Source organism: Lactuca serriola, chromosome 8, assembly GCF_051521515.1.
Source record: "Lactuca serriola cultivar US96UC23 chromosome 8, Lser_US96UC23_V15, whole genome shotgun sequence".
NCBI lineage: Eukaryota > Viridiplantae > Streptophyta > Magnoliopsida > Asterales > Asteraceae > Lactuca > Lactuca serriola.
The window spans coordinates 24,500,636-24,572,724 of record NC_136415.1 but is presented as its reverse complement, the minus strand read 5'-3'; the positions used below and the strand labels follow the sequence as shown (position 1 = coordinate 24,572,724).

At 38.2% G+C, this 72,089-nt stretch overlaps 4 protein-coding genes across 7 annotated transcripts; 1 reads left to right on the top strand and 3 right to left on the bottom strand.

Moving 5' to 3' along the window:
* Positions 1-22,257: 22,257 nt before the first annotated feature.
* LOC145066725 (uncharacterized) lies at positions 22,258-22,674 on the bottom strand. Its single transcript, XM_079014004.1, has 2 exons — positions 22,402-22,674; positions 22,258-22,338 (listed from the first exon to the last, which is right to left on the bottom strand). Exons 1-2 carry the CDS (start codon positions 22,672-22,674, stop codon positions 22,258-22,260), a joined length of 354 nt encoding a protein of 117 aa, XP_078870130.1.
* Positions 22,675-23,399: 725 nt separating this feature from the next.
* Positions 23,400-23,765, bottom strand: LOC145066724 (putative mitochondrial protein AtMg01250). The gene has a single exon (XM_079014003.1). The coding sequence runs from the start codon at positions 23,763-23,765 to the stop codon at positions 23,400-23,402; it is 366 nt and encodes a 121-aa protein (XP_078870129.1).
* Positions 23,766-28,806: 5,041 nt separating this feature from the next.
* On the top strand, positions 28,807-31,766 carry LOC145069937 (AP2-like ethylene-responsive transcription factor TOE3). Of its 4 annotated transcripts, none has more exons than XM_079016874.1 (8): positions 28,808-29,714; positions 30,025-30,081; positions 30,176-30,266; positions 30,363-30,508; positions 30,681-30,725; positions 30,825-30,931; positions 31,038-31,180; positions 31,267-31,766. In XM_079016874.1, exons 1-8 carry the CDS (start codon positions 29,131-29,133, stop codon positions 31,501-31,503), a joined length of 1,410 nt encoding a protein of 469 aa, XP_078873000.1. In that variant the 5' UTR covers positions 28,808-29,130; the 3' UTR covers positions 31,504-31,766. The 4 variants fall into 4 exon arrangements, with proteins under 4 accessions (XP_078873002.1, XP_078873000.1, XP_078873003.1 ...); XM_079016875.1 differs by having other exon boundaries at positions 28,809-29,714; positions 30,176-30,263; XM_079016876.1 differs by lacking the exon at positions 30,681-30,725 and having other exon boundaries at positions 28,807-29,714.
* Positions 31,767-31,852: 86 nt separating this feature from the next.
* Positions 31,853-35,859, bottom strand: LOC145069936 (uncharacterized). The gene is made up of 10 exons (XM_079016873.1): positions 35,704-35,859; positions 35,242-35,341; positions 35,007-35,134; positions 34,769-34,919; positions 34,587-34,696; positions 34,417-34,500; positions 34,291-34,339; positions 33,495-34,206; positions 33,299-33,409; positions 31,853-32,616 (listed from the first exon to the last, which is right to left on the bottom strand). The coding sequence occupies exons 2-10, from the start codon at positions 35,332-35,334 to the stop codon at positions 32,024-32,026; spliced, it is 2,031 nt and encodes a 676-aa protein (XP_078872999.1). The 5' UTR covers positions 35,335-35,341; positions 35,704-35,859; the 3' UTR covers positions 31,853-32,023.
* Positions 35,860-72,089: the final 36,230 nt, after the last annotated feature.

The window sequence follows — 72,089 nt, the reverse complement described above, 5'->3', positions numbered from 1 at the left end:
GGGTAGATGTAATAGATGAAATATGAGTTGGATGATGAGTTGAGAGGTGAAATAGACCGTGAAGTGAGGGTGAAAGGTGGACGATGTGAGAAGCTTTTTTCCCAAATGATGGCCCCGTCATTCAGCAGAGTATGGATGACAACCACGAACTATTCTAGACAGTCGAGTGGAACACTAACAGGATCGCAACATGTAGGTGTTATGAACGATGTGTTCACCGGTGTACTCTAAAACCCATTGATATGTATTGTGAGTGGACTCTCGAAAACGATACTGTCAATAAAACCCTGGCAGATGCGCCTAAAGGACTCTACCGGAAGTTGCGCCTAATAGAGAACCTCATAACCCCGACATATGCGCCTAAAAGGACTATTCCGGTAGATGCGCCCCATAGAGAATGTCACAATTTTGGCAATTGCACCTAAGTGAGAGAGCTAGCAGTTGTGCTTGACAGATGTGTCATTTATAACGATGGAATTTGTACCTATTCCTTAGGATACTCCTTAGGAATGAATGAACAAGAAATAACTGATTCTTAGGGTAGATCCTTAAGAATAAAGAAGATAATGGGGATGGGTAATTGGGTTAACTGTTTGATGATTAAACATAATAATTATATTATTTTGGGTTGAAAACCCTATGTACTCACCAGGTTTCCCAACCTGACCCACTCAGTTTATTTATATCACAGGTGTCGATATCAAGTGACATTACACTGAGAGATTAAAGAGATGTAGATCACTAGTGTAAATAAATGTAAGTTCCGTTTATGCTTATGTTCCTGTATTGACAATGACATCCCAAACGTTTTAAAATGAATAAAATACGTTTCTTCGAAAATGTTTTGATAACGTATTTATCGTATTTTTCTGGGAACAAATTCCGCAACATTTTTATGAAAAGAAGTACTCTGATTTTTATAAAGCATAAACAAAATCGGTCTTTGTTGGCCGTGAAAATGGGAACATATCAATATGGATTTCATCGCCAATTACCTCGGAAACTTAAGGGATTCGACAAGATACGGTTTATTGTGGACCGTCTGACCAAGTGCGCCCACTTTCTAGCCATTCGAAAGAGTTCTTCGGCCGAGAAATTGGCCGATTTGTACATGCGTGAGATTGTTGCTCGGCACGGTATTCCAGTCTCCATTGTATCAGATCGAGATGTTCGGTTCAGATCTTGTTTTGGGCAAAAGTTCCACAATAAATTAGGTATGAGGTTGCATCTTATCACTGCTTATCATCCGCAGACTGACGGTCAAAGTGAGCAGACCATTCAGACACTTGAGGACATGTTGAGAGCCTGTGTGTAACAACTGGAAAAAATTGGTCAACGTTTGGCGGTCAAACCACCGCGAACCGCTATGTTTTAAGGATCCATTTGTGTGTAATTTTATGTTTATAATGTACATTAAAGGTATTATATTCATAATTAGTTTCAAAACATCTTAAACTGCTCAAATCATCTATCATTGAAGATCAAATCGAAAATCCCCAAAAATTAAATTTATTTGTGATGTTAAAAATAAATTTTTGTAATAAGTTTATTTGAGAGTTATGTATAAAAAATTTTAATATATTATGTTCTCCTGATTCCATGGATATGAAGAACGTCCAAAACGGAGATCGTATAAGAAAGTTACGTCTCTTTAAAGTTATAAATATCAGTATTAATCTGATTTTCCTGAAATGAACTGTGCACTGTTTCGTTTGGGATAGCTACGAATCCCGTAAACTGTTTTTGAACTCAGGCTACGATCTATTATTTTGTTACATTTTATCACATTTTTAATCTCGACCAAATATCAGATTTGTAAAAATCTGTCGAATCTGAAGCATTTAATCACAAAACTTTATACGCTATTTCCAGGAGTTTGGTATATCGGAATTTAATTATGTCTACATTTTTGTTTCACCACGACGGGACAACAAGCAGGGATGTTCGGAAAAATTTCCGAGACAAGAGAATTAAGTTTTAAATCATAAAATACATAACATATGGTTATTTCCGAAAATGCCCTCAAAAAGTCAACCAAGACCTTCAAGTGGCAACAATGGCTTCAAATTGAAGCTACTTTTTGTCCAACCTCTCTACATATGGTACTCTCTCTCTCTCTCCCTCCCTCCCTCTCTCTATTTGTCTCTTGTTTCTTAATCGCCCACCAAAGAGGAAGAAACTGGTGACCTTCACCGGCGATGGCAACCCTTCTCATTTTCCCTTTCTTCTCACCGATCTCAGCCAAGCACCCCCTTTGATCGTTACTATTGTTGCTCGACTCCACAACCTACATCGAGAAGGAAAGCAGTCAAGTGAAGCACCGGAGCTACCCCCTTCCTCCTCCTGTTGAGCAACACCACCACAAACACCCTCTTCGGCTGTTTCCATTCTTCATGAACTCTACAACCCCAATGATGGCTAAATCGATGTGAAGGTCACCGTAAATCGACCTCCCCGCCTCCCTTCCATCGGGTTAAGGATCCTTGAACCTCCCTCGATGTGACATCCCCATTTTCACGGCCAGAAAAGTCCGATTTTTTTGTTTATGCTTTATAAAAATCAGAGTAATTCTTTTAATAAAAATGTTGCGGAATTTGTTCCCAGTAAAACATGATAAATACGTTATCAAAGCATTTCCGAGGAAATGTATTTTTATTCATTTTAAAACATTTGGGATGTCAACGTCAATACAGAAACATAAGCATAAACAGAACTTACATTCATTTACACTATTGATATATATCTCTTTAATCTCTCAGTGTAATGTGACTTCATATCAACACCTGTGATATAAATAAACTGAGTGGTTCAGGTTGGAAAACCTGGTGAGTACATAGGGATTTCAATCACACAATGTTATATCATATATATAATTTAGAACTCACAAAATATACAATTTCACCATATATACATAAGCAACTCTTACCCCGCCTCGTTAATCCTTACAACGAGACCATCCATACTCTCGGACCTTAAATTTTACCTCTTACTTAACCCAAAATCTCGGATCTAATTCCGGCTCTCGGATTAATAATTGTGCCCATTCCATACTCTCGGATTAGGGACAAATATCTATGTGTAAATCCATTCTCCCGGATTAACGACGAATGACTATGTCCTATCCATACTCCCAGACTGAGGATGACTGACTATATCTTAATCCATACTCCCGGACTAAGGACAATTGACTATCTCTAATTCATGCTCCCTGATCAATGACATATACTAAAGTTCTATTCACTGAGTATAACTCACTTGTACTCGTAAGAAAATACTACCCAATATTCTTCATAATTAATTTAGGTTTACTCTTTATCCTAAATCATCATATATAACCAGGTATGTTCTTTAACATGTATTTCAGGCAACATCAATTAACTCACACATAAACATATAATTAATACTTCAATCAATACTTGTATTAAAATCATGTTCATGAAAGAGACTATACACTCACTTGATAAGGTGGTGATTCCGAACTCAGACAGTGCTTCGCTTCTAAAAAAATAATTTCCTTTGACGAAACTTAGTATTATTATGACTAGAGTTTAGTCTATTATTCGCCGAGACTAATTAATAGACTAGCTATTATTACTATTATATAAGTGTTAAACAATACTTATATAACTCATAATAATAGCCCAATTACTTATTATAAGTTCTTAATAACGTTACTATAATTAAATAAACGATATATTAAAAATAGCGTAGGCGTAGCTCACTTACAACGGGTTTTATAGAAAACCGGGCTTTGCTTGGAGCAGTGTTCCCGAGCCGAAAAGCTCTTCTTCTCGGAGCCGTCAAGCACTCCGGGGCTTCCGCCTCGTGCTAGGGAGGTTCCCTAGGCTTTTCGGGGGGTTTCGGGGCTAGAGAGAGGTTCTAGAGAGAGAGTAAAAAGAAGAAAGAATGGGAAAGGTGTGAAGAAAATGAGGGTGGGAGAGGTTCTATTTATAAGGTGAAAATGGCTGAACTTGGTGCCACATGTCACCATCTAGTGGCAAGACTTGGGGAGAAAGCAATGGCCAAGATTGTGCCACATCACCCATTTTCGCACAGCACACATCCGACTTCTAAAATCTGTAACTTTCACATACGACATCCGTTTTTGACTTTATTTATATCCACGCGTAGGTAAAAATAAGATCTACAACTTTCATTTTGACTCCGTCGGCTAATTCTCGACTGATCTTAAATTTAACAGTACGAGGAGATTATATTGTTAAATGTCCGCGTAAAATTCATAACTTCTACATACGGACTCTGTTTTCATCCGTCTTTTTACCGTTGAGTTCCTAATAATGAGATCTTCAATTCTCATTTAGTTCGCGTAGGTCAAAAACCGCTCGAACTAAAATTCAAGTTCCGGGTTGTGCACTGCTATGCCAAATCTTAGAAAATTCATAACTTCCTCATACGAAATCAGATTTGGGCGTTCTTTTTTTGTATGTTCTCGGTTTAACATATACTATAAATTTTATTTGGATCGATAAGGATAAAAAGTCCTTTATCAAAAAATTCACTATTTACATCTCCCGGTGCCGTGCCGGTTTTGTCGTAAAACTTCGACGGGCCATAACTTCTTCGTTATAACTCGGATTTCGGCGTTCTTTATATGTACGGAACCCTTGAGACATATTATAAAACTTGGTTAAGAGTATAAACTCTAAATAATCTTTTGTCGAAAAGTCGTTTTCGACCCCTATTATCTCTAAATTGACTAGCCCACATCTACGGGCGTTACACTCGATCCCTCTATCGTTCCCCGGTCGGATGAAGACCTGAGACCCTTTTTCCCTCGGTTGTAGTTGTTGGCGAAGAAGCAAAAGGAACCAATAGGAGCTCGCTGGAGAAGTCGGCTCCCCCTCCTCACGACCATGTAACCTCCACCGATCCACCATTGTTGGCGGCCTATTTCCGATCATGTTCCGTTTTTCTGATCTGCTTTCGATCCATTCCTTTTTCCCGTGAATTATGACCATTGGCGGCATGAGAGAAACTACAAAGGCTCGTCAGAGATTGGCTCCTTCTCCCCCGTTGTTTCGTTTGACCATTCCTTTCCCTTGATCAACCGAAGAAGACGCACCCAATTGTTACATTGGGTGATTTTCGCAAAAACAGTCCCTTCAGTTGTAATCTTAAATAAAAATCAGCACTTTAACAGAAATCCTTGCAAACAAAGTCCCATTCGACTTGGTCATTACAAAAACGGTCCCTATATTGTTTGAAAAGATCAAAATTGTCCCCTTTTGATTTAAATTTATCACAAATAAGTCCCTGGTGTTAGATAAATTACAAATCAATCCTTTTTAAATATAAAGTATTTAAAAACAAGTTCCTTTATTTTAAACTATTACAAAACAAACCCGAAAGTGTTTTAAACTCCAAGAATGGTTACTTTGCGATTATTCATGAAAAGCTTCACCAAAACTGAGCCTAGATCTAGATCACGCATCGAATGTGAGTTTCTATGGCCCATCTTTTACGATTTTAATATTTGAGGGAGAATATATGTGTGTCTCTTAAAGTTTGATGATTTTCAAGTTTTGTATACAAAATAACATCATACTTTATTATTGGTAAAAAGTTTATGAAATAGCAATTTAAAAATGTGATAAATCACCAATAAATCTATTAAGTTAAAGTAGATTATTAAAAGACGAAATAATTATACATTACATGAAATATGAATGTAATTATTAAGAAAAAGCACAAGATTATAAGTAAATTTCTATAATAACACAGTTGATATTAGAAGTCACAAAAATGAAAATGACCAAAAATATTACGTGCGTATAAAATAAAAGTACATTGTCATATTTGGTAGAAAAGTCAAACTTACGAATCGTATAATTAATAGTTAAAATTATCAAAATTTAACTTTTAATATATGTATATATATATATATATATATATATATATATATATAGAGAGAGAGAGAGAGAGAGAGAGAGTTAGGTTCATATATATTCAACAAGTATTGTGTGAATGTATGAACCAATGAGATTTTAAGAAACTTTTAAATAATTAATAATAAATATAAGGTTAAATATGTAATCAGCATGGTAAGCAATTAATTAATTTCCAAATGAAATCTCTTTAAATTAGGTATTTCAAATTTAACAGCCTATATTTAGGCAATGTAATCCTTCTTTATTTTTACTGGTGCCCAAATCCACAACCACCATCGTCTTCATTGGCTGCCAACTACCAACACCATCATCTCCATATGTTGTCCATCTTCGATCACCATCTTCCGTCATCATCGCTTAGATATAAAAGGATGAGTTAAGGAAAGATGAGTACGTCATTGTTCTTCACACCCACAAATAAGAAAAACCTCAATCGCTTCCCCTACAACGGTAAAAAAAAAAAAATTAGTTTAACTGTTTTTTCACTATTTCATCTTTATATTCATCTCTGGGTTTAAGTTTAAATGATAAATAAAAATATGAAAATATCATATCATTTTTATCTCGTATCCCCTATAATATGTACTTCTATTTCCTTAATGTCTTATCTACTGAATTCATTATTCGAACATATGGAGGAGTGTTAGGCGTGTCAAACCCAACAAATAAAGGGTACTAATGACTCCTTTAACACTACTACTTTGTACTAGAAATGTAATACAAGGTAAGTAGGGTTGATCCATAGAGACACGGAACAAATGTTTATACCTTTTTGCGGAAGGTACAATAATGGTCACATAAATTGGGGGTTGGTATGCAATGATTTAAACAAAAGAATAAAGCAATAAGTAAATGATCAATTAAATGAAACAAATTCAGGATTTGTGAGAACTCCAACTCTATGCAAGACAATTTAACAATGTGATTCCAAGGATGAAATGATATCTACTCAATTCCACCTAAGTTGGTACTTGAAAATGTTAACATGTTCTAACACTTCCCATTCACCAAGTTGTCAAATTCAAAACAATCTCTTTGAAAATAACCTAACCTTCTAATTTATGTCTAAACAAGCTCTTAGATAGAAATCAAAAGGTTGCAATAAGATTTATGTGAATGTTCCCAACAACACCCAATACTCCTCACAAGCTTGGGAGTGTAAGAGTATGTGAATAATATTTACACTAAATTCATTCAATGGAAATCAATTTAGTGTTTGTTACTTAGTTCAATTCACAAAACAATTACGGATTTTGCAATTTGATAACTTGAATGACCTAACCCTAATTCAAATGGCCAATAAGAATCACAATTAGAATCAAACATTAAATTGAAACAAAATCAAATTCACTAGGTAGGAATTAGAAGCAAACATCAAATCACATGATTGAAATCACAACTAAAAAGTAAAGACATGAAGTTGGAGAAACTAGGGTTCTAGCCACTCATGGCTAGAACAAGATCACAAATCTAGAAAATGAAATTAAAGTTCTTACAAAATGAAATCAAATGTTCCCAAGTGTTAATCAACTTCAAAATCCTCAAGAAATTCGCCTTCTCTGCTCCAAAAGTCGACCCCTTGGTAAAAAGTTGGTTCCCCCCTTTAAGAATGGTGAAAAACTGCTTTAAAACCCACGTTTACGTTTACACGGCCCGTGTAAATTAACACTGGTATTTACACGGCCCGCGTAAACGCAAAAATATACTGCGCAGAAATCTATGTTTACACGGCCCACGTAAACGCAAGGCTTCCATTTACACGGTCGTGTAAACGTTTGTAAAGCCAAAATCTTCGTTTCTTTGATATATTGCTCCTCGGTGCTCCGCAAGTCCCGAAATTTTGTCCGTAACTCTTATTTACCTCCTCCAACAATATCCTACCTCCAAAATTCCCTGAAATATCACAAAAGTATTTGAATGAAGTTGCCTCATGAAAAATCCCGAAAAACATGCAAAATACATGAGTTTAAGCCTAAATGCAATGTACTTTTATGAAATAAAGCTACAAAATGGGTACATGAAATGCACCTAACAAGGAGATTAGTTGTGGAGATTTTCTTTATTAAACCAAATTTACTAGAGAGGATCGAACTACTATGTAATCTAATTTCTTAAGTTTCTTAACTTTTTGCTATGTAATTTATTAACCTTATGTATCTAATTTCTTAACCATTAGTTCTATATAAAAAGTAACATAATCAAGGGTCTAGCTAAATGAGCAAACTAAACTCAAGCAACTGTTCTAAATTTTTTATACATGACTTATTCTTTAAGAATTAATCGAATGTTATCTGTTTCTTTGTTAAAACTATAAAAGAATTAGATTTGAAATTATATATTCTACAAGAATGTGTATGTTGATTTTATTTATATATTCACCAATAATGATTTGTTTGTTTTATCCCTACATGTCACATGATAAATGCTTAAGGATTGTATCTATATTTGTTTCACATTATATAATTGAAATTTGTTATAATTGAAATTTTGTGGTGATTAATATGAATACCAAGTAAAATATTTTTATAGAATTATGGTTGTATAAATGGATTCCTTACTTCAGTTGTGAATTCTACTAACGATATTTCTTGTAATTGTAGGTGTATTACAAGTAGCAACACAGCAACAACTAGACATGTACAAACTCAACTTGCTTAAGAGGATGGATGATCCTACATGTATTTATAGATTTATGTAAATAGTTGTTTACGGAATTCTTTAAGAATATTGGGTTATGTAAACAGTTGATTATGGTATTCTTTAAGAATTGCATTTTTAACTTATATACAAGTTGATTATGGTATTCTTTAAGAATTGTAATTTTAACTTATATACAGTGTGTTGTGTTTGAATAATAACAGTTGTATGATAATGCATTCTTTAAGAATTCAGTAAAATAAGTCTACATTTGAATATTCGTTAAAAATAGTATGTTGTAATTGGAATAATAATTGAACAATAATGGTTCATTCTTTAAAAATTCAATGAGTATTGCTAAATTTTAGTATTCTTTAAGAATTGATCATGTCAGCATTATGAATAGACGTAAATCTAAAAATCGTTTGAAAATTTTAAACGTAAATTTTATAATTCCATATATAGCTATTTTTCCTAAAAAACGGATCATCTTGCTTATAATCCAAAAATTCCATATATACTATCAACCATTTTTACAACTTTGCCCTCATAATTAACTAAATGTAGTTATATAGTAAATGCTACTCCATGTTAATAATATGTACCCCTAAAATCACATCCATTTATTTTTTTTAATCAAGTGGCTACAATTTGGTTACACATTCACACAATACTTGTGATTCACATTTGATCCTAACCCTATCTATCTATATATATATATATATATATATATATATATATATATATATATATATATATATATATATATATATATATATATATATATATATGAGTTATGTAAAAATGAATGTAAAATTTATTAATATATTTTATATTAATTAGAAAAATATAACTCATTTTTACTAAGTTATGGGTTTCTAATGCAATAAACAACATTATCGACTTCTAAACGACTCGGCTTAACTTGTAGACTCTCGTATCTCTAATTCTATATCTTTTATCTCAGGATTTTTCTGCATATCAGACAACCAAAACAAAAAGTGTAGAAAGGAAAAATCATAACAATCACTAAGTCATGTTACAGGACCAAATCAAACCAAAAATAAAAATAAACACGCTAAAAATAAGAAAAAGACTAAAAATAACAAAACAAACATAAAAGGATAAATCTCAATCATCATATTATGTGTGTGTTCCGCTCGCTCCAGCTCCATCTCCTTGTGGCATCCATAAATCCTCCCAAGTCGGGATGTAAGGGTACTAAGGTGGCATTGTGGAAGGTCGTTTCACATTCAAATGTGAAAATAAAACAACAATCGCTTGGTTGTGGTAGTTAACCCCCCCCCCCCCCACGAAGATTATCTAAATAAATACCCACTCGACTCTGAAATGGGTTGGTTGGCACCCCTCCCTCAAATTGTTGAGGCGGTAGTTGCGGTTGGCCTCACGCAGGCTCTAACATTGTGCCTCCCTTTTTTCCTAGGTTGTTCTTCTCATTCCTCTACGGGATGCTCAACGTCCTCTAGAGGTATAATAAAACCTCCTCCTGTATTCACCATAACCCGCATTACACTCAAAACTTGGACGGTCAATTCATTGTCCGGAAAGCGTGTGAGGTTCCTAATAAAATTAGGAGTCAAGATACCATAGGACCGGTCAAGTAGGGTGACTAAGTGTCCACCCATAATAGGACTACCGGGTCTAGAATTAGTCGCCTTCCTTCCCATGAACCGTGCAAGCATATAAGAGATGTCACAAAAAACGTCGGGTGTAATTATGCTCCACAAATGAAACAAATTCTTAGTAGACACCTTATCCCCGTGATTCTTATGATTGATTGAGAAAGTGACGAGGCGATCCAGAAATTGGTAAACGGGAGACCGGATTTGTCCTTCGCATGCATCACGAGAATTATACCCGTGATTAGAAATGGTTCTCCAAACTGGACATCAATAACCTCGAGGTGAAATTCCGAACACAACTGTAACGACCCAAAATTCAAGCCCAAAAATTTCATTTTTGAATTAATATGTTTAATAACATTTTACCAAATCATTGTCGATAAGAACAACACCTTAAAAAAAATCATAATGTTGTGTCTCAAACCATGACATCAAGGTAATGGAAATCAGAGTACAATCCTAGAAACTCAATGCGGAAACCATGTGTGTGTGTGATGCGCTGCTACACCGCCGGCTCCTTCTCCTTCGACGAAGAGGTACCTGAAACCAAAACTAAAACTGTAAGCACAAAGCTTAGTGAGTTCCCCCATCATACCATATACCAAACAATATCGTCGGTATCTTTCAACCGGTAACCTTTGTCGGTATCTTTCAACCGGTAACCGTCATCGGTATCTTTCAACCGGTAACTGGGGACTATTTCACCCCTACCACTAGCATGCAACAACTAATATAATCATATAGTTAAATCTCATGACCAAAACACATAACCAGACCAAGATAATTATCACAAAGACAATCATCTTCTAAATACCCCTTTTTGGTGGGCCGGCATTGTGGCCTTAGACCCACCCCTACTGGAAGGTAACTCACCTCATACGAGTAGCTGCTGATAATCTAAGCGGGAAACCTCTGTCTGTTTCTGCTCCGGAAATCCTCCAGCTATAATCCCCACAAAACACTCAGTCAGAATCCGATATCTACTCTTAGGGTAAAACGACTATTTTACCCCCAACCAAGTCCAAGTCAAAGTCAACTTCCAGTTGACCCGACTCGTCGAGCTGGACCGTCAACTCATCGAGTCCTTACCCCTTTACATGTCCTTATCCATGACTCGACTCGTCGAGTTTGGCAACGACTCGACGAGTTCCCCGTCTTTACGAACATCAATGAACTTTCATCTGACTCGCCGAGTCGTATGAAAAACTCATCGAGTTCACCTTTGTCTGATGAACAAGTCCTGACCTTGACTCGTTGAGTTGTATGAACAGCTCGTCGAGTTCATCTTCAAACATAAGAAGATTGCCTTGGACTCGCCAAGTCTGTTCTAGCACTCGTCGAGTCCCATGAACTTCAGGTCCAAAACTAAGTCCAATGCATTGGGTCACTCTTTCTGTCCTGCTACAACCCTTCTAACACCCAACTGAGTTCTTTTGACCCTCAACAGATATGGGACTCAAATCCTTGGACTCGTCGAGTCCCAAGAACGGACTCGCCGAGATGGTCACGTCCACACCCTAAATCCTCGACTTCTAATGTACATCTCATGACCAAAGGATAGATCTAGTCTCCTACAATCGTTCTAGCACGTAAAGTTACAAACTTTACGTGCATGCATGGGACTTTGAGTCCAAAAGACCCTAAAACAAGCTCTTGGGTTGCATGGAGTCTTCCTTGGGTGGAAAAGCACCCACTTTCTGCCTTGAGACCCTTCAAAGGACCTAGATCCAAAGCCTTATCCCCAACCATGCTTGCATTCATGGTTGGCTACCAAAAATGGCTTATAAAAGCCCTAAATCTCCACAAAATGGGATCTAGCAATTGAACAAGCAAGTTAGCAACTTTATACCTTCTGAGGACTGAAAATGTAGCACAAACTCGAACCCTTCTGGTCTCCTCTTGTTTCCTCAAGCTCTTCTCCTCCCTTCTTAAGACCACCAACACCAAAATCCACCAAAATGACTTAGATTGCTTCAACAACGGCTAGGGTTTTCTATAGAGGGTTTCTGGGTGCATAAGGGACAATGGAGGTTGTATAAGGTTGCTTAGATAGGGTGCAAACCCTCAGATTAGGGTTTTTGTCCAGCCAGGGCCTACTCGTCGAGTCCGGGACCTGACTCGTCGAGTCCATCACTTAAGTCCCGCATTCCATCCTGCTTCTACTCGGCGAGTTGGTCCTTCAACTCACCGAGTCCAAAGCCAAAAATGCAAAACACTTTGATATAAAAATAAAAGGAATACGTACCAAGAACTAGGTGCTACAACAACCTTGTAAAAATAGCACAAAATATGGTGATTTTGTCTCCTCTTCGATGTAAAGTCTCATGCGCCATGCAAACTCCCTAAGGCTACACTCGCAGTACACAACCCCAAACGAAAATCAAGCGCCCGATTGTAATTGGGATCGGTGGTATCAAAGGTGTGTTGGATTCACGGGTCATGAACTACTGCAAGAAAAACAAAAATAAAAACGTAAAACTGAACAAAAACTAATTAAAAATGCTTACTGACTGCTCACCACGACGTGGTAAAGGGCACCACGTCGTGTTGTCGCAAAAAATCAAAACAAAAACATGAAACAACTGAGTTCATGTCGTGGGTAGTGAGTTTGGTACTAAAAAAACTAATGCAAAAAATTTAACTTTTTGCAAGTTTTACCCCACAAAATGGATCGATTAACTTAAAGCAAATAAATTCCTAAATGAATTAGCCGTTCCCCGGCAACAGCGCCAAAAACTTGATGTTTGCAAATAGCTACACCTAATTCTACCTACTATATAACTAGTTATTCGACTAAGGCAGTGTAGCTTTTCACAAATAGTATAGCACAAATAGTTGGGTATCGATCTCAGAGAATGGAATTAAGTAATTAACCTACTTACTATTAAACTAACCTAAAATTCTAAGCAAAAGTAAAATGGTTTTTGATCTAATTTTGCAAGTTTAGACAAACTTAAATTCTTAAAAACTATTCAATCAATTAAAATCACTTATGTTTAGTTCGAATCCAGTTTTCCTCAATGATTAGCTATTATCTATGGATAATTCAATTTGGTTACGAATTAATATATTTTTAGCAATTTAAGTCCAAATTTACTAATGTTGAATCAATTCATGTAAAGTTATGCAAGGTCACACATAATTTAACACAGAATCAATTATTAATTATGAATGGAGCTTTGTAAGATTGATTTAACAAACATAATTGTAGTCACCAAATATGCTCTCCAGCACATCTAAATTTTAATACTTTAATTACTTAACTAAGATTGATTCGATCATAGCTCTAATAATCTAATGGTCACTACATTACTAGGTAATCAAATTCATGCATGTTAATGTTCACTAACTACACAAAATATGAATTAAAGCAATCTAAATATCAAATTTTAGTATGCTAGGTATAAACAATAAAGCACAAGCTTAATACCAACTAGAAAATCCATGATAAAATAACTAAATCATGAGTTCCAACTTCATCTAGCTAAACAGAAGCAGCTAGATTTTGCTACTCATAGCAACAATCAAAAACACAATCTTCATTAATAAGAACATAGTAATTGTACCAAATTAAGAACAAAGTTATGATCTTTAACTTCTCCTCCTTCCTTGGACGTTATGCTTGATTTCTCTGCCTAATTCTCCTCTGGAATTCGTATTCCGAACCCTTTAATGTCTCGCCAACTTCCTCAATATGTAAACATCAAGGATATATATAGTTTCGTGGTTTTTTGAACTCCACGTCGTGTACTAGAGATTCACGTCGTGAATTTGAATGTATACTTATCGGGTAAGGATTCTGACTTCCCATGTACTCATCTTCCAGAATTGTCCATGCCATGTCATGTAAGTGAAGTTGAAACATCCCAAAAATACGATCCAAAAATTTCGTTTGATGATTAATAAAAACCATAAATACCACTTGTCATTTCACAAAAACCATATGTAATATATCCCAATCATCATAATAAACTATTGTGTCAAAATCATGTGCCAAATATCAGAGTCTAAACATCCCAAGCTAAAAGTTGTGGTGTGTGTCATGCAGTCATCCCGAGCTCTTCCCCTTGCTAGCGGAAGTACCTGAACCCAAATCTGAAAACCGTAAGCACGAAGCTTAGTGAGTCTCCCCAAACTACCACATACCATACACATAATCACATAGTAACATACATTGGGCCTTACCCGCTACATCGGGCCCCGCCCGGCATCGGACCGAAGTCCGGTATACATATAACATAGCAATAGACAGATAACACATAAACATATAACATAAACACATAAATGTTCCTCAGGCTTGCCCCGGCATCGGACTGGAGTCCGGAACACATAACATATAATCTAGACCTTCCTGGGGCTTTCCCCGGCATCAGACCGAAGTCCGAAAACATATAGCTAAATCGGGCTAACCCCGGCAATGCTAACATACATAAACGGGTCGGCCTTGGTGCCTTAGACCCGTTCCTACTGGAAGAGGACTCACCTCGCAAAACTAAAAATTGAATCTCTTGGTAAGGAATCTCTAACGGCTGCTTCTGCGACTCCCCGGCTATCATTATCACAATTAATACTTAGTTAAAATCCAATAATTCTTCTTAGGGTAAAATGACCATTTTCCCCTGATCTAGTTTGGTTCGTGACCTAAGCCCAAGTCCATATCATGAAGCGTAATTCTTTATGGCTTGGCCCAAGCCCATTAACGGCCTACTTATGGCCCAATTTTCTAAATTAGGCCCGAATCCTAGAATAGACCCTTCATCAAGTCCAACAAGTGACTTAGTCCACTATCAGCCCCAAAAGGATAATCCAATAGGACCATAGTAGCATAGTCCAAGGAAATGGCCCAACCTTCCTTATCCTTCTATCCTCATGTCGTGAGCTTCCTGGTCTCACGTCGTGAGAGTCAACTCAGCTTGGTTCGACACAGCGAGTCAACCCGGTTTACTCATCTCGGGTTCTCAGACTGGGGACATCGTCGTGCTCACGTCGTGAGAACTATTCTGTGAGCATTAAGCTCTTAATCCTTTAAGACGAGCGTTGGGACTTTCCAGAATACCTTATCTGGTCCAAAAGACCATAAAAATCATATATTTTCTGCCATGCATGTCCAATGCATGATTTAATCACTAGCTAGGTCAAAAGTTGATATAATCATAAAGATTTAAGCTTGGGGGCCATAACATGTACCTAAGTCCAGATCCAGGGGTTCTAATATAGCAAATGACTCATTGGTTCATAAAGTTGCTAACTTTATGAACCTCATGCTTGATAAGCCAAGATCTCATGCAAAAGAAAAGTAGCTAAAACCTAGATCTAGCAACCTTAAGTGAAAAGGTAGGATCTTTATACCTTACTGGAGCTCACAAGTTCAGCTAGTCCCCAAATATGTGCTTATCTTGCCAAAATGGGTCACCACAAGAGCTTCTTCTTCTTTTTCAAAGAAAAAAACACCATTAACACCAAAACCTCCAAAAATTATTCAAGGGGCTCAAAAGGATCAAATTTAGGGTTTTCAGTGACTTGAGAGTGAAAGAGGTTGAGGATGGGCGACCCTAGCCTCCTCATTCTGTTTTATACCCAATTTTTAGGGTTTGGGGGCATTAGGTCTGGCTCACGTCGTGAGAACTAATGCCTCACGTTGTGAGGTTCGAGGACGCGGGTCAAGAGTCAACTGCCCTACTCACAACGTGGCCACTATGGCTCACGTTTTGAGCCTCTTCCAAGTGCAAAGACCAATATTTTATACCTCATGATTCGGATGTTAAAGAAGTCCACAATGTGGCTTCAACTTTTTTCATAGATTTTTCTTTTCTTTAATTTTCCAAGCCTCCAAGGTTCCATCACTTGTCGCTTTTAGTCCTTGTTCTTCAAGATTGCTCCTTTTGGCTGCAAAATACAATTTAATCTCATAAGTATCACTTATCTATGCATATAACCAAAATATTAATCAAAATGCATTCAAATATTACCTAAAAATGTGTATAAATATCAAATACCCCACACTTATCTTTTGCTTTTCGTTAAGCAAAACTCATTAATTTTAACTTAAACTTTCATCACCAATATCACATAGAAGATAGAGCAATCCATTTTGAACTAAGCCATTATACCAAGACCTCAATGCATATATTTGAGTCTAAAAACCTAACAACTTCCCCAATCCTAGTTACTCACAATCCTTATGAACCTTCACCCCTTAGCTTATACGACACTCATTTCTGCAACCCTTTGAATCAATCCTCAGAAATCTTTCTTAACCTCAAGGTATTTTTGGTTAAGCTACCCAAACATACATAATCTAGAAATTACAACTTTTGATACCACAATGGAGCTCTATGGAATTCATCACTTCTTTGAATAATTGATCTTTTATTTCTTTCAATTCACTACCTTTTTGTTTGATTTTTGGTATCTTCAACTTTTTGATTCTTCAGAATTTTTGATCTTTGAATTTATACTTTTTCAACTCCTCAATTCTTCAATTCTTAAGCAAGGGAGCTTAACTTCAACATTTATTGGTTAGAAATACTAGTCTAAGTGCAATGACTACAAAAGCTCTCCTGGATAGATTTTAGGTACATGCTGCAAAACTTATTATGCCATATAAACTACCAGATTACCTTTCATATCTCATGGCTTTTCACTAGGAATGGGAAGCCACAAATATACTATACCATATGTTGGTTCAATTAAACATTTGAGCTCGCATCGGATCATCCAATGCAACACTAGCAACTTAAGTTTTTTAATTTATTACTAGATTTAATTTTTTAGATTATTATTTCAAATCTATTTCTAAATTTTTCAAAATTTTAAATTTTAAAATTTTCTAGCAATTTACTTTTTCGCCCCTACCCCACACTTATTACATACAATGTCCTCATTGTATGCATAAAATAATATAAAGTAATAAAAGGGAGAAAATGAACAGACTCCCCTGTGAATGAAAATGTGCCGGATTGAATGAAAGCAAATAACCATTCTTGAAAAATGTGTTGAACCTCTGTCACGATGTGGGAAAGCAACGCCACGTCGTGGTGTAGAGAAAATGGTCATCAAGGTCGAGCAAAATAATGTTGCTACGACATGGTTTAAGGATGCCATGTCGTGGTGTAGTCAGACTCAGTCGCGAATAAAAATTTTCCACGGCGTGTTGATGACGTCCACGTTGTGGTGTCTTCTCAAAGAATATTCTAAGATTGAAATAGGTGGGCATTGTCTCTTTGTAATGTGTAAGACCATTCCCACTCTTCTTTTCAGTAAATATGCTTCAAAATGATTTTCTCTTCATTATGTGGCAACCCCACACTTACGCAAAAACTTGTTCTTCACATGTGGATAAACTTCGAACATCTTGAAAATGGACGTCTTCAATTATGGAGAATGGAACTTGGATTTTCAACAAGTGAGATATGTAAATGTGTCGGTCAAAATATGAATCTGAGACTTCTAATCTTCAACAAATATTGTGTAGAAAATCTTCAAAGCATAATAGATCAATGTGGGAAAGCATACGCCACATTACATGGTGTGGAGAAAAAGAGTATTCTAACTTCTACATTCCACGTCGTGGTGTATGAGTACATGACATGTTGTCGCAAAACAAAGGATTCTGAAATCGCAATGTGTGTTGGGTTCACGACATGGATCTATAGTCCACGTTGTGTATACCGGACGTCACAGAATTGATCTTCTAATCAAGTATAATGCAACTTGATCATATAAAAACATGAAACTCTTTCACAAGAGTTCATCAACCTCATCTCTCATTGTTTAACTTGCTCCACTCACAAATATAACCCCGCACCTAAAAATCATGGGTCTCGATTCTTTGTTCTAAACGACTCGGGTTAACTCGTACACTCTCGTATCTCTAACTCTCTATCATTTCTCTCAGGATTTTTCTGCATATCAGACAACCAAAACAGAAAGTATAGAAGGAAAAATCATAACAATCACTAAGTCTTGTTACACGACCAAATCAAACCAAAAATAAAAATATTTAAACCACAAAAAACGTCAGGTTTAACTATGCTCCACAAATGAAACAAATTCTGAAAACATTTAAACCACAAACCGTAAGCACAAAGCTTAGTGATTTCCCCAAAATACAATGTACAATATATATATATATATATATATATATATATATATATATATATATATATATATATATAGAGAGAGAGAGAGAGAGAGAAAGAGCTAGGTTCAAATGTGGATTGACATCTATTGTGTGGTCGTGTGGATAATGCTATTCTGTGAGAATTACAAAGAAAATATGTTGTTTGATAATATGAATACGTTCAATCTTATATAATTATTTTAATTATTATGCATTTTCACTAATTAAATCGCCTATAATTTAATTATTCTCATTCTGTCAGAATGTTATCAGGATGTTTATTGAGACGTATTCTGTAAGAATTAAAAAAAAAAAAAAAAACAATGAATGAGAACAAAAATGACTTAGAATTGGTGAGAATCCATTAAAATAACAATAGTTCTGTGAGATTGAATGTATTCACATTACTAAACAATATATTCTCTTAGTAATTTTCATAAAATAGCATTATCCACACGTCCACACAATAGTTATCCATCCACATTATAACCTAGCCCTATATATATATGGTTCCAACCCAACATGCAAATGGACCCAACTCAACATATAGGCCCAGCCCAACACAACATGCAAATGGGTCCAACCTAACATACAAATGCAAGAGTCACAAAGACAACTAGTATCATACACAGTATAGTGAGAAGACTCACCTGCACTACTCAATAGAAGCTCAACAACTACCTCAGCAACAGAACAACCAACCCAAGCTTCCTAAAGCCAAACCTAGACTGACCCTTAGTCAAATACTCAATTCTACCTAAGTTTGACCGAAAGTCAAACTTGTCAAAAGTCAACGTTCATATTCAATAGTTAAATCAACTTAGATGACCCCTACATCGTGGCAATTCCTTTGCACGTCGTGGTCACGTCCATTAGGATGGTCCAAACAACCAAGATCTAGTCTTTAAGTCTCAAAAGGGACCAAAAATGCATCTTTCTCAACTTAATCCATTAAGTTCAAGTCTCCAACCTTCATATCTAAATCAATATGATGTTTAGATGGATAAAGTTTCCAACTTTATCCATAACAATGTCACAAACTTTCAAGATCTAAACTTTAATGCACCAAAATGACCTAAAGGACCAAGATAACTTACATGGCTAAAAGAGAGGCAAAAGATCATAAATTTCATATGCCATGAGGTCCAAGAAGTATTCCAAACTAATCAAAAGATGTTGGAGTCCACTCAACTCTAAGTTTACCCATAAAATGGACCAAAAATTCCAAAACTCATAAATAAAGAGATCTAAAGAACTAAAGAGCAAGATAAGAACTTTATATTGATAATAGTCCATAAATGAAGTAACTTTGATGGATCTAAACTTGCAACAACATTCCTTTCAACCAAAAGAACCTTCTTGATCTTCAAGCTTCATCAAAACATAAGCAAAAACATCTAAAAGAGGAGAGAAGATGGATAAGGAGCTCAAATCTTGAAGATGGAGGCTAAGGTTTCTCCTAAAGAGTTCTAGATGTGATATAGGCTAAGCAAATACCATAAAACATGAATCCTTGCATTTAAATACCTTGAAACCCCTAAAATCGTGGGCTTGGGCTACTCCAGTTGCCACCTCGTGGCGGTGGGTTTTCACCCAAATTCATTCCAACTTCAAACAGTCGTAATTCCTTCGTTTCAACTCCGTTTTTGGCGATCTTTATATCTACACGAAGGTATTGACAAGCTCCACAATTCTATCCACTTACTTTTTACTTAAATCATGTCGAACTAAATTCCTTAATTCATGAAAGATGTTTGAAACATCACTTTCCCCATTTCATCCTTTTGGTTCCAGAACACGAATCAAGGGCTTGGATTTCATAATCATGACTATCAACATCCAATAGGATCTAAAATTTATTTCCTTGAATACCAATGCCTTTACATGATCGAATTACGGCCCACAATCCCAAAATAGAAACATCTTGAAACTAGATGTTACATTATGGGGCGGTGTTCACACATGGTTTTACTCGCCACAACCTAATTTTCAAAAATAAACTCATCAGGGGATCTCAAACAATTACTTACGATTAAACAACACATAATTTATATCCATTTAATAAGCAAAAATTGGTTTAAATAATCATAATTAAGCAAATGAGAACCTAACCCTAAACTATATCAACATAGTCGTACAAAGGAAAAATTCGACCACATAGAAATGTATCAAAATAGGTTTCACAAAGGAGTCTAATGCTCTATTATGACAACCAAAGTATCAATTTCGAAATGCAATTCAACTACTAAATGGAAGCATGTGTAAAATTATAGAACAAAACACTTTAAGATCCGAAAAATGATCATGCAATTCAAGTCTTAAATCATTTAAAAAGCTTTAGCTAAACACAATTTTACAGAGCTAATGAGTAGCACGACCTTGCTAATGAGGAGTCAGCTTGGACAATGATTCAGGGCCTCTAAAGTTTTAGGACCCCATCTTTTTCATACCTTAATTATTTATTGTAGAGATTTTTTTGTTTGATTTGTTATCATAATCAAGCGGCAAAACAAAAGATAATTACTTGGAGTCAAAAACAAAAACGTAAGAGAATACTTAGCGGCATGTCGATATCCACTTTTGCAATCGTGATACTTCATAAATCAGTGAGGCGATGAATCAAGAACCAAGTAACAACTCAAAATCTCTAAGTTTATTAATCTTTTTAACTATTTTTTAAGTTTAGATTCTCACAAATTTGTGCATAAACCTTGAACTGATGCAACATTTGCAAACAATACTCCAAATCTCTCGGTCTATTCATCTTTGAATGTTTTATTACAAATTATTCTCATTGTCAAAGTCAATTACTTCTTTAAATACTTATAAAGTTTATATATTTTAAGTTTTGTGACTGATAAACAAAAAGTTTAGGTGGTTTTATGGTCTTGGTTGTTATTTAGATTGTTTCAGTTTAATTGTTTGATTATGTAGTTTTAATTTATATTAGTTGTAGGAGAATTAAAAAAATAGTTACTTTACTTACAAAGTTCTTAAACTTCTGGAAGAATACAATTAAAAGTATTTTTATCTCTTTTAGTATTTTGTACATTGATTTTAGTAATTTGAGTCGGTGAAACGACTTTAGAGTCATACTGGGGGTGGGAAGATTTATATATGTCTTCTTTTGGTTCGTTACATAAGGTGTATAATTGATGAATGCTTTCTTGATACAAGGGAGACAGAAAGAGAAGATTATATCTATTGTTATAACTACGTTAAGGGTCTTAAGGGATTATAGAAATGTGATGGTCTTTTGCACTAAAAAGTATCAAAAAGACACTCTTGTTGATCAAGGGCAGATCTAGAGGGGATCCATGGTGGCACCGGCAACCCCTAATTTTTCCGGCCGTAATAGAAAATTTTCGAAATATTTATTTTTTCTACTACTGTGCAACCCCTACTGTAAAATCTTGCGTCCACCCTTGTTGTTGATACCGTTAAATTGTATTCATTTAATTGGTATTTTGTTAGGAATCAAGAGATTGGAATGTTGAGCTTCAATACCCTATGAATTTGTGATTGGTTTTTTTGCAAGCTTTTTGTTTGTTTTAATAATATATTTTTTTTGAACCAGCAAACGATATATATATATATATATATATATATATATATATATATATATATATATATATATATATATATATATATATATATATATATATATATATATTAATAAAGAGGAACTCCCCCAACAAGATGCTAGGAAAAACATACAATGAAAATTGAAACAGATGTAATGGAAACAAGATGAACTACAACCTAATAAAAGGGTTTAAACACCATTCAGACCATCTAATTGCTTCAGTTTTGCCCCTGTATTTCTCCCAAGAGTACATTGTAGAAATAATAAGATCTTCCACTTTAGATGGATGCATCCTTTTTTTGTTAAACACCCGTTCATTCCGTGATTTCCAAATGTTCCAAACAACTGCATAACAGATGCCTAGCAACCTCCTTCTTTTTTTGGCCAATTACCCCAATTTGAAGCAAAATCAAGAACACCATGAATTGAGGAAAAGTTTGTCTGTTGGACATTACACCATTTTAAAATCCAGTTCCATATCGTTTAAGCATGCGAGCATTGAACCAGCACATGGTCCGGTGATTCCTCCTCATCACCGCATTGACAACAGGTTGTAGAATTCACATTGACTCCTCTTGTCGCTAGGGCTTCTGTACTTGGAATCCGACCCTGTTTTGCACGCCATATAAAAGTATTTACTTTAATCGGGACCTCTTTCACCCATTCAAATCTTCCAATATTAACGGGAATGCAATTATCCAATTTTTTCCTCAAAGCATTGACCTGATAGTCTCCTGTGGTTGTGAGAGGACATCTCCAATCCACTCCCCCATTCATTGATTGATTTTTAAGCACCATCCCAAGAGTAATTCCGCATTTATCCAAATCCTTTTATGAGCACGCGATATTATTCCAAACCCCGGTCAGAGTTTTTAAAGAAAAGACATGGCCCGGTTTGCCCGCCAGATTATGCATACTTGAAATTGCTTTTGCCCAAGTCGACTCAGGTTCCGATCTGAACCTCCACCACCATTTAATGATCAAAGCAGTATTGAAAGCCTTTATCGATCCAACTCCTAGGCCCCCTGTTGTCTTGTTAGCAATGATTATATTCCAAGATACCCAATGAATCTTGGACTGACCTTCTGAACCACCCCACAAGAACCGATGCCTTAACTTTTCTAATTTGTCAATGATACCTGTAGGTGCAAAAAAAAAGACATGAAGTATGTAGGAAGGTTCCCAAGGACTAACTTTATGAGTGTTAATCTCCCGCCAAAATATAAAGTCTTCGATTTCCAATGGGTAAGTTTATTTTGAAATCTTTCAATCACCGGTTGCCAATGTTTCTTAAGACGCATGTTGGCACCCACTGGTACCCCGAGATAGTTAAATGGAAGAATTGATGGTTCACATCCAAGAGGTGATGCCCAACGAGCAACTTCATCCGAATTTTCTCCCACTACAAAGACTCTAGATTTATAGAAATTGACTTTTAGACCCGAAGATGCATGAAAACATCTTAAAACACTTGCGAGATTCTTGATATTGTGCTCGGTCCATTATCCGATGAATAAAGCATCATCGGCATATAGCAAGTGTGAGATGGTTGGGCCTCCATTCGGTAATTGCAACCCTTGAAAAATTCCATGCACGCATGCTTCTTTCATTGCAACACTTAAGCCTTCCATTGCTATGATAAAAAGAAATGGGGACAAAGGATCCCCTTGGCGGACTCCCTTAGAAGTTATGAACTCATTTGTAGGAGTTCCATTGATCAAAACCGATGCTTTTGAGGATGTTAAACAGCCTTTGATCCATCCCCTCCATTTCTTGCCAAAACCCATTTGAATTAGATTGTTATTTAGAAACTCCCAATTTACGGAATCAAAAGCTTTATCAAAATCTGTAACAACGTAATTTTTCATTTCTTAAAAACACGTTTTCATCCAAAACAAGTCATAAAGATCCAATGTATCATATCATAATACAATCATATAAATCCTAAGATCATAAATCCTCCATCAGTGTGTACAGATCACGCCGGCACCTTCACACGGTCCTCGCTAGTACCTAAAACACATAACACAACAACTATAAGCATAAATGCTTAGTGAGTTCCCCAAAATACTACTTACACACATACACCTTTCCAGGCCATGACCTTCCGGTCCATGTGTCTCAGGGGACTTCCGTCCCAACCCGGTAAACCTTTCGGTCTTACCCGCGTCGACCTTCCGGTCCACATCACAATGCCTTCCGGCCCATAACATAAATGCCTTCCGGCCCATAACATAATGCCTTCCGGCCCACATCAAGCATAGCATACATAACACATATAAACAACTAACTTAATCACATACAATGCATACAACTCATAACATACCCGACCTTCCGGTCACACATAGGTACCTTTCCAGGTACAGTATAGTGAGAAGACTCACCTCGCAGGAAGTCTAGAATCTCACATGCTCGCTATCTCCGAATCTTGAAACGAAGACCCAACCCCGCCTAATCATAACGAAATATCATTCTAATTAATATAGGCTTCCAAGACTAGGCTACACCTTTTTCACTTTCTCACAGAGGGGTAAAAGACCATTTCGCCCCTCCTTGACTCAAAGTCCACATGTTGACCAAAACCCTAAAAGTCAACAAAGTCAACAGACCACAGTATGCGGGGCGTACCAGCTTCTGTACGCGGAGCGTACATCGATGAACCACAATCGGGGGTCGCAACCCCTTACGCTGCGCGTACTGGGAGTTACGCCCAGCATAAATCCCAGATTCATCCATACCATATTTCTTTGTCTTAAATGGTTAAGACACTCCTTTAACTTCCAGATCTAGCTCTCTTTAGGTCTCCTAACCCATAAAGTCGGAACCTTTAAGCCTTGGCATGGCTGTAAAGGCTCCTACACCCTCTAATACCTTTCTTTTCACCTCCAAAGATCTAGATCTCATGCATGGCTAAATATATACGTCCAAGATCACATTTTTATAAACATACAACTCAAATGGACCAGGAATATGGTAGATCTAAGCCAATGGAGACTACTTACTCATAAAGTCTCCATCTTTGGGACCAAAACCCTAGAAATTGGTCCATGAAGCATACCATAAGAACTACAAGGCAAGATCTGAACTTTTTACCTCAGGAAGAAGCTCCAACCTTTGTTATCCTCGGATCTACACTTGTCTACTAGCTTCTAGCCTCCATAATGGACTTCTCTTCTCTTTTGCTACCTTGAAATGACACCTTGAGGCTTAGAATACTCACACTCCAGCTAAAAACGAAGGAAAAGCTCTCTTAGGGTTTCTTTCTAAAGGATGGTGGCTGATGGACAAGGCCATCTCATTCCTTTTATAGCCACCAAGCCATATTAGGGTTTTGGTCTGGACCGGTTACGCCCAACGTAACCTTAGGTACGCCCAGCGTACCCGGGTGACAACGCGTTCAATTTAAGCGCGCGAGTACGTGCAGTGTACTCTTTGTACGCCCAGCATACTCGCCCCAACACAAAAGGGCCAACATGACATATATGAAAAGATGAAGGGCTAAATGGTTATACCTGAATTCCGGGCTGTTACAAAATCTACTTTTAAAAGTAGAATTTTTTCTTAACCTTTTTCGACCAAGCACATATTTCATTCACTAAAAGTGGACCATCAAGGATATTTCGCCCCGCCTCATATGTTGTTTGTACCTCATCAATGCATTGTCCCATAAAGAGTTTTAGTCTCACCGCTAGAATCTTTGCGATGATCTTGTATATACACCCAATCAAGCTTATCGGGCGGTAATCCTTTAACTGTTGTGGGTCTTTGATTTTAGGTAACAGAGATATAAAGGATGAATTACAAAAAGGATCGATTTTTCCGTGTAGTTCAAAGTACTTCACCACCGCCGCGATATCCCCCAGTAGAACTTCCCAATATCATACATACTTATAAAGCTAGCATTTTTCCTTGAACCTCATGCATTTGAAACCCCCATAAAAATTTGCAAACACCTCATGCATTTGAAACCTCTTATTTTAATGAATAACACTCAAAAGTCTCTTAATAATGATTAACAATTCAAAGGTTTTATAACTTATATAATATATTTAATAAACAATTAATTGATACTCTACTATAAAAATGTCAATCTTTTTTATTAGACACATAAATACAAATCACATACAAAATTCACAAAGAAAACAAGTTTAAAGTTTTTTCTGTTGGTTTGAGCGTTTTGAACAATTTTTTGAGTCATGTTATTATCTTGAAGTTTTTAATTTGTAAGTTTTATTATATACTAATTTTTTTTGTATTTTCTTGACTTAAGTATTATTTTAAGAATATCATTATATGTTGTGGTTGAAATTTTAATGTAAATTATATTAGATTTATGTTATCGATCATATGGTATGGAAGGTGATATATATATATATATATATATATATATATATATATATATATATATATAACTATTATATACATGCTTGTATGTTCATGTTGCTTCAAAACAATAATTTATTAAAAATTATGATTCATATTATCCATGTAAGCCTTTTTTAAAATGCAATTTGTGTATCTTATCACTTTATATTTTAGTATGTTTTTAACATTTTAATTATAATAATAAGTGTTTTTAAAAGTTTCTTTCACTTATTAATAATAACAAGCGGTTTTAAAATTAATAAGCAATAATTATAAATAATAAAATTAAATTACATAGATATGTCATATTATCCATGCAAGTCTCTTTTGAAATGCAAATTGTCTATTTTATCACTTTATTATTTAGTGTATGTTTTACATTTTAATAATAATATTAAGTATTTCTTAGAAGTCTTATTTAACTTATTATTAATAATAAGTGGTTTAAAATTAATGAATAACAATTTTAAATGATAATAACATCAAATTATAAATTACATTTAGCTATAAAAAATTGTATTTTAAATGAACATCATTATTGAAATTAAAAAATGATCGCATAAGTAAAAATATAATTAATCAATAATAATAATTGTTAAAATAATACTAAATAGATAATTATATTTAATTCTATTAATGAGGAATGTGGGTTGATGTCAATAAATATTATTGTTCAAAATAATAGAGACTATATATATATATATATATATATATATATATATATATATATATATTATTTCTCTCGGTATAAACATTTGTAATTTTATTTCCTTTTAAAAGTTCTTTATTTTTTGTTTTATAAAGAAAAATGATTTTGCTTCTTTCTTTTTTAGTTTTTTTAAAATTCTTCGAACTCTAAAATTTAATTTTCTGATTTCGATTTTATAGTTTATATCTTTAAAAATGGGTTCAAAAAAGGAAGGTGTTTTTCGAAGAGGACCAAAAGGGTGTTTCCTTTCCATTCCCAAAATTGTTAAAAACAAGAATCAAAATCATCTTGTTGCTTTAGATCTTTATTAGCTCAAAGTTAATATTAGCTCAAAGTTAATGGCAATAACATAACCATTTTAAACATATATTTTTCAATATTTTAACAATATATTTTTAATCTTCGCTGCGCAACGCATGAGAATTCGTCTGGTTTCTTTATGAACTTGAATGTGCCGTTCAAAATTGCTCAAATACAATTAGCGAATAGTCAACACATCATTAATAAGCACATAATTTAACAATAATGTACTAGCAATTTTACTACATTTAACAAAGCAAGTTAAACATTCAAGCACTTTTATGTTAAATTATAACAATTTAATATCTTACAGATAATCAATATGATTTTTAAGAAATATCACCTGAACAAAAAAAATTAAATTGTCATACATGACATACACGACAAAAAGTTTGTATATTTCATGAAAATCATACATCGATTATTAAATCAATTTGAAGCAAAAGAATCATGAAATTGACTTAAAATGCTAAAATTGACCATTTAAAACCATGCCAACAATCCACAAAGTTTGTTTAAAAAAAAAAAAAAAAAAAAAAAAAAAAAAAAAAAAAACGGTAGCTAAAAGAAATGTCGGCTGAAACCAAATTACATATTTTTCACAAACTCGGTTGACATTTTTGTAATTTTCCTTTTTATAGAGTCTTTATCTCTTTATATAATATTTCACTTAATTTATAAATTACTAAACTTTATTTTATTAAAAAGTTCAAATATATATATTGTGATTTTATTTTTATTTTATTTTTTCGGATTGGACTTGCTATAAATTCAGAACAACTACAGATACAAAAAAAAATACAAATTGAGCTTTATTTATACGGAAAATTTTCATAAATTTCTAAAATGTTGGCTAAATTTATCTTTTTATCCCAAATTATTATTTTTTTAGGAAAAAATCTTAAAAACCGGCTAACATTTTCAGTTCAATCATTTTTACCTTTCAACATGTAACCTGCTAAGGTGATTGTAGGAGTCGCCTCTCTTCGCTGGAGCACCAACAAATCGGCATCGGCTTTTTAGTCAGAAACCCCATCAGGAAATAGACATCATAGGTGTTTCCCTTTTAGTTGGAAGCCTCATCGGGACCTCCATCCTCCGTCTTCTATCTTCCCAAATTGGCGGCGATGGTTTACGAAATCGGTAGTCTGGTGTGCAGTGTTTGGTGGTTGTGCAAATTGGCATAAAGATCAACCGATGGTGGTGGTGGTGTTGATCAAAACTCGTATTAGGTTCAGATCGCATGTCAAAAACTGATGGCCGACAATGGTTAGACAAAATGAGCAATGGGGATTGGGGACAAGAGGGTTACTTATTATTGTGAGGGTAACTTTGAGAAAAATAAGCCAGAATAAAATATTTAGCCGTGTTTCTAGGATTTTTGTAAAATAAAATAAGTTGGAATTATTTTGTAAATTGTTTTAAAATATTAAGTTTTTTTACGAAGAAAAAAAAAAGCTTATTTATATTTATTTTTATAAATAGGAATTGAAACGACGACGCGTTATCTATCTTTTCTAATATCACCATCATTGGTTTCCTCCTAAAACCAACAGCCTCTCATTGACTTCTCATTTTCTCCTCTCTTCTCGTTACACACACTGAAATGTGGTCGCTGTGTGTATAAAAGTTTGTTGGATTTCCTCTGCCTCCGAAATATCTGGTGTGTCTCAGATCTCAACTGTCTCTCTCTCACACACAGTTCCATTTTTTACTGTGTGTGTGGCTTTTGATTCGATCGAAACTAGCTCTCATGAATTAGAAATGCTGAAAATCAAGTGATAGGTTTGATTGTATAATCGAGCTATAAATATAGTTCGGGTTTGCAATCTATACGTATATTGATAGATATACTGAAGATGTTGGATCTTAATGTTGATGTAGTAGTGTCTGTTGATGATTCTGGTTTTATTCGCGATCGGATTGAATTTGAGACTGCGAAGAATGTTTCGGAAGATCGTCAATCGGAGATTCAATATTCCGGTACTTCAGTTTCATCCGACGTTTTGAACGCCGACGACGATCCTCCCGTCACCAATGCTGATGACGAAGGCTCGGTATCGTATACTGCTAGTAATATCGAGAAGCTCCGTTATCATATCGGTATCGTCGATCGAATTGGGAAAGTAAAAGAGGTTTCTAATGGAATATCTGGTGGTTTGATTACGAGGCAGTTTTTTCCGGTTGACAGTGATCTGGAGTTGGAGGACGAGGAGTTAGGTTCTCAGTCAATAACATCGTCGCCGTTGGCGACGTCTTTGCTTGGATCGCACTGGTTGAATCTTAAGGTTCCGGAACCTGCGGTGGCGCCACAAAACCTGCAAGTTCACCCGCCACCGCCGCAGCAGGCAAAGAAAAGCCGGCGAGGACCAAGGTCTCGAAGTTCACAGTATCGTGGTGTGACGTTCTATCGTCGGACTGGTCGATGGGAATCACATATCTGGTATGTATGATGCATTGCACTCTCGTTCTGATATGGTACATCACACATTCACATGAACTTGTAGTATTTAATTACTACATATGCATCATTCATTTACACCGTACAATTGCTTGAAGCTGAAGCACATAAAATTGTTTCCGTATGGAATATACGCTCCGTTCCCAATTATTTCCGTATGGAAATAGAATTTGGATCAATAAGTTCTCTGGGGTTTGCTATAAATCTAAATTGTCAATGTTTTGAATTTCGTCATTGTTGTTGTCCCCTCTTGCAACAATAACTGGTTTTATTTTCTATTTTCTGTGCTCAGGGATTGTGGGAAACAAGTTTATTTAGGCGGATTTGACACTGCCCTGGCTGCAGCTAGGTTAGAGACAGAGTTCCCTTTTACAAATATTATTGTAGTTTGATTTAATTGGATGTGACTCTAACTTAAATAAATCAATGATATTATAATTCAGAGCCTATGATCGAGCTGCCATCAAGTTCAGGGGAATTGATGCGGATATCAACTTTCATATAAACGAATATGAGGAAGATATGGCACAGGTGGTGAGAATATGTTTATATACTTTTTGTCTCATTAAGATTAGACCCAAGTTTTTAGTTTCTTAAGGTTAACGTCTCCAAATGAATGCAACACAACAGGTAAAGAATTTGTCAAAAGAAGAATTTATTCATATACTCCGTAGACAGAGCACAGGATTCTCACGAGGAAGTTCAAAATACCGAGGAGTAACCCTCCATAAATGTGGGAGATGGGAGGCTCGCATGGGTCAGCTTCTTGGAAAAAAGTAAGTCACACCATTAGATATAAAAAGAGAAATCCATACATACTTGATGACTTGATGTAGGTGTAGTATACTTTTTGGATTAAGTTGTTAAAATACAACGTCATAGTGAGTAAATGAAAGCAATTAGGACACCTTTTTGTTTATCTACAAGATTACAATCCTTGGTTTGCAGGTATGTTTACCTTGGATTATTCGACAACGAAGTAGAAGCTGCAAGGTTGTTGTAATTTTATAATTGACAATTAACATGTTAACCCACCCATATGAACGAAGGCATCATTCAACAACATTTGCAATTTATGTTGTCTGAATTCAGGGCTTATGACAAAGCTGCCATTAAATGTAACGGCAAGGAAGCTGTCACCAACTTTGAGCCAAGCATCTATGGAGCGGATATAAGCTTGGAAGCCATGGATGAAGAAGGTATTGCTTATTGCTTGCTTATTAAGTATAACTTATTAACTATTCCATTCTCTTCATAAAAACATAAAACGATAACTTGGAAAATTAAAATTCCATTGTATTGCAGCTAGTGGTCACAATCTTGATCTCAACCTCGGGATTTCTCCCACTAAAGATAGTCCAAGGGCAAATTTACAGGCACAGACACAAGCTCAAGCTCCGTTATTATGGCCTAGTAACATGTATTATGGTTTTACACCAAACAATGAGGTAATTAATTATTTTATGGGTTGTTCTTGTTCCCTAAGTAATTTTATCTGATGTCACCCACCAACCGACTAAATTTTTCTACTCAGGAAAAAGCGATAGGAATGGCATCTGCGAATAATATTCAAGGGCTCTCAGCATGGCAAATGCAAATGTTGGGTGGCAATTATGGCATGGGTGTGACATTTCCAATTCCGGTTTCTTCTTCTATTGCAGCATCATCAGGATTCTCTTCTACTACTACTACTGTTTTCTCAAATGGGGGTAGTATCCAACAGCCAACTAACATGGCCAGGGGCACTTCTTCTTCGATATACTTTCAGTAACCAGATTGGTTGATAAAAGCAAGTCATGTTGACTGCTTTGCTTGACTGACCGCTATTCATGTGGCAAAACATCTAATGTCACAGAATTCATTTCTGCTTCTGCTTCTGCTTCTGCTTGTGTGTATAAAAAAGCATACTCGAGCTTTTTTGTAATGATGCATATTGTGTTAGTGGTATATGAACATGTACGTATATACACCATATTTCAATGATGTTCAAAATAAGTAGGGCCAACATCCATTTTCTTTGGGCATTCAGAAACAGATACTTTTGCCAACAATATTAACCTAATTTTTCATGTGAGATTTTAACCTAAAATAAAACTGCAATCATGATGAGGAAGAAAGCATTGGTGAAACAAAGTTAGTTGTAGTAATATTCATGAAATCTATCCACAAGCAAGCTAAAGCTATTGACAACTCTTGTAAAAACACTGAACTGAGAGTTAAACCTGTCTGTCTGTGCTCATTTTCATTTGATAAAACTAAAAGAAGTTTTGTCTGAGAAGGTGAAAGATTCTTTACATTCCAAATACCCGGGTGTGGGTGCGGGTGTTGTATACATCTCCCGAATTTGGCATTTGGAACATATACTCACCATAATTTGGCAAAAATCTGCTCTCAAACCCCAACCTTTCTACGTCATTTCTAGGATCATGTTGTTGTGGTGGTTGTTGTTGAAGTTGAGCATCTTGAAACTGATAAGCATTTCCAAATTTCAGCTGTGAAAGTGAGTATTGTTGTTGTTGGGATTGGGATTGGCATTGGGTGTTGTTGTATAAAGATGGGTGATGTAGATCAAGATTCATTAGCCCAGAAGTAAGACCACCATAAAAATCATCATGTGAAGGAGGAAACTGAGGAATTATCTGGTGTGGCTGTATGGTATTGGTGGTGGTGGTGGTGGTGGTGGTGGTAGTAGGTGCAGATTGTTGCTGTTGTTGTGTCATGAAATTGAAATGCCAGTCATCAAACGAATAGGAGGAATTTGTCAACGGTTTCCCTCCACCAACCATCATCATATCAATAACATCATCACTGCTGCTGCTGTTGCTTAGATTCCCAAATGATGGTGTGCGATAGTGACTGTTTGGCATACCCCTGAAATAATTCCCTGAAAATAAAATAAATAAATAAATAAATAAGTAAATATACAGAAAGATTCAAAAATAAGATGTCTGTTTGCCTTGATACGATGGAATCAAACGAACAATGTAATGGAACATATCATTATATCCAATTGTCATCTTAGTTTGGTTGTCTTGAAGGAATGGAATGACTGATTATTTGTCATGTATAATTTGAATAATATTGACAAATGAAGAAAATATATAACTATCACCAAATAAATTGAATATAAACATATTTCAAATTGTTGTAACTATATACTATGTCTAATATCTATATGAATTTCAAATGGTACAAAAAAAATTATCACCTTCAAAAATTGTTTACAAAAAAATAATAGATATAATGAAATGTAAAACATAAACATAATAGAAAGATTACTTTTAGTTATTTTGGGGGGAAAAAAACTTTAATTAAAATTTTGAAACTTTATAAAAACAATGATGTTATTGTAGGTTGTATGAAGAAAAGTAAGTTATAATTATAATATATATCATTCCATCAGCTACTAAGAAAGAAACATGAAAGAAAATCAGCCAAAGAGAAGGAATCACATTCCATTCCTTTGTGGCAAACAAAAAGGATTTTTTTTATCATTCTATTCCCCTTTAGATTACACTGCATACCAAACAGTAGCTAGATGCAAGGAAAGAGACAGTTTAGCTTACCTGAGCTAGCAGCAACAGTCTGAGCCTGATCAGTTCTTATGCACGAGAAACCAGGAGGTGGTTTACTGGGCATGGAGAATCCCGGTGGTGTCAACTTCTGTGCCCTAGATCCTATTATTTGAAGAAAAAAAATATATAGGCGTATTTAGTATATAGTAGTATAAAGAAAAGCACAAAACTGTACATACATACATACCAATGTCAATATGTTGGTTTGCAAAAGAGAATCTGGATTGATCACTATGTTGCCTTCCATCTCTTGCTTCAAACAATCCAGCTACTGAATTATCACATCCATCCAAATCAATCGACAAAATATCCGATATTATACTACTCTCCACATCAGCAGAATTTTCATCATTATTCACCTCAACCCTTCTCAAATGCTCCACAATCTCTTCATTTGAAAATGAATTAGACTCTCTGTAAATCCTATCTGACTTGGCCAAACTCTCAAATTTCATCTCATTCTCATTATATCCATCATTCTTATATAATGGGGCCTCTATAGACACTATATTATGATTATCATTATCTTCTTCATCCACATAACTATCTGATTTATCTTCTTCTTCCTCTTCCTCTTCCTCTTCTTCTTCAACAGAATTCACATCCTTATTAGAACTTGTATTACTCGACCCCCTTCCAACAATATCCACAAAAGTTGCCATGTTTTTGGATGATTTGATTGGCTCGGGTGAAACTACTTTTGGGTCAGTGTGGTTATATGATTGGTCAATGACAGGTGGTGGTAACATACTTCCAGATCGCCTATGTGTATAATGGGTCCCACCAACTATTTCTTGTACTCTATTCCTAGTATGAACTGCAGCTACTTCATCTTTACCAAAACTATCCTCTTCAGCACCAATAGTATGCAGGTATAAACATCCAGGATTGTTGCAAGGCTAAACATCAAAAAAAAAAAAAATTGTAAGATTGTAAAAATTCATCAATGAAATCGAATTGAAATAATGAAACATATTACATACCATGTTCCTTAACCATGCATGACAATACTTTGCAGTACCAAATGATGCCCTGGAGAATTTGGATTCAAAATGGTCATCAAGAATGTAAAAGAAAGTAATAAAAGGGCAAGAAGGTCATTTCCTTACCTTAAAAGCCTACCATCCCAGACATAACCATGAACAGACTGAATACATGTTACTGCTTCCTCTTCTTTTGAGTATGTAATATATCTAAGAACATATAAGGGAGAAAATCATGATTTTTGGGACTAAAATCAAGCATAAGAGCAACTCAATATGCAAACTTATAGACGTACACACTGCAAGTGTCGTTAGTGAACTGCTGGAGAGTCCCGCCAGCTGTCCGAGAAAGGGAAACTTTTGTGACTTTTCCGTATTGCCCAAAATAATCTTTTCGTTGCAATAACTACGCCAGAAAAAGTAGCTTATTAACAATGATTTATACAATTTATTAAGAAAAAGACTGAAAGGTGCTTACATTTTCATCAGCAAGATCAAGAGGGAGTCCAATGATATAAGCCATTTTTCGCTGAATTACTCGAACATTGCTAAGATCTTTCCTTACTTCATTCGGTTTTGGTTTTGCCTTTGTTAGTTTTTGCTTTCGGTTTGAACTATTGGTAGCCACCCTATGTGCAAGAACCAGTTATTACAAGTCTTCATATGATCATATCAAATGTAGCAATGAAAGTTAACAGACTTCAAATGTACAGTACCTTTGAAAATTTGATTCCAACCCTACAATTCTATCTTTATCATAAGGTGTTCTACATGCAGGACAGCGTCCCTCTGTTGCATCTTTCTCTGCCATATCCATTATGTGATGCCAACACCAGACACACACCTGCATTGGTAGTACAAGAGGGTTAAAACAAATAATCAAACAAGTCAACACCAAATAAACAAAGTTAAAGAAGCAAAGAAACTGTTTCATGAGTGAAAATCCAAAACCTTGTAACCACATTTGCAGGGATTCAATTGTTGATCAGTCCAATCCATCTCTTCTGCACACAAAGGACACCTTTTCTCTTCTTCGCTGTTCATGATTCCTCTGAGAAAACACATCAACATCCAAGAACCAACAAAAAATCAACGTTATTCTCCTTCTGATTAGCCTCGCACACATACATTCACTACGAAACCCTAACTTCCATTATTACGACTTACGACGAAATAAACCCTCTCATTACACACAAAAACCACAAAATCGTAATGCATTTCACGTAGATAACACCGTCTCGCACTTTAAACGCATAAACATACCAAAAGAACAAGAAATCCGGAATTAAAACATCGCGTGTACGCAATACACAGAATTACACATAAATCATGACGAAATGTATCACATTATAATGCAGGTAATTAGGGTTTAGAAACTCGTACAGTTTAAGAAGAAGTAACTGTAAAACTTACAGCGATTGAGTGAGCGAATGATCGAGAAGAAGAATCAGAGCAAAGAAAATGGTAATGGAAATCGCGAGAGAGAGAGAGAGAGAGAGAGAGAGAGACGAAGACCCAACTGACGAGTACGGCTTAAAGAAATGAAAGCCACAGGATTGAGAGAGGTTTTTGTGAAGATGGGGGTTTAATATATATTTATTTTAATTTTAATTTTATAGTGTATTTTTGTCCTGTAGTGGCTTTTTACTTTTCACATGGATAAATGATTTGGTGGATGATGGACCACCTAATCTTACCATGAGGCTGAGGGTACATTTTTTTTGTCTTCAACATTGTTCCAAAGTTGGTGCCATGCCTTTTTCAGGCTACTAGAACATTTGAGTTGAAGTTTCTCGATTTTATTAAGAATTGTTATATTAATTTTCTAAGGCTTATCTGATTAAACTAACTATTTTTCTATATAGTTTTTAAAAAATAACTTTTATTTTTATATATTTAAAAACTAACTAACAAGTCTAGAATAGGTTACTTTGGACTTTTTTGTGTGCCCATCGCATATAAATGGAGCTCATCATCTCCTGTGAAAGTCATATCCGAAAATTCTAAAAAAATTCAAACTCGAGATTTGAAGTTTATTTAGAAGAAAAACATAGACTCAATAAAGTGTGTTTGTTTCAAGTGTTTTTCTGTTATAATTTTAAGTCGAAAAGTGTTATATTTTTTGTTGTGAATGCGAAGAACATGTTCGAAATACGACGACCAATTTATGAACGTTTCGTACATGAAGGTTTGGCTTTCCTTTTTCCCGTGTTTTTTGTGTTAGATTTATCACTAGTCGTCTTGGCCACCTTGAAAAGTTATTATTTTATATTTGTGTATTATGTTATTTTGGATGTTGATAACACCAGATACTAGTTACCATTTTATAATGTCTAATTGTTTTTTTTAGCCATATCATGTTTTAAAAATTTTGCACTTTTGTTATCACATTCTTCAACATTAAAAGTTGTGACACCTCTGTCAATAGTTAGTGAAGTGATATTTATTAAGGTTAGACAACGAAGTCTTGTTGATATGACCGCTTACAAATGATTTGTGATTTTTATTATGTACAAAAGCAATTTTCAAAAATTAGGGAACTCATTATTGCATTTAGAAGTCAATGAACATATAAAGTTAGCATTTTATAATATGCAAATACTCGTGATTACGATGTCTAAATATATATACAAAAGTTTCTCAATTTAATGGAAATAATTCAATAAGCATGTGGGGCGAGTGGAACACTTGACGAGGGAGTTAAAATGGTCGATGGTGTCATTGACTTAAATGAAACTTACATGTAATTGTTTTAAGTTCACATAAACACTGTTAGGTTACACCTTACGCAAGTTCCGAGTATAAGTGGTTATCACAGACTCCTAATCTTCAAGGTTGGCTTTGATTCGTTAAGTTGGGAGTACTTGACCATGTAATGGGCGCAGTCGTCTTTGGTATCAAATGGTGTGCCTAGATTACATTTGTCTCTCCTCTGCTAGAGATTCAGTTTTGGTTAATGGTAGCTCTACTGAGTTTTCTTTCCCTTGAATAACATAATAAGTAGGTGTAACATCCAGTTTCAGAAATGTTTCTAATTTCGAGATAACAAACCGTAATTTGATTAGGTAAAAGTCTTGGGGCTTCAAGGGAATAAATTTTAGACATTATTAGATGTTGATAATGTTAGTTAAATGACTTAAGCCCTTAAATTGTGCTTTGGATCCAAAATGGGAAAATTGATATTCTAGACTTTTTGTATTCATTAATAAATTAAGTTCGGTATCCTCTAAGTCAAAAGTAATTTGAATGAGTTGTGGGGCTTGTCAATACCTTAGCGTGCATATAAAGATCAACCGAAATTGAGTTTAAAACGAAGAATCTTGTAAGTACCTGCAAAACCAACTGTTACATCCAGACATACCCATCCTAACCGATTCTCACAAATCCTAATCCACAATTATCAGGATGAATTAACTCACCTGATGAATCGTTTACAGCAATAGATTGACTACACAGCTAGGGGGTTCCTTGGCAGGTGTAAGTCATTAAGGCAATTCAATCCATCATAGTATTTGATGAATATGGTATCATATTTCATCTATGTCTACGGGTTATAGGTCCGTACTAGAAATGTAATTTACAAGATCGTCTAGAATGATCAAGCGTTGTCAGTTTACTCTGGTATATGGCCTGTAACATTCTGTTTATTTAATATGTAACACCGTAAATTTCAAAACAATTTTTCGCATTTTATAAAAACATAATTCATTTATTATTCATAAAAACATCATTGTTTGAAACTCAAATTCATAGCATATAACAATTCCCAAGATCTCATAACATAAAAATCCTGTGTGTGTACTGATCAGGTCGGCGCCTTCCCGCGATCCTCACTAGTACCTGAAACAAATAACACCAAACACTGTAAGCACAAAGCTTAGTGAGTTCCCCAAAATACCATATATATATATATAACACATATTAGCCACTCGAGGCTATAACTCTTTGGGTCCGTGCACCCAACTCTATGAACCCTCAGGCTCTATCTCTGTGAACCTTCCGGTTCTAACTCTGTAGCATGCACAGCATAAATCACATAGAATAATGCAGTGCAACACATAACACATATATAGCATACAACACTGTATCACATAACTCTAATTACCTACTCAAGGTAAAGTAAAGTGAGAAGACTCACCTCGCGTATCTCGGTAACCCGTAAATCCCTGAAATCACTAGTGCTCGATCTCCCGAGCTATAGTCCTCCTATAACACAAATACATCTCTAATTAACATTTTCCCAACTAGGGTTGACTAACTCTATCAAGTCAACATCGGTCAACTCTGGTCAACGGTCAACGGTCAACCCAACTCGCCGAGTCTGGCGTGGACTCGCCGAGTCCCTACAGGGACCCGATTCCTCTGAATCCCCTCCCGACTCACCGAGTCACTCACCCAACTCGGTTACTCAACCCCTGGTTCGAAAACACGGAACAACTCGCTCCAGCTCGTCGAGTCTGCCAATGGACTCGACGAGTGCATTCCATGCACAACCCCAAACGACCTTCTGAGGTCAGATCTGTTCCACTAACTCATAGATCCAGTCTTTCCAAGCTTATTTATCACGTAAAGTTTATGTTTTGGCGCTCATATCACACCTATTGACTCATAAATGGTGTTTTAACCTCAAACACAATGATCCCAAACCAAAACCTCCATAGACTCATATAAAGCTTGGACAAAGAGGCACTCTGGACCTCCATGGGTCCAGATCCATAACCTAACTCTCTTAAGGGACCATGGGAGCACTAGATCTAGTCACAAAAGAGCTCAATAAGCCCTAAATCAACATGAACATCACCTCAACAGAAAATGGTTCGAAAACAGTACCTCAAACGTGATGTTCTGGACCTCATATCTTCAGGAAGTTAACCCTCTTGCTTCTTCTTGGCTATAGCTTCCTTTCCCTTGCTAGACAACACCACCAAGGTCGACAATGGCTCCTTCTCTCACTCCAAACGCTCAAGCTCACTAGGGTTTCACTCTGGGGGCTGGTGAGCACAAATGACGGCCATAAGGCCCTTTAAATAGGTCCCAAACCCGAGAAATTAGGGTTTCACTAAACAGCGCGGACTCGCCGAGTCCACCAATGCGACTCGTCGAGTCCGGTCATTAATCCTGGTGAGAAATTGCGTCTCTACTCGGCGAGTCAACGCACCAACTCGCCGAGTCCTTCCACAAAACTCGAAATAAAATGAATAAATATAATACCTAAAATTCCGGATGTTACATAATAAATAAATAGATAAAAAATTGATGAACGAATAGTCGCCCTAAATCGATATTATTTAGTGGATTGTTAGTTTTAGGGAGTTACAATGTTATAAATTGGATTATTCGTAGGCTAAAGTGTATTTTTGGGATTTATTTCGTGAAGATTTTCAGAAGTCAGGGGTTGTTTGGTAAGATTGGGGCTTAAATAGAAAAGATATTGACGTGTTGAGGGTTGTTTGGTAATTATTATGATTGTTTATGAAAAGAACTATGGAAGGGAGGGCTAAAGGGTAACTTTTGGAGTTAAATTGAAAACAAATGTCGTGGGGAGGGATTGAACTTGGCAAAATGTAGAAAATTTAAATCAACATGGGACTTTAAACCCGTCACCTCCCATCACCACCCTCTTTCCACCTGCAACCTCGTTGTGGTGCACCACCGCAATAGCCTTACTGTCGGAGATGTAGTGAGAAGTCGGAAGAGACACAATACCAACGAAGGAAGTTGTGGTCGCCGATACTAGAGTCGCGAACGACCAGAAGGCTCTCGGTAAGATCACCCGCCGCCCACTCTCCCTTTTCTTCGTTCATTTTGTGGGTTGAACGTGGTGTACGTCCCTACTGTCGCTGCCGACCTGAACCACCGATCCTTTAAGCTACGGTGGCATTTCTGTCGTCTTGTAGGTGGTTGAGCGAGTACATGTTCGAATGTGGGGGTTGTTTTCAAAAGTGGTGGTGTGGAATGTACGCTATCGACCAGAAAACCCACGACCACCACCATGAGGTGGTGGCTGTTACCCCGTTGCCGTCTTCTGCCACTTCTTTGCTGCCACCACCCACCATGGGGATGGTGGTTGTGTATGTGTTTGAGCATATTTCATGAGTTAATACTGTATAAAACTTTTCTTGGTCAGGAAACTGAAGAAAACTCACGACCACCACCTTTTGCCGCAATTCCGCCACTGTTAGCCACCATCTCGGGTGGCTGTGAGCTCTCGGATGCGTTTGGATTGATGTTTGGAGTGCTTTTGGTGTTGCTTTGGCTCAAGATCATAACCACCACCACCATGAGGTGGTGGCTGCCATCATGTGTCACCGTCGGCCACCACTAGGGTGGTTGTGTTTGTGTGTGTTTGTATTAGTGTGTGTTATTCGGGTTTTGCTTTGTAATATTGTAACTGATGCGAAAATAACAAAAAGAGACTTGTAACCAATTTTTTGAAAACCGGACCGGACATCGAACCGGCCGTCTTATTGGGTCGATGGTTCAAATGGTCCGACCGGTCGAACCGGTCTTAAAAACCGGTAAAACCGTGTGTGTCTGTGTGTGTGTATATATATATATATATATATATATACATATATATATAAGATTTTGCCCACATTAAATAGAGTTGATGTTAAACGGTGATATTGCATTTTAGTTTCGTCTAAAAGAATGTTTCACTCAATATTTGAAAAGAGAAAGAAAAGTTGTATAAGAGTAGAAGTAATAAATATTTGAGGAATAATGAAAAGCATTCTAATCCCACATCGACCAAGTGAAGAAAATATGGATGTGCACTTTTATTATTTAAACGGCTTGCACTGTAAGATTGGAAATGGGCTCACTGCCAAACATATGTGGCCCATAGTGACTTAAGTTGGCGTTTCTACATGAGATGGCTGAAGATTTTTAGCAATTTAAAATTTTAACTCCGGTTTTGACTGGTTTTTGACTAAACCGGCGGTTTTTCCCGGTTCTCAAAACAGCCGGTTTTTTAGGCTAATTAAACCGGATTCCTAACCGGTTCCCGGTTGAACCGACCGGTCCGGTCCGGTTTTCAAAACAGTGCTTGTAACCACCACCGAGAGGTGGTGGCCGCCGTCTTGAGCCGCCGTTGACCACTATTACCCGAGGTGGTAGTGGGTGGTGCCCGCCTTATGAAACCCTAACGGGCCTTATGAGACCCTAGTGGGCCTAATGAAGCCCTAATTGATCTAAGGACTTATTTTTGAGCCTATTGGGCTATTATTGGGTTGAAAACCCTAATTAGGGTTTAGAAAACCCTAATTTTGGGATTATTGGTTTGGACTTATCAGGACTCACATTTTGGAGCATTGGAGTGGGGTTATGACTCAAGCCCGATTTCACTGTATGTTTAGAATTAATGGATTAAGTCCTTAATGGGTTAAGTATGAACACTTAACCCTAATCGTCATTTTATGTGAAAACCCCTAATTAGGTTTGGATGCTTGTTGGGCCATTTATTGGAATAAGTTGTTGTGGGCCTTTGTGGGCCAATTGGTAACATATTTATGGACTAAGGGAACTATTAGGCTTCAGGATAATATCCATTAGAGAGGCTTTGGCCCAATTTGGAAAATTGGGCAATAAGTAGGCCTTGAGGATTATTAGCTATTGGGCCATCAAAATGCCAATTGTTTGGACTAGAATAATTGGTTGGGCCTTAAAATATGTCCATGTAGAGGTTTGGGCCCAATTTGGAAAATTGGGCCATATATTGGGCTTTGGCCCATGGTTTGACTTTTGGGCCTTTGGAATTAGCCTTGGACTGAATAAAGCTAAGTTAGGGTAAAGTAGTCTTTTACCCCAAGTATGGAGTTGTGGTTATGCATTAGAACCCAATTATTAATTGGGTCTTGTTTGATGTTGGCAGTTGGGGAATCTGTCAACGAGCAGCTGGAAGTTCATCCGCAGGACTTCAGCAGTGCGAGGTGAGTCTCCTCACCATACCAATAGGTCTAAGGCACCAAGGCCGACCCATTTTATGATATGTGATATGTTAGCTGATTATGTGTTATGTTAGTATGACATTTGCATGGAAGACCTTGGGGGGTTCCCGAGGCAGTAGACTAAGACCATGTGGGGGTTCCCATGGCAATTAGTTACATGTGTTATGCGATATGCTAGCTATTATATGATATGTGGTATGTTAGATATTTATGTGATATATAGTGTGCTAGTTGATTATATGTTGCTTGCATGGAAGACCTCAGGGGGGGGGGGGTCCCGAGGCAATGGGATATAAGACCATGGGGGGGTTCCCATGACATGCCACGCTAAGACCATGTGGGGGTTCCCATGGCAGTGATCCAAGACCATGTGGGGGTTCTTATGGTTTTCCTGGTTAAGACCATGTGGGGGTTCCCATGGCAATGGGCTAAGACCACATGGGGGTTCCAGTGACACCCGATGTAAGACCTTGGAGGGTTTCCATGGATTCCATATATGTTTATATGCATGACTCGTGTAGTTGATATGATTTATGTGGTTATGTGAATAAGACCTTGGAGGGTTTCTATTGTAATGCCCGTAGATTCGGGCTAGTCAATTTAGAGATAATAGGGATCGAAAACTGTCACACCCCAAAACCGTAACGGCGGAAACGTTCTGGGGTGGATGACGTCATGTCAAGTATCACAACACATGCATATAGTAATCAAAGTACAACAAAACATTGCATTAATAGTAATAGTTTTACATGGTTACATTACAATGAAATTGTTGGGCTGAAAAGAGTTTTGATGTTGCGTCTTTTGGGCTCGTTAGATTAGCCTTTTATTCTCCGGTTTGGGCCTGTCCAACCGAGAGCCTTTTATGTATTGTATATAAGTTATCGCTTGCATGCATATTAGGTTAAGATTCAAGATTTCAGTTTTAGCATTCCAGAGTTTACGATATTGCTTGCTTGTAATCTTCTAATCCTTTACAGTTGATGTTCTTAATCGAGCTCTTCTAAGGATTTTATTTAATCATTCGACACGTTTGATTCAAGCTGTTTGTTCTTATTATTGCGTTGTTAACTGTTTTATATTCATATACTTGTTCAAGATCTAATCGATCTTCTTAGATTAAAAGTTGTTTTAATCCCATCAATTGGTATCAGAGCCAGGGCACGGGTCGATGTGTTCGACGGGGACGTCGAACCCTATAATGGGGGGTGAAAGTGGGTTAGATCTGATCCCACATCGGCTAGGAAGGAGAACTAAGCATTCCTTATAAGGGGTGTCGATACCTTCCCTATCACAACGCGTTTTAAAGCCGTGAGGGCAGCAGATCCCATAAGAACTCTGCAGTTAAGCGTGCTCGGGCGGGAGTAGTACCAGGATGGGTGACCCCCTGGGAAGTCCTCGTGCCGAGTGGCCCAAAGCGGACAATATTGTGATACGTGCCAAAGGGGGATGTTACAAATGGTATCAGAGCCATACTATGTGACCTTCGACGATAGCTTTGTCAAGAAGCTACAGGCCATAGATGACACTGCCAGGGAAATCTTTCCTCAAACTGGTCAAGTCACAGTCTCGATCGCCAATATGTACGAGAACTTTCTGGATCTCTTTGACGAACCGGAAAAAGCTTCTCTCTCCGAAGCAGGTGCAGCTGACAACAAGATAGATCATATGAATAAGATTGTCGAAGATACTGCAAGAAGAATGCATGAAGGAGAATCGCCCACTGATGACTCTCCAACCAACAATGCTTCAGTCGAGGGGGAGCCAAGTTCTCATATCGAGGGGGAGCAAAGTTCTACAACACCACCCGAAGGTACTTCTCCAACCGAAGGTGCCCCTCCAAACGAAGGTGCTTCAATGCCTGAAACTCCAGCACCACAAGACACCCCTGAAACTCATGTTTCTCAAGACTCATCAATTGAGGGGGAGCATGATGATATGACGAATGATGATGATAGCCAATCTGAGCCCGAAGAGATGATCAATGCTGAACTAGATCCAACCTTCGATCCGAATTACCCTCCTCTCACAAAATGGACCAGAGATCATCTTATCTCCCAAGTAGTTGGTAATGTATCTGAAAAGGTTCTGACCCGATCTCAACTGAAGGCAAAACAGACATCCTTATTCTCAAAAGTTGAGTTTTGTATGTTTAACTCATTCGTATCAAAAGTTGAACCGAAGACAGTGAACACTGCCCTCGATCACTCTGATTGGGTTCAAGCGATGCAAGACGAACTGAATGAGTTTGAAAGGAACAAAGTCTGGCGCCTCATTCCAACTCCTCCAGATGCTTCGGTTGTTGGTCTTAAATGGGTCTTTAGAAACAAAATGGACAAGGAAGGTAGTGTCATAAGGAACAAGGCTCGTCTGGTTGTCAAGGGATACTGTCAGGAGGAAGGGATAGATTACGAAGAAACGTTCGCTCCAGTAGCTAGGCTAGAATCGGTTAGAATATTTTTGGCCTATGCTGCTCATAAAAACTTTGAGGTTTTCCAAATGGACGTCAAGTGTGCATTTCTCAATGGAGAACTTGAAGAAACTGTGTATGTGGAGCAACCTCCTGGGTTCGTGAACGAAAAGTATCCAAATCATTGCTACATTCTGGATAAAGCTGTGTACGGCCTCAAACAAGCTCCGAGAGCCTGGTATGAAACGCTTACAAAATTTTTGAAGATGTCCAAATTCAAACAAGGTTCGGTTGACCCAACCTTCTTTCGTAAAAAGGAAGGTAACCACCTTATGATAGTTTAAATTTATGTCGATGACATCATCTTTGGCTCCACGAATCCCAGCTTAACAGCTGAATTCAGAAAGTTGATGGAGACTAAGTTTGAAATGAGCTCAATGGGTCCTATTAACTTTTTCCTTGGTTTAAACATAAGACAGGGACCCGAAGGCATCTTTATCAATCAGGAAGCTTACACTAAGACTCTCCTAGCGAAGTTTGGAATGATGGGAGACTCAAAAGTCAAAGTCCCAATGGCATTCGGCACCAAGCTGACCCCTTCACTAGATAAACCGGCTATTGACATCACACTCTATTGTCAAATGATAGGCTCATTGATGTATCTAACTACTAGCAGGCCTGATATCATGTTTTCTGTGTGTTACTGTGCTCGATTTCAGGCTAACCCACGCGAACCTCACATGCTGGCAGTGAAGAACATCCTACGCTATCTCAAGCGAACCGCCTCCTTAGGTCTATGGTATCCATCCAATTCAGACTTTTTCGTTCAAGCCTATTCTGATGCTGACCTTGGAGGATGTGGACTCGACCGCAAAAGCACAACTGGTGGCTGTCAATTTCTTGATGGGAAGTTGGTTAGCTGGCAATCCAAGAAACAAACATGTGTGTCGCTGTCTACTGCTGAAGCGGAATACATTGCCGCTGCATCCTGCACATCACAAGTGATTTGGATCCAGAGTCAACTTCGAGACTATGGACTCAATATGAAGAAGATCCCACTATATTGTGACTCTGAAAGTGCAATTAGGATCTGTCATAACCCAGTGCAACACTCTAAAACCAAACACATAGCACTAAGGTATCACTTCATCAAAGATCATGTGGAAGATGGAAATGTCGAAGTTCACTTCGTAAGAACCACTGATCAACTGGCTGATGTCTTTACCAAAGCTCTTCCTGAAGCATCATTCAATAAAATATTGCAAGGGCTCAGTATGATGGAATCAGAATCAGTTCCTCACACTACCACTCAATCTCAACCGTAAGAAGCGAAACCAACCGAACGTTCGGGTTCGGTTCAACCATCTGACTCGCTCATTACTTCAAAGGTAGTTTTTCTGTGTTGTATATTTCTTGTGCAAAATTTATTTTTCTTTACGTAACAAGTTTTTTTTATTATCTCTAAACTTCTTGGTTTCTTAAAAATTTTCAAAGACCGGAACTTCAAGAAGGTTCGGGTTCGGTTTTTCAAAATTTTCAAGAACCGAAACCAACCGAAGGTTCGGGTTCGGTTTTTCAAAATTTTCCTGAACCGAAACCAACCGAAGGTTCGGGTTCGGTTTTTCAAAATTTTCCTGAACCGAAACCAACCGAAGGTTCGAGTTCGGTTTTTCAAAATTTTCAAGAACCGAAACCAACCGAAATATGTTTTTATCTTTTCTATTTTTTAATTTTATTTTTTTATTTTTTTATATATAAATTTCAAACACTCCAAAAATATGTTTTTATTTTTTTTGTATGTTCGTTTACTTATGGGGATATATTTGCTGAATTACTTAAGTGTCCCTAGAAGCATGCTGCTGTATGTGTCCCAAGCCTCATAAGATTTTGAATAATTGCCTTCACGACTTGGTATACACAAACCTTGTCTTCCCAATAAGGCTAACTTATTTATTCTAATCGTGAGCTACCTCACACTCTTCTCACATGAGTTAAGAGTCTCCTGCTTGGTCCTTTCTTTCGCAGCAGAGGTACTATGTCTTCTTTCACCATCCCCATTACACTTCTCCATAACATTCGTTTCATCACTGTAACCCTTGAGACTCTCAGAAACTACCACTGAGGTTTATGGTTACACAACATCTGTGTTTATGATCTTAGTTTCGTGCCACTACGAGCTGAGTGAAACCCAAAATTCAACACTAAAGAATTGACGGTGACAAATTAATTTGATCAAGTTTTCACCAATGAATTGACGAATGTACCTTCATGAAATCTCAATTTTTTTTTCGATTCGAATGAAATTGTTACACACCATAACATTTCTTCCCATGGGATCCAGTTATAATTTTTATCTGAGATTTTATACTTATCCAAGTCACTTAAAAATCAACTCCAACCTACTTGTTCAACAGACTACACCGGTCTCACAAGTACTTTGTTCACTTTCGTTCTTATATCAAGAATTGAATTGTTGAATCAAAGCGAAACCACCCTTAATTAGTCTTATTAAAAGAAGCCTTTCAACATTTATTAATAAATGTTTGATCGTAATTCAACGGGATTCCACACTAACACTTTGAGGTCTTTCTTGATCTTGAAGGAAGAGATTCGTGCCCGGGATCATCAGTTTCGTGTCATAATTGACATCACAGATTATTCCAAAAAGAGTTGCTTTATTTCCTTATCTTTTACACTCTTAGCACGAAAATCCTAGATTTTCAAAATTCCGTTACTAATTATTTTACAGGCTGGTTTATTACTGAGGGATTACTAATGAAGTTGTGGCCAAAAATTAGCCACGTGGGTCCTCAATTGAATACAGCTGATTCAAAAGGGAAAAAGACAAAAAGATGCTGACGCGGCGGAAGTTCAAAGGATAGAAATTCAAACGACGGTAAAAAAAAAAAAAAAGGCGGGCGCGTGAATTTGAAGAGGTCGCGCTTTTTCTGACACATTTGGACGCGTGTGCAGTATTGAAGCGTCATCCATCTGGCATTAATGGCGCGTGTGGAAATGGAAACGGTTCCTCTCTCTGAACCGGCGCTTATTGGGCGGCGTGATCCTAGGAATCTGACACTCTCTCTCCTACGTGATCATCGCACGTCCCAACTGTCACCAATCAGTCACTCAAAAACCCTTCCATATTTCCATAAGAGATTTGAATCGATCTTTCTCTCTCCTATCACCTACTATAAAAACCCATCCAGACCACCTTTTACCTCTTTACTGCCCCATAATTTCCAAAGCAAAAATACTTCCAAACTCTCTCCCGGTTATCTTCTTCTCCAACCTGCAACAATGGCTGAATCCTCTTCCGTCCATGCTACTTCTCAAATTCTTCCAATCCGTCCTCAGCAATGCCTCGTGATTGATCTGAACCCACTGGCCTATGATCCCTACATGTCGCCGGTCATCGAGTGTCTCAAATACTCCCAGCTTGCTCCGGCACTGTCACGGATTGAAACGGTGCCAATGGTGGCCCTATCTCAGGTCTACGCAACGGCTTATTACGACAAGGCCGTTGACAGAGTCTTTTTCGAAGTGGCGGAACACAAGACGTCGATTTCTCGTTCCCGCTTCTGCTCTATGCTTGGGTTTGCTGCTGACCCATCGCGTGTTCACCCGGAGACAATTCCGGTTGGTATGCTCTACAGCATGTTCTACAACATGGGCTACACGGATGTTCTCACCTCCGTCGCCAGATTCAAGAAGTCATGCCTACCGCCCCAATGGAATGGGTTATTTACAGTTCTCTTCAAGGGACTGTCAGAACGAAGCTCAGGATCGGACGGGGCCAGTCGTCTTTTCCTGTCGATTATGTATGCGGTGTACAACGGGATCAATCTGGACTACGGATTTGTCCTTTGGCAACAACTGATTCAGAGCCTCTCTTCCGCTTCCCGACACTCCGAGGTGTCACTAGCCCGGTTCTGGATCTTGATCACAAGATGGGCTATGGACAGGTTCGATGTCCAAACTGCTGACGGTGCACCGATGTCTTCGATTGGTACGTTCCACACCACGAAGATCATCGTATCCGCTGCATCGAAATTCTCCTTCATTGGCTCTATCTCGGAGTCGATGTATGGTAGTGTGCCATCAGACAGCAGTATGATCAAGGCGATCAAGGAGTTAGGGCCATCTGGTCCGAGGGAACTGACACCGGACATGTTGAGATCGATCCATGATGCCGACAAACCGGTGGCCAGGGGTAAGAAGGCAGACAAGGGGAAGAAACCATCCAAAGCCCCAAAACCTACTCCCAAGAAGCGCAAACAACCGAAGGCTGCCTCGTCACCACAACCGAAAAGGAGGAAGACCCAACAAAAGCGAAAGCTAATCCTTTCCTCCTCATCAAGTGAATCCGAAGTTGAGAGTTCGGACGCTGAGGGATCACAAGGCGATGACTCTCCTCTACGAGGCAACACACCCCCTCGGTCCCCAACCCCGGAGATGGAACTTCACCAATCCCCAGTTCCTTCCCCTCCACCCACAATACCTATTTCCATTCCCACCATAACCCCTACTATACCACCAACCTCATTCCCTATACCTCCACCCATATTCACCACCTCAACCGAAACACCACCTGTAACCGAAACCCCTCCCGTAACCGAACCTCCACAAACCGAAACCCATACACAACCACCACCCGAAACTAACCTCCCACCTACTCAACCTGAACCAACCAAACCCATAACACCCCCAGCTTCACCACCACCTCAATCTCCAGAAGACGCCTCCGATGGCGATGATCAATACCTAGGTGGTGATCACCTGAACTTTGATTCGGTCTACTATAGTCCGTTTCAAGTTCAAAGTGATGAGGAGGATGATGCTCCTGTAACCAAGAAGCATCTCCGCGAGCTGAACGAGAAGGTTAATCAACTTCTCGCCTCCTCTTCCAATTAGCAGTCATCCTTATCTGAAGCTGCCCTTCAGAGGATAGTTGATGCCTTCTCTAGGGCTCAACATGACTCAGTGGCCTCTGCTACTGCTGCAATAGACGCCTCCACCCGCGCTTGTGAGGCTGCGACCGAAAAAGTCGATAAACTATTCCATGACGCTACAATCCTGCTGCAGTCTATGCAGGAAAGCGCCGATGCCACCAAAACAACTCTGGAACCACTTGTCAATCAATTGGCCCAGTTTGTAAAGACGGAGTTATCCTCGTTCGCTACCCTCAGACAAAACCTTAGCGACGACAACTCGGCACTCCGTGCCTCCATCAATGCCCGCTTGGCAAAACTACAAGAGGATCTTGCGGCTGAAAATAAACTGATGGACGTCCTGGCGAGTAAGACTACTGCCCTCAAGGTCAAGAGCACCCAACTTTCCAACTCCGAACAACAATTGGAGGCTCTTCGATCCGAAAGGGAAATCATCAAGACGTGTGTTTCGGATGTCCACGCCGTTCTATCTAACATCCTCGAAGCACACGACCCCATCCTCAATCACTCGGTGAGGCGTACCCTCGCTGAGAAACTCTCTCCGGCCATGGATCTTTTGAGTAAAATTGAAGGCCTACCCAGTTTCGTGTCCATTCCGAAACAAGGGGGAGAAGAGAAGAAAGGATCGAAACCACCTCCGTCCTCCAACGCTACTCACACAACCGAACCACCCCAAACTGGTCATGCCTCGGGTTCGGGTGTGAAGAACAAGGGCAAACACATAGCAGAGGATGGAGATGAAGATGAAGATGAAGACAAGGAGACTATTGCGGACATGTTAAAGAGAAAGAACAGTCGCAATACTGATGACGATGTCAGTCGTGTGGCACGTGAAGCTGAAGAAGCCGAACGTAAACAAAAAGAAGCCAACGATCTCCTTGAGAGCCGAAAGTTGCTCTTCCCTGCCTGGACCAGGGATCGGTTGATAAAAGAGGCCATAGAGACTCCAAGCATACTATGGCTCGAGCCGGTGATATCGTTCGACTGCATCAACTCGGTCGATTCGCAATTTGATATGCCGCTGACTCGAAAGGCGTTCATCTTCCACGCCTTCTCCAACATTTTCGAAGTCCCGCATCCGAACGATGAGCTTGACAGGGAGCTCATTGACTTTTACCTGGAGGCTGCTCGCCCTCAATTCCTTACATGGAGCGCCCAGAAGATTGTCAATGTTCGGGTGATGAAGCCTTTTGCCGTGGGGAGATTCACAAACGTCAAGTTCAAGCTTATCCGAGGATCTGCAAGAACTGCTCACATGATCTCTCTGGCGGATCTGCCCAATCTGAACCCTCATGATTGGATAGTCTTGTACAACATCCTGCTGACAAACGAAGCCGAATATGGTCCCATCTTAGACCATGTCAAAAGGATGCTGGCATGCTATATCATGGAGGTGGCCCTAATGGATCAGGAGGTTGCCACAGTTTTTAAGAAGAAACCGAAAGTCAAGCCTGTGGGATCGGCCAGTGATCTAAACACGATGAAAATGGGCAAGATAGATTCGAGGCGAAACTCTGTGATGTTCACCAGAGCCGAAGGACAGAAATGTCTGTTCGCGTTAGCTGACAAGCACCTCTACACCACTACCTGCTTGGAACACGTCCTATCAATCGTCAAGCGGTGTAAGGACAATTCGGCTGATGACATCAAATACTTTGAAGATATGATCAATTGGTACATTCGGTTTAGACAGACCATCCTTTCCATAACCAAGTGTCTGTTTAGTACCATGAAGAAGAAGGTACCAGCTTCAGCCGCCGGCCCAAGTAAGAAGTGAAAGTCTCGCTCCAAATTGACGCAAAGGGGGAGATTGTTGGGCTGAAAAGAGTTTTGATGTTGCGTCTTTTGGGCTCGTTAGATTAGCCTTTTATTCTCCGGTTTGGGCCTGTCCAACCGAGAGTCTTTTATGTATTGTATATAAGTTATCGCTTGCATGCATATTAGGTTAAGATTCAAGATTTCAGTTTTAGCATTCCAGAGTTTACGATATTGCTTGCTTGTAATCTTCTAATCCTTTACAGTTGATGTTCTTAATCGAGCTCTTCTAAGGATTTTATTTAATCATTCGACACGTTTGATTCAAGCTGTTTGTTCTTATTATTGCGTTGTTAACTGTTTTATATTCATATACTTGTTCAAGATCTAATCGATCTTCTTAGATTAAAAGTTGTTTTAATCCCATCAGAAACAAAGTAATACAGACAAATATATATAAAGGACAGCAAGGTACTAAGCCATCTTCATCAACAGCTCCGGGGGTGTACCTGTCTAATGCTAACCTGAGAATACAAGTTATTTGAAAAGCGAGTATCAGCATTTTTACAAATGCTGGTGAGTTCATAAGCATTTAGTGACGTTTTCATTCAAATAACTTTAATAAAAGTAGTAGTTTAAGTGTTTACTGTGTATTAGAGTTCTTTCCATAAAATCCTATATTTTCTTTAATAAAAGCAGCCTTCTACCAAGACTGGTTAGTGTTATGTGGTAAAAAGTCATTTTCCCTAAATTGCTATCATTATCAAAATACTGAATTCGATTATCGAGGAAAGCAAACGACATCAGGGAATAACATATGCCTCAGCAGTGAGGACTGTTGACTAAGGCAAAGAATCATAGACTCCAGGAAAGTATCAAACGAACGACACGCCTGGTTCAGTCTAACAAGTGGAGACACAGACCCCAGAAGGTACCAAATGAAAGGTACAACTGGTAAGGTCTAAAACAGTGAATAACAGACCCCAGACAGTATCAAATGAAAGATACGTCTTGTAAGGTCAAACAGAGAAAACAGACCCCAACCAGTATCAAATTAAAGATATGTCTTGTAAGGTCAAACAGAGAAAACAGACCCCAGACAGTATCAAATGAAAGATACGTCTTGTAAGGTCAAAACAGTGTGACTCTGAAAGTGAATTACCAGCATACAGTGTAAATTGCCGGCGAAATACCGTTACCTTAAAGCCAATGCATTATAAGGTAACCAGGGATACTCGTAACCATACTGACTAGAGTACCAGACGCCCTACAAGCGTCTAAAATATGACATTTGTCACCCGTTGGCTTGGTAGGTCGGGACTGTAGCTAGCAGTCTGGGTGCGGGGTTGTCAATCCCGTATAGATCTATACACACAATGTCCGCTCTCCCTACAGGAGATTCTGGTTACCAACTAGACGACGGAGAAGGCCGTGTCCTGAAGATGCATCCCAAATAGTGGGTAGAGACTTCCAAATAGTGGGTAGTGTGTAAGTGCTGAACTAGAGGTAGAGACTTCCCAATAGTGGGTTTCTAATGTAAGTGTAGACTAGAGGTAGAGACTCTTAACTGAACTGACTAGAGAATTCCTATATGTCCATACTCATATACATAATATATAACTAATGAATCAAACGACCTTCGGACGGCCATCCGATCCCACCAGAACACATCTCAACGAAGAAAAGGAAATAGGGCGGACGAGCCTTCCTAAGTCTTTCAATCATTACTTATATGTACCTATATAAGCACAGACATACATCTAACTACGACTGAGTGTGTATCAAGTAAAAGTGATTCTTGTGAAGTAGGAGTGTCTAACAAGTGAAGTAGGAGCAGTCGCAAGTGAAGTAGGAGTGTCGAACAAGTGAAGTAGGAGCGGTCGCAAGTGAAGTAGGAGTGTCGAACAAGTATAAGCGTATAACGAAGTAGAGACGACAATAAGTGAAGTAAGAGCGTCTATCAGGTATAAGCGACTACAAGTATAAGTGAAATAGAGACAATAACAGGTATAAGCGCTTCAAGAAGTGAAAGCGTTACCAAGTAGGAGTATAAAATAAGTATAAGCGAAACAACAGTAACTAACAAGTAAAAGTGTACGTTGTGAAAGAGAACTTTGATTAAAATATTGTAAAACCTTTATAAACCAGTTTAAAGTGAATTTTAAGTAAAGCAGTATAAATAAGAGTCTTGAAACAAACGAAAAACCTTTTTGAAAACCATTACATTGTCCTACTCGGTAAAACAGTATACAGTATGGTAAAATCTTGTGCATGCGGGTTATCAATCACATGTGATTGATATGATAACTGGCATGTTTAACTTGTATCCCCCCCTATAAAACATGTAAAAACATTTAAAAGGTTCATTCAGGGGTATGAACTCACCTGGTGTAAGTAGGTCCGACGGAGGTGCCGGTTGGGCGTTCGGTGTCACGTAAAGACTCGAACACACTCAATGACCTATTTAACATATGGTAACATATGTTCACATACAATTAGTATATTTAATACTAATTAAACAAGTATACACACTCAAAGGAGTGGAAAACACTTTAGATAAGTGTTTGGGTGTCCCGGGTAGCGTCTAAAGGTGTGTATGGCTTAGGAATGGAGTTTAATCTCCGAGAGTAAACTCTTACCACTTAGTTTACGGCCCAGGGACTACTCACCATGAGTTTACGACCGTAAACTCATGGTGAGGGGGTTCTAGTGTGTTTTAAGGCTCTATCTTGTTCATGGAATTATTCTAAGTCCAAATCCAAAAGGCATGAGTGAGTTTAAGGTCTTTAAGGGCATCTTATTGGAGTTTACGGCCTAGGGACAACTCCTAAGGGAGTTTACGGCCGTAAACTCTCATTCCTTGAGTTTTGTGAAGTTCCAAGCCCCTAATACCTTCCTAGCAATTTATAATGGAGTGTGAGGCCATTTAGGGGGATTAAAACTATCATTTGGGTGTGTTTAGGGGTGTTTGCGGCCTTGACAAAAGTCTGGGCCGTAAACTCCCTTTACCCCTTCATTTTATTGAGTTTAATTGATCCAAACCCAAAGGACAAGCCCCTAATTTATGTCTTAAGCCTTGGTGTGAATTTAGGGCACCCTTTAACATGTTTTTATGAGTTTACGGCCCTGGAACTATTTCTTGGGAAGCTTTGGCCGTAAACTCCTAAATGGAGGGTGTTTGACATGTTTAAGGTCCCCAAACTATTTTTAGATGATTCTAGGATTTATTCCAAGGCTATTGGTGGGGTTATATGGCTTTTAAACATGTAAAAATGAGTTTACTCCCCATGTTTGAGGGGTTTACGGCCCAAGCACATTCCTTGGCCGTAAACTCTTATTTGCTCCTCAAAATTCATGATTAGGGTGTTCTAAGTCCGGATTTGCAAGCCCTAAGGTCGTATCTAAGTCCCAATATTGGTTTGGAGGGGTTAAATTGCTCAAAAACCCATTTATTAAGTGTTTACGGCCCAAGCATGCTCCTTGTCCGTAAACACATGTTCCAGGTCCAATTTTAAGCTATAAACACGAATCAATATGTTTAGAGCAAGCTAGGGTAAGCGGACTTACGATTTGGAAGCGTTTGGTTGCGGATTTGGGGCGAAAACGAGTCTAGAGAGAGAGTATAGAGAGAGAGGGTGGAAAGAGCTCAAATGGAGTTTACTCCCCCTTATATATGGGTGGGAGTTAGAGCTCGGTGGAATTCTACCCAATACTGCCGTTATACGGGGCTTTTGGTCGCACCCGATTTAGTGGTCATAATAATAAAAACTAACTTTTCCAATTAAATGGAAATGTGTGTTATGTGTTTTTATTTCCTTTTATCACGACTTAACGGCATATTAAACATAAACAATTGAAATATTTATTTGATTGACGACCTCTAATTAACAAAATTTTTATAAACTGGAATATTCCGTTAACGTTAATGGGGAAATGTAACGGAACAATTTGGGTTGTCACATCATCCCCCCGTTAGAGGGAATTTCGTCCTGAAATTCAGGTCTAGGCAAGGAAGTAGGTATGAGTAGCCAAGTAGAGGTAAGAGAGTACTTCCTATATGGTTGTCCTCGCGTTCCCAAGTGAAATCTAGTCTGTGTTTTGTCATTCCCACAGACCTCCACGTACGGGATGCGGATTCCGTCTCGTGTAGCTAGTGGGTTCCAACTGGTGTATCTACAAGGTTAGGGCTCTTAATGGATTCTATCAAGATGAGTGAGGCACGAAGAGTGATGTCGGGAGATCACATATCAAGTCTAAAAAGTGGAGCGATCGGGTGTGAATCTTGTGGTATATCCGAAAGTAGTAGCGGCCTGAAAAGGGTTGGACCAAGTCTCTGCGAGGATTATCGGATGGTCCTAAGCTCTCGAAGTTTCGGCTTAGCAGTGTATAACCCGAAACTCAAATTTTAGTTCGTGCGGTTTTTGGCTTACGCGACCTAAATGAGAGTTAAAGATCTCATTAATAGGAACTCAACGGTAAAAATACCGACGAAAACGGAGTCCGTATGAAGGAGTTACGAATTCTCCGCGGTCATTTAGCAGTATAATCTCCTCTTACAGTTAAATTTAAGATCGGTCAAGAATTAACCGACGGAGTCTAAATGAAAGTTGTAGATATTGTTTTTAACTACGCGTGGAAAAGAAGAACGTCAAAAACGGAGCTCGTATGCGAGAGTTATGATTTTTCTAAGTCGAGAGGCTGCTGTGCGAAATCGGGTGACGTGGCGCAATCCTGGCCGTTGCTTCCTCCCCAAGGCTAGCCACCAGATTGTGACACCTGGCCATAAAACTCGACGAGTTTTGGTGATTTCCAGCCTATAAAAAGGGTGTCGGGGCATCCTCATTTCTCACACCTTTCAACTTCTCTTTCTCTCTCTAGAATCTCTCTCTAAGCCTCCTTAAGCCCCCTAAAGTCTAGGAAAACCCCCTAGCACCCGAAGGAAGCCCCGAGGCTCCCGGAGTCCCAAGGAAAGGGGTCTTTCGGTTCGGGAACGCTGCTCCAGCGAAGCTTGGTTTTCGAGAAAACCCGCTGTAAGTGAGCTAAGCCTAACTTATCTTTAGTATAGCTTATGTTTCAATATAGTAATGTTATTAGGACCTTAAAATAATTTTTGGGCTATTATTATGAGTTATATAAGGTGTTTTTTGATGCTTATATAATAATAATAATAATAGCTAGACTATTAATTAGTTGCGGTTAACGTTAGACTAAACTCTAGTGGTAATGATACTAGGTTTTGTCCGAGGGAAATTGTTTTAACAGTAACGAGGTGCTGTCCGAGTACCGAGTCACCACCTAATCAAGTGAGCGCATGGTTACTTTCATCTTACACATAGATATGAAGTATTTTATATCAATTACGTGCTATGTATGCATATTATCTGAGTACTTGCTGTCTATGCTAGATGAACGACTTTATACATGTTTTAAATGATTTAAATTGTATATGTATTTTATATCTACGCTAATGTTGGGGTAAAACATGGGTAGATGTAATAGATGGGATATGAGTTGGATGATAAGTTAATAGGGGTTATAGACCACGAGGTGAGGGTGAGAGGTGGACGATGTGAGAAGCCTTTTCCAAATGATGGCCCCGTCATTCAGCAGAGTATGGATGACAACCGCGGACTATTCTAGACAGTCCGGTGGAACACTAGCAGTCTCGCAACCTGTAGGTGTTGTGAACGATGTGTTCACCCGGTGTACTCTAAACATTGGCGTCCATGCAGACTTGGTGCCTAAACCTTGGTGATCATGCAGACTTGATGCCTAAACCTTGGTGATCATGCAGACTTGATGCCTAAACCCTGGTGATCATGCAAACTTGATGCCTAAACCTTGGTGATCATGCACACTTGATGCCTAAACCCTGGCGACTATGCAGACTTAGTGCCCGTTGTGTAAACCGTGGCAACGATGGACTTTGTGCCGATTCCTTAGGATGATCCTTAGGAACGCATGATCGAGAAATAGGTGATTTTTAGGGTAGATCCTTAAGAATAAAGAAGATAATGGGGATGGGTAATTGGGTTGGTTGCTTGATTGTTTAAACATAATAATTATATTATTGTGGGTTGAAAACCCTATGTACTCACCAGGTTTCTCAACCCGACCCACTCAGTTTATTTATATTGCAGGTGTTGATATGAAGTCACATTACACTGAGAGATTAAAGAGATGTAGATCACTATTGTAAATAAATGTAAGTTCCGTTAATGCTTATGTTTATGTATTGACGATGACATCCCAAACGTTTTAAAATGAATAAAATACGTTTCTTCGAAAATGTTTTGATAACATATTTATCGTGTTTTTATGGGAACAAATTCCGCAACACTTTTATTTAAAATGTTACTCTGATTTTCAAACAAAGCATAAACAAAATCGGTCTTTTCTGGCCGTGAAAATGGGGATGTCACAGTTGGTATCAGAGCATTAGTTTAAGCGAACTAGGAATTTATAGGAAATTTCTAGACTTAAACTTAGAATGCTAAGCGATGATTGTGAGATGAGTGACTGTTATATTTTACACACAAGCACTAGCTTAATTAGGGAAGATGTCTAAAATGCTTTTATGTGCTAAATGATTTGTGATGCTTTATGCTATTGTTTGATCGGATCTATGGTCTGTTGCCGGCCAGATCTGGAAATTTTATGTGTTCAGATTTCTAAACGTTTGATTACGGTATTAGAACTGGCATATAACTTTTCGGTGTGACAAGGAGATCTATACGTCTATCGTAAATAAAATCTTTTGTATCTTAAAACTCTCACCTCGGTACACCGAACGTCTGCTTGGGTGTACAAAACATCATGGTGAAGACGAACTAGGAAATATCCGAGGAAGATGACAACCCGAGCCTAAGAATGTGATGGGTCATGCATCGGTCGTTGCGCCTGCACCCGAACCTATCACAAGGGCAGAAGTTCAAGAAGTGACGTGAACCATGATAGACTGAGAAAATAGAGGAAAGAGATGGCTTACGATAGTGAATGATACCTATCGGAAGATATCATAAGAGAGGTATCTTGCCTTTAGAATACGTCTGATAAAATAACAGTACGTCTAAAGAAGTACGGTACAACTGAATGTACATGTAACACCCCGAGTTCAGGAGTGCAAGTTCAAGGTTCAAAGTGTATTTGTGAAAGGGCAAATCGGCGAGTCCATGGGTGGACTCGACGAGTAGTGTCGCGATTTTGGTCGCGTGTTTAGTGGCCAACTCGGCGAGTCGGTGGCTGGACTCGACGAGTTGGTGCTGAGTGGAGAAAACCCTAATTCGGGGGTTGAGCCCTATATAAAGAACATGATGTCCTCTCCCCCAGCCTCTTTACCTTTCCCTTGAGTTCCAGAAGCCCTAGATTCGTGTGAGCTTTCCTTGTGAGAGATTGGAGCCTTTGTGGAGGGAATCTTGGGGAGAAATCGAAGAGCAAGAAGGTTAGAGCAAGGGGCTTTGCAGAGATTCAACTTATTCTTCAGTTGGAGCTTTCATTTGAGGTAATAATTTGCTGATTGAGCTTTTGTGCATCTAGATCTATCATTTGTGGGGGTTTTTGGGTCATAAATGAGGTCCATCTCAAGTTTGGTGTAAGATTTGAGGTTGTTACCTCAGATCTAGGTTGTTATTAATCCAGAAAGCCATAAAGTCTATGAACAAGAGTTGTGGGTGAAGTCCTTTTGTCCCAAACCCTAGCCCTAGAGTGTAAAATGCTTAGATCTACTTAGATTCACGTAAAGTTTGTCACTTTACGTGATAGATGGGTTGTAGAAGGGTAGATCTATGGTTTGGATCATCTGCATGGCCTTGAAAGCTTCTGTAAGGATTAAGATCTAGGGGTACTCGGCGAGTCACAAAGGTGTACTCGGCGAGTTGCTTGAAGATGGGCAGGAACTCGGCGAGTTGGAAGAACAACTCGGCGAGTTGGTTGAAGATAGCCTGGGACTCGGCGAGTCTGTTCTTGGACTCAGTGAGTCTGGTTGTGAGGTCCTAACCTTCTCCTGGGTGAGCCGTGAATCGGTGAGTCAAGGGAGGACTCGGTGAGTTGAGTGCGAGGGGACTCGGACGTTTTGGACTCGGCGAGTCTTGGGGTGACTCGGCGAGTTGAGTCGCAGTTTGGGGAAGTTTTGTGCATGGGGACTCGGCGAGTCATCGGGTTGACTCGGCGAGTAGAGTCAGTCAGGGGTTGACTTTGACTTTGGCTTTGACCAAGGGTTGACCAGTTGACTTCCAGGGGAATTTTGGTAATTGTTGGCATTTGTTTTGAGTTCAGTGTTGGTGTTGGCTTGTGGTGGAGATTGTGTCAGTGGTCAGAGTAGTTCGTTCGTATCTTTTCAGTCGGCAGTTGCGAGGTGAGTTATCCTCATTATATCGACAGGGTCTACGACATCAAGGCCAACCCTTTATCGGATTGTGATCCGGGTATCGTTGTTATGTTATTACTTTGCTATGTTTGCATCCTGGTAGTTAGGATGGTATTATGTTAGAGACCTGGTTAAGGTCGGTATCCTGGTATATAGGATGATGCTATGCTAGTGACCGGTTAGGTCGGTATCCTGGTTAGGATGATGTTATGTTATGTGATCTGCTAGATCAGCTTGATTGAATGTGAATTGTTATATGATTGAATGTTTATGTGCACATGGTTGTTGGACTAGGGTTGGGTTGAGGCGGGTCCTGCTTTGTGCTGTAGGCCAACATACCCAGGGAGGACCGGTTGTCCCGAAGGCCCAACGGGTGGTCCGGATAGGCTGTAGGCCCCAAGAGGGCGGACCAAACGTGCCGAGGCTCGGAGAGTGGACCAGGCCGACTGAAGGCCCAGTGCGGGCGGACCAGTCATACTGTAGACTCAGAGAGTGGACCAGGTGGATTGAAGGCCCGGTGCGGGCAGACCAATCACACTGTAAGGCTCAAGATGTATGGCTAGACTCGGAGGGTGGACCAGGTGGATTGAAGGCCGGTGTGGCGGACCGGTCACACAGTAGACCCGAAGTGCATGGCTGTTCTGTGTTCTGTTATGATATGACATGTTGTGCGTGTATGGTATTTGTAGTTGGTATTTTGGGGGTATCTCACTAAGCTTTTGGGCTTACAGTTGTGGTTTAATGTTTTTCAGGTTCTTCAGGAGACCGTGGCAAGGCAAAGGCGTGATCGTACCGCTCCTCATGATTATGTTTTATGATGTGGTTCTGGGAAGACTCTGATAATAATTGTATTGAAAACCTTTTTGTAATAACTTAATGAAATGGGGTTGTTTTTGAAAATTTTAAATTGTTCGAAATTTTTTTAGAGCGTTACAATACACATTTGATTGGCGGGATGATAGAACGATTGGTGTAATTCCTAAAGTTTTCCTTTCATCTGGAATTTCCATCACCAACCGAGTTGAAGCAGAATTGATGATTGAAGATACGCATGGAAGAAGTCCTAGTAGATTCTAGGGAAATTTTATGATTATTTGGACACACTCGTATATGTTAAATTGTTTTGTGATTTTAGGACTTGGGGACTGCGAGACAGTACTTGGGACGAGTATGAATAGGTGTGAAAGGTAGTAGATGCATATACTACCGGAAGCACAGGACTCACGCTTGGATCAGGGAAAGTCACAAGGTTACCAAGAAGCCAATAATTGATCCCGTTTAATTCAAGCATGTCGTTACCATCGTTTCGGTAATAACTAAGAAGATTGTTGTTATTCCGACCCTAGTGGTCATATCGAAATGAGTCCGACTACGATGAGTATGTTACGTGGTTCAGAGAACCAAGTTCGATGTAACATGTGACTTAGGCTATAGGATTGAAGTAAAAGATAATCGAAGTGATGGGTAGAGGTATCGCGACGGTTGCTTGTAGCTAGAAATGCTACCTTTTCAGATGTGATTATAACATGAAGGAAAGTATAGTCTGTTCTGGAATTTGACTCTAAAAGACCTGAGTCCAAGCAATGCATCATACGATGAGAGGTCATTAGAACATGACCCATCGGTCTATTATGATAATCGAAGGAAGAAACTGATCTCAAGTTTGTTAAAGAAGGAGTCTCCAATAAAGATCAAGATCGTAACATGAATATCATGACTGAAAGTCTAACATGAGATAGAGAGCGGGTCCAAGATCGAGCACCATCTACAGTCAGGAAGTCTTAGAATTAGATACTCGTTCGAAGAAACATCAGAGTTACGGTTATTACTTAGGATGAAGAGATAATGTATGGAGTCATCATGTGAGCCATGTTTCGTTGATGATTCCGGGACGTAATCATCCTAAGGGGGAGATAATTGTGACGCCCGTAGATTCGGGCTAGTCAATTTAGAGATAATAGGCGTCAAAAACGACCTTTCGACAAAAGATTTTTTTAGAATGAATAATCTTAACCAAGTTGTATAATATGTGTCAAGGGTTCCATACATATAAAGAACGCCAAAATCCGAGTTATAACGAAGAAGTTATAGCCCGTCGAAGTTTTTCGGCAAAACCGGCACGACACCGGGAGACGTAAAAAGTGAATTTATGATAAAAGACTTTTTAGTCTTAGTGATCTAAACCAAATTTATAGAGTATGTTAAACCGAGAAAATCCATAAAAAGAACGCCCAAATCTGACTTCGTATGAGGAAGTTATGATTTTTCGAAGTTTCGGCTTAGCAGTGTACAGCCCGAAACTCGAATTTTAGTTCGAGCGGGTTTTGGCTTACGCGACCTAAATGAGAGTTAAAGATCTCATTAATAGGAACTCAACGGTAAAAATACCGACGAAAACGGAGTCCGTATGAAGGAGTTACGAATTCTCCGCGGTCATTTAGCAGTATAATCTCCTCTTACAGTTAAATTTAAGATCGGTCAAGAATTAACCGACGGAGTCTAAATGAAAGTTGTAGATATTGTTTTTAACTACGCGTGGAAAAGAAGAACGTCAAAAACGGAGCTCGTATGCGAGAGTTATGATTTTTCTAAGTCGAGAGGCTGCTGTGCGAAATCGGGTGACGTGGCGCAATCCTGGCCGTTGCTTCCTCCCCAAGGCTAGCCACCAGATTGTGACACCTGGCCATAAAACTCGACGAGTTTTGGTGATTTCCAGCCTATAAAAAGGGTGCCGGGGCATCCTCATTTCTCACACCTTTCAACTTCTCTTTCTCTCTCTAGAATCTCTCTCTAAGCCTCCTTAAGCCCCCTAAAGTCTAGGAAAACCCCCTAGCACCCGAAGGAAGCCCCGAGGCTCCCGGAGTCCCAAGGAAAGGGGTCTTTCGGTTCGGGAACGCTGCTCCAGCGAAGCTTGGTTTTCGAGAAAACCCGCTGTAAGTGAGCTAAGCCTAACTTATCTTTAGTATAGCTTATGTTTCAATATAGTAATGTTATTAGGACCTTAAAATAATTTTTGGGCTATTATTATGAGTTATATAAGGTGTTTTTTGATGCTTATATAATAATAATAATAATAGCTAGACTATTAATTAGTTGCGGTTAACGTTAGACTAAACTCTAGTGGTAATGATACTAGGTTTTGTCCGAGGGAAATTGTTTTAACAGTAACGAGGTGCTGTCCGAGTACCGAGTCACCACCTAATCAAGTGAGCGCATGGTTACTTTCATCTTACACATAGATATGAAGTATTTTATATCAATTACGTGCTATGTATGCATATTATCTGAGTACTTGCTGTCTATGCTAGATGAACGACTTTATACATGTTTTAAATGATTTAAATTGTATATGTATTTTATATCTACGCTAATGTTGGGGTAAAACATGGGTAGATGTAATAGATGGGATATGAGTTGGATGATAAGTTAATAGGGGTTATAGACCACGAGGTGAGGGTGAGAGGTGGACGATGTGAGAAGCCTTTTCCAAATGATGGTCCCGTCATTCAGCAGAGTATGGATGACAACCGCGAACTATTCTAGACAGTCCGGTGGAACACTAGCAGTCTCGCAACCTGTAGGTGTTGTGAACGATGTGTTCACCCGGTGTACTCTAAACATTGGCGTCCATGCAGACTTGGTGCCTAAACCTTGGTGATCATGCAGACTTGATGCCTAAACCTTGGTGATCATGCAGACTTGATGCCTAAACCCTGGTGATCATGCAAACTTGATGCCTAAACCTTGGTGATCATGCACACTTGATGCCTAAACCCTGGCGACTATGCAGACTTAGTGCCCGTTGTGTAAACCGTGGCAACGATGGACTTTGTGCCGATTCCTTAGGATGATCCTTAGGAACGAATGATCGAGAAATAGGTGATTCTTAGGGTAGATCCTTAAGAATAAAGAAGATAATGGGGATGGGTAATTGGGTTGGTTGCTTGATTGTTTAAACATAATAATTATATTATTGTGGGTTGAAAACCCTATGTACTCACCAGGTTTCTCAACCCGACCCACTCAGTTTATTTATATTGCAGGTGTTGATATGAAGTCACATTACACTGAGAGATTAAAGAGATGTAGATCACTATTGTAAATAAATGTAAGTTCCGTTAATGCTTATGTTTATGTATTGACGATGACATCCCAAACGTTTTAAAATGAATAAAATACGTTTCTTCGAAAATGTTTTGATAACATATTTATCGTGTTTTTATGGGAACAAATTCCGCAACACTTTTATTTAAAATGTTACTCTGATTTTCAAACAAAGCATAAACAAAATCGGTCTTTTCTGGCCGTGAAAATGGGGATGTCACATCTATGGCATCTCCATATGTATATATGCATGCTTATGCGATAGTTAGGGTTTATGTAGTTGTTATAATTGATATGGATTATGTGGATTGTGTGGGGTATGCTCTGGGAACTCACTAATCTTTGTGCTTACAGTTTTGTTTATGGTTTCAGGTATTATTAAACTGGAAAAGAAGGGCTCGGATTGATCGCAGTGTAGACACCTATAATTACCGTAGTGAATGATTTCCGGATAAACTATGATAATTATTTTATTTAACGATGATTTGAAATGTTTGAAATAAATGGTATCAATTTTTAGCTATATTAAAATGAAATTTTTACCCTGGATTTTTGGGTCGTTACAAGTTGGTATCATAGCCTTGGTTTGAGGGATTCGGGGATACCTTCGGGTGTGTCTGAACTCAAACTGAGGATTTGTAAAGTTTTCAAAAAAATTCAAAAGAAAATGTTTTCAAGGAAAAGGTTTTCTAAGACAATAAAGGGTGTGGTGCATGCAATCAACCGAGCTCAACTAAGTTTCCCTAGAATACCCACATTTGTTATCTGTTATGATTTGATAATGAATTTGTGAACCGCATGCTAGTTAGGGCTAGGGGCGATATATGTATATGTTGTATGAGCTGGTAGACTTACATGCTAGTGCTGAGTAGTCATCAATAGGTTGGCTTGATATTTGGTGCTGGTAGCCGTGAGAATATTGGATGCCATGCTAGAATGAGAATGATAATTGGTATTTGTAGCTGCTATGTGTATGCTTTTAAAATTGTATATGGTTAAGATCTTATAGCCTTATAATAATTGATTTGGCCTTATTTCATGTTCCTTGTCTGGTTGTGGTCCTAGGGTAGAGTCTATTATTTGACAGCCTATTAGATCTTGTTTTGTGTATAATTTGCATGCATGAGGCAACCGACAACAATGATGGATGGTATATGGGCCAAATGTTCTATGATAGTCTGTGGGTTAGAGATTACCCTAGGGTAAGCCCGGTATGAGATTAGTGACATGAGTCACCTGATTGTGAATTGGACGTATAGATAGAATTTTTTGACTGGAATATGTTGGTTAGTTTTCCGTTGTCCAAGTGTTGCTTGCTTTGTGCTTTGTGGGACTTCTAGCAATGTGACCTAGCTACTAAGTGAATATGCTAGGTCACTTGTGGCATGGGCCAGATAATCTTAGAGTGATGGATTTGGCCCTATCGCGTAGCTCTCGTTTGAGTCTAACCGTTCTAGGATTAAGCCTATTACTCGAAGGATTATCTGATCTTTGTTGCATGTGGCTATATTTATAAGGTAGCTAGTTGACATTACTGGGAATCTTTTAGCAGTTGAAGACGGGTGGGTTGGGAACCTACGAGAGCCTGTTGTTTAGCATACATTTAGTACATCATGGGAGTAGGTGACTTAGAGGATTCGTGATGATTCCAGAGGAAAGTATGGATAGGTGTGGAAGGTAGTATTGGGCTCGTACTACTGAAAGCACATGATCCATATTCGAATCGGGGAAAGTTTTGGAGAATCTAAGAAGCATGGGAAGGAGAGTTCTTGGTTATGATTGGACCGTGGGGATAGTTGTTATACAGAATGCGGATGAGCATGCAAGGGGGAGGACCAGGGTTTGGTCCCGACTCCGGTGGAGAGCCAGTTAGCGGAAGGCCTGCCAATATTTTGAGTCCGCCTTGGATCTCTTGTATCAGGCGACAAGCATCGATTGTGCGATCTATTGCACTTTCGGGATTAGAGACTATGTCTTGGGGGTAGTTTGTAGCCGGTTTAGGGCAGAGGTTGCTTCAGCTACTATAGTTCGACCGTGGACGATTGAGCTGGTGAGTGTGCCAGGGTGCAAGACCCTGAGTGATACGATTTCTAGAGCTCAAGAGCAGGGATTGAGTTGGGTCACATTGGGAAGAGGGGACCAGATCATGTACATACATTGGAGGTTCCCGGAAAGGGACCCAAGGGTTCGAGTCAGTTGTGAGAGGCTAGCAGGGCCATATTTATTGTGGTACTTTCATGAAACTACACGAGGGAGTTTTCGTTTCGAGAGTTTTAGTAAGTGTATCTTTGGGTGTGTCGCCCTGTTTGTGTTTGGACTATACACTCAAACATTTTTCATATCATTTGCATACCGTGAGTTACGGGGTGGTCAATGAAAAGTATTAAGTTGATTGTTCGAAACATTATACAATGAATAAGGTCTAGTCAATATGATGATTAAATAATAAGTGTTTTATTTATATTCAAAAGTTTTGAGACCCTATTGGATTAAATTATTCTTGTGTTTCACTTCGCATGTTTTACTTCCCTAATAATAAGATTTTTCAAACATCCACAGTCAATCATACTTTGGAAGTAAGTAATGAGGTAAGATTGTCATGAATACGACTGTAGATTGTCTAAGTGCTTAAACATAACAAATGTTTGTTGCAGTGTTCATGAGCACTCCTTAAATAAGAAATTGAGTATTGGATTAAACCCATGCTCATTTGAATCACTTCATGGATTTTATCACGAGTGATTGTGATACTATAATATCTTATATTCTTGAAACGAAGACATATAGTTGTTGTTTACAAGTCAGTTGTACATTGATAATACGTAAACGCATCAGTAACTTGATGTTATATAACGTACTGTTGTATGTGATTTGATGAGTAAATAGTACAAGCATACGAGTCGAAGTTTTTCTGTTCCTTTTTACCCTAAATAGGATAAAAGCGATATATGTGGGCCCCTCGATGATTTAGTGGTGACACCCTAAGCGCTTGGCCAAGCCTGGACTGATTCGATTTGTTCAATTAGTCAGTTGTCGTAAATCGGAAGTCGGGAAACAAGATTTGGACAGAGAGAATGATTATTATCCATGTCTCATGTCCATAATATATATATATATATATATATATATATATATATATATATTGAATGGAGTTATATTTGATCCCTTATCTAAAGGACGAGTTACTGATAAGATCAGAGTTCGATAGCGGCTTTTGAAAGCTACAGTTGCTGATTATATTCTGAAGTCGTACTTGCAATTATAGTTATTATATTTATCCAAGTTGGAGATTGTTGTATTAGGTGTCTAAGCCCATAACTATAATTAGTGTGTACTTGATTTGATTTGTAACATGGTCCTTTTGGGTTGCATTCACTCATGCAACTTGATAGGATGACTAGTGGAGAGAGAAATTAAGATTTATTATATGAATAATAAATTGGTACTCATAATGATTTTATTAATATATTATAATATTAATATATTAGTTGGAAATCATATTATTAATTGGTAATTAATCAGAAATCAATTTGATATTAATTTTGGGATTAAAGGAACTGATTAATAATGGAGGGACTGGTTTTGCAAATCATTGATAGTGGCAAAGTCGGGCTAATGGACTCCTATGGGAGGACTGGACGAAATCTATAGGAGACCCAATAGAATTCGTCAAATGCTTATATTATGGAGGTCCATGGCTGCTTAAGGCCTAAGCATGGAAATTAGGGTTTCCACCTGAAAACCCAATAGCCCCAATTATATAAACTCCCTTTGCCTAAGGATTTCGACCCTATGTAATTCTAAGAGAACCCAGGCTGATTTCTTCTACTCTCCAGGTCATCCTTGTTGTGTTGAGTGTTTGTGACTCCATTAGAGGTGCAACACTTGGGGGTTGGGGCACTATGCTTTCAGAAGTTAAGATCAAGCAAGGATTGTTCTTGTTATTACAATATAACAAGTAAGGTAATTATCTAACCCTAGTTTATATATGAATTTTGAATTGTATATGATAGTCTATAGGGTTATTGCTTTGGTGTTCTTATTTGTATGTTCAATAGAGAAAAACTCAGATCCAAAGCAATTAGGGTTGCATGTGCATCATAGAAATGTTGTAATGCTCAAAAATCATTAGGCCTAGGGTTGCCTTTAGGTATCTTAGCACTCTCATAGAAGTTACCATGTGATGGCTTAGGACATCTAAGCCAATCAGAGTCCATGTAAGCTCCAATTTGCATCATGCACAACCTGGTCAAAGGTCTTGGGTTCATTGATTGCGTTGATGGTCGCTAGGAAAGCTTTATGTGAATTAGTAAAGCTTCTAGAAGAAATGTAATTACATTTGGATGTACCATTGAAGAATCTTGGTTGGTATCGGGTAAAGCATGATCTAAAGATAGTGGGAGCCTAACAACGTAGTCGTTGAGGTGGGCTGGTCGAGACTTGTTCGTTCTTTCCCTTACGGGCTCTTGGGGCTCAAGACTGGGAACTTATGTTTCTTTTTGATGTGTATGAGGTTCACATGTTTCCTCATTCTCATCACATTCATCATCTTACACGGGTAAATTATTGTTATGCAAATCTTGATTTTCATCATTTGATGCATAAGATGTAACTTCCTATCTTCCACTAACATTTATGTTGGTGATTGACTCATCATGGATGGGAACTTCGTGGTACTTTGTTGGTAATTCAAACATTTCTTATTCTCCATCCTTCATGCTTCTTGTAGTCTTTTCACAAGGGAAAATGTTTTCAACAAATTTCACGTCCCTTGATACAACAATTTTACTATTTTTAAAATCGTAATTTTTGTAGCCCCTTTTTCCATGTGGTAAACCCAAGAATATACTCGGTCTCCCCCTCGCTTCAAACTTATCGCCTCCCATTTCGGTGCTACGGTAGTAGGCAAGGCACCCAAAAACTTTCATGTGACTATAATATGGCTTTTGATTATAGATTAACTCGTAGGGGGTCTTGTTACTAAGGGTTTTAAAGGGAAGACGGTTACTAATATGTGTTGCCGTCAAAACGCACTCTCCCTAGAAAATGGATGACAATTTTCTTCAAATTTTAAAGCTCTCGTTGTTTCGAGCAAATGTCGGTGTTTCCGCTAGACCACTCTGTTTTGTTGTGGAGTGAGAGGGCATGTCATTTCAAGTAACATTCCTTGTTCAATGTTGAAGTCCATCATTTGATTCGAGGTAAATTACCCTCCCCCATTGTCACATCGAACTCTCTTAATGTTTTTTTTTTCAAATTGGGTCCTGATTATTTTGTGGAAGGAAATTAGGCAGTCACATGCCTCTGATTTGTGTTTCAAAAGAAACGTGACAGCCGTCAATTTCTAGTCATGTCAAAGTCAAATAAAGTCAACAAGTCAAACCGGTCAACTCATTTAACCCTTGTATAGTAGGGTTTACATCGTGCTTACTATTGTACAACACACTATCTTAATGCAAAGTATCACTTTGAGTCTTCACGTGTTCAGAAAATCTAAACCCTAATCAGGGTAAGTGATAGAACTACTCGATAAAACATTAATACATACCATTCGGGGGCGTATAACGCTCATAACAAGGCAAAACGGGGTTTACAAACCTTATATTTCGAAGTTAAACACTCACAAAGGTCACAGACAAAGTCTCTCTCAATTTATCTCGCTTTATCTCTCTATCTCGAATCTCTCTCAAATCTCTCTCATAACCTCCCTCGACTTTTTATAATCATTCGGGGCATCCCGACCCTTAACTTAATCAAAAACCGCGCAAAACGGGAAGTTTATTGGTAAAACAGCCATATAAGGCCGAAGTCCCTATTAGAACCGCAACCTTTCTTTAGAACCAAAACTACTCCTTAAGGACCGAAGCTATCTATAAGAACCGAACCTGCTTGGACCGAACTTGCAAGGACCGAAGCTCCTGGAGAACCGAACTCTCATAGACCGAACCCGAATGACCCTTCGCCTCGCTCCCTTCGCTTTCAGTTCCCTCTAACGGCTTCGCCTACGAGATCCCTCGTCCGAACCTCCTCTCAGTTCTCATCAAACATCCGATCCTACCTACGGTTCTAAGCACCAAGGACCGAACCTTCGGCCCTGACTTCAGATGTTCGCAACTTCTTTCTGATTTTCGACTCCGACTTCGTTTTAAGCTCATTTTTCGTGATTTTAACGCATGATTTTCACCCAAACTCGTATTTTGGCATATGAGACCCTATATATATATATATTCATATTTTAATTAGTTTTGAGGGAAAATCTTAGTCTAAGAATAAAATCAATTGGATAAGATATTGAGGTGGAGTGTTGACTTTTCCATAAATCTATGACACAAGCAACCTCCCATACCCACTCCATGTCACTATTCCCACCTTGCTCTGGTCAATTTGAGATCTTCCCATACCTCCATCAAATCTCTTCCACCAGCCCACTCTCTAATTCCTCACTTTTCCATCTATAAAACCCCACTCTCCTCCTCCCAAGATACACTTTACTTCCTCTTATATTCTCTCTAAAAACTCGAGTTCCTCCTCTCTAGAAACTCGAGTTCCTCCAGGAGACCCAAGTCCTTCCCCTGTTGATGGTAAGTAATGTCATCCTACACCTGATTATCTTACATCCTTTCACTCAAATCTTGGATTCCTTACACAAATATCATCATATTTGTTCATAGAATCTTCGAATCTTCAAGCAACTCCCAAGTGTTCTTGACTTGGAAACTTCTTCTCCCATCATCCATCCTAAGAGATCACTCAAGGTGAGTTCATACCCCTACATTTTCATGTTTTCTTCAAGTTTTAGGGGGAATACAAGTTAATACACCAAAAACTTAACTAAATTCAAACAACAGCGTTCATTAGAAAAGTTGAGTCATATTCACGGACTGTTTTGACCAACTTAGACTTAATATATTTCAAAACTGTTTAATATGCAAATAGTTCAGGTTTATACCTTTAAAATGACTACTTGCACATCTCCATACGATTTTTCTACAATTTGTGGCGATTTTTACGAAACTGCCTATCATTTCAGAAATGAATTTGGACCAGTCTGTGAATATGAACATTTTCACACAATTTAGGGATTTCTAAAAATCATAATAAAAATTATGAATAAACTAGACACACTTTCGAAACTCTAATAGTTTACGGATTCAGTTTTCGACTTTGTATTATTTTTCTATGTTTTTTCTAAAATAGTGCAGATAAGTTAAAGACTACTTACATAACTTACAATATTAACAACACTTTGTAGTATGTTGAGCAAAGTGCATAACAATAAGTTTCTAATTGTTTGATGCATTTCTTGTTAGTTTATCATCATAAACAGAAATTAGTCATTCATTATAAGGATTTTCATTCATTTCAAACACATACAATAAACTACAATATGTATAGTTTATGGATTTTACAATACAAGCATACTACATGAAAAGGGATTTACTCTCAATACAAACGAGTTTTTTTTTCATATACTACATGATAAACTATAATAGTAATAGTTTATGGATTCCACATCACGAATTTATTACACAAAGGGTGATTTCACTTCCACCACAAAAAAGGTTTTATATTTAAACTATACGTAAACTAGTTAATGTAAGTTATGAGACAATTCTTCAATTGTACTCTTAGAGTACGGGTTAAAATTCATGTTTAGTTATAACCATAATCTCTTGTGGGGAAAGCGTGATAATTGTGTATAGATCTGTATTGGGATTGACACCCCACACCTTGCTGTTAGCTACAGTGGGACCTGCAGGTCTACGGGTAACAAAAGTCATAGGATCTTGACGTTTGAAAAACGTTGGAGCAGGTTAATTCTAGTTATAGTATGGTTATAACGACTCACATAGGAGTTAACAATCTTTCAAGTTTATGGGAAAATTCTACTTTAAAAAGGGGTTTTATCTATCTAAAACTGCATACTATCCAAGTTAGAGTCTGTTGTATTAGGTGTTTAAGCCCATAACTATAATTGGTGTGTACTTGATTTGATTTGTAGCATGGTCCTTTTAGCTTGAATTCACTCATGCAACTTGATAGGATGACTAGTGGAGAGATAAAGTAATATTTATTATATGAATAATAAATTGGTACTCATAATGATTTTATTAATATATTACAAGATTAATATATTATTTGGAAATCATATTATTAATAATGGAGGGACTGGTTTTGCAAATCATTGATAGTGGCAAAGTTTGGCTTATGGACTCCTATGGGAGGACTGGACGAAATCTATAGGAGGTCATATAGAATTCGTC

Coding starts and splice junctions, on each gene's coding strand:
- LOC145069937 (XM_079016874.1), top strand. CDS start 29,131: ATGTTGGATCTTAATGTTGATGTAGTAGTGTCTGTTGATGATTCTGGT. Junction 29,715..30,024: donor CGATGGGAATCACATATCTG/GTATGTATGATG, acceptor TTCTGTGCTCAG/GGATTGTGGGAAACAAGTTT. Junction 30,267..30,362: donor AGGAAGATATGGCACAGGTG/GTGAGAATATGT, acceptor GCAACACAACAG/GTAAAGAATTTGTCAAAAGA.
- LOC145069936 (XM_079016873.1), bottom strand. CDS start 35,334: ATGAACAGCGAAGAAGAGAAAAGGTGTCCTTTGTGTGCAGAAGAGATG. Junction 34,697..34,768: donor TTGATCTTGCTGATGAAAAT/GTAAGCACCTTT, acceptor TTTCTGGCGTAG/TTATTGCAACGAAAAGATTA. Junction 34,501..34,586: donor ACTAACGACACTTGCAGTGT/GTACGTCTATAA, acceptor ATATGTTCTTAG/ATATATTACATACTCAAAAG.
- LOC145066725 (XM_079014004.1), bottom strand. CDS start 22,674: ATGAATGGGGGAGTGGATTGGAGATGTCCTCTCACAACCACAGGAGAC. Junction 22,339..22,401: donor AATCACCGGACCATGTGCTG/GTTCAATGCTCG, acceptor AATGTCCAACAG/ACAAACTTTTCCTCAATTCA.
- LOC145066724 (XM_079014003.1), bottom strand. CDS start 23,765: ATGAAAAATTACGTTGTTACAGATTTTGATAAAGCTTTTGATTCCGTA.